Raw genomic sequence first — 72,089 nt, 5'->3', positions numbered from 1 at the left:
GACTAAAGTGTTTTAAGTTATAATTTATAGCTCCCAAATATATCTAAATCATATGAGGTCCTACAGTCTATTAATTATACTGTTTCCTATGTAACCATCCATGAAAGCATCCACAAACCACCCCATATTCAGAAAGTATAATTCATCGAGACATTTTGAAGAGTCTGATTGCAGCCAGATGGTATTTCATAAAATTTGGGGCATCATTAAAAATATAATTTTATCTGCTGATGATTAGAGAAATAATGCACTTAATGTTTGCAGCACCTGTTATTTACTTGGCAATATTTCTCATTTGAGAATGAACAGAAAGCCTTGGTTTATTTTATTATGAGAATAACATTCTTTAGTGAAAGACAATTTACAGTGCCTAATTTAGGGATTCAAAAATGGTATCCTGAAGTTAGTTCCTGGCTGCTTGATTCGTTTAAACAATAATGGCTCTATATTTAAGTTAAAATATGTTTCTGAACAATCTCTGGCTCACTGAGCTCTCATCATCTCGCATCTCCCTTCAAGATAGGCTATTTATTTAGCCAAAGCTAAGAAAGGTGGCTTTTTGTTTTCCTGCTTGATACAGGCGACTGCATCAATTCTTCATTTGGGTATGAAAATCTGGCACTTGCAGCCAAAGGACTGCACTATGATATTTAAGTGCTTACTATAGTCCCAGCTCCATACTAAGGACTGGGGTGGCTACAACAGTCAGGTTGGACACAGTCCCTGTTCCACATGAGGTGTTCAATCTTCATCCCCATTTTATAATGAGAGAACTGAGGCACACAGAAGTGAAGTGACTTGCCCAAGGTCACACAGGAAACAAGTGGTGGAGCTAGGATTCGCATCCAGGTCCTGACTCACAGGTCTGTACTATATCCACTGGGCCACACTGCTTAATGATAGTAGTGAAGCTGCTCACCTTCGCCCAGCCCAGAGTATTAAAAGTGAATGCCTCTGCCAATAAGGTGGATGTTGTTTGGGGCACATCCCTGTGTTGTGATCAGTAAACATCTGGATATTCCCTCAAATGTGTTCATCTGAGATTTGGCAACAGGAATGGTGGTTACTGCTTTGGGCAAAAAGCAGAATTGTATTGAGAGCTCAGGTCTTGTCCAGCTGCATTTTAGCTCTAACAGCTTGATGAGGTCTAGAAATGAGTCAACCGCAAAATGGATGGAGCATTGAAACAAGCCAGGCAACAAACTGGAAGCCTTCTCCATTGTTTAGGTGTAGAATTATCCATTTAAACTGACAAAAATGGAGTTTGGGGGTTGAATTTATATGGGTAACTACAATTATCCACTTCTGTCTGGCTGTATTAACCTGAACTAGGAGAAACTGTTAAATCTTCAATAACTTCAGAGCCTACAGTTTAGCCAATTCCCTGATCTCCAATTCCTTGACATTAAACCTAGTGGGAGTGTGGCCACAGCTGTTTCAATACCTGAAGGATATTGCCTCTGGAAGAAATGTAGCTGGTTCTAACTCAATCTGTTAAGACCAAAGGAATTTTATGGGTAGGAAAAAGATTTTGAAAGTGTCCCTCAGGAGAATGAAGCTCTGTGGAGTAAGAATGCCTGCTGTATCAAAGAAGCTTGTAAACATTCAGAATGCAATGTAATATATTATTTTGATAGCTAGTAGTACTTTGTTTTTCCTTTTCCTTTGACTACAGGAATGTGTCCTTTTCCTGAGACTCTTTTCCGTATGTAAATATGCTAGCAAAAAAAATCCTCATCTGAACAGCAGCCACTTATGTCTAATTGGCCCTGGACAGTAGCCAACTTGGGACCAAAGCTTTCTGTGTCTTCTTAAACTGAGAATTCCTCATGTATTTCCAAGCAGAAATGTCACCCTGCCCAAAATTATTTAGGATAAACTCAATTGAGGGAAGAAAAAATCGTAGAGGTCTGATGCTGAGCAGACGTGATAGTGCAGCTTTAGGTAAAATCCATAACCGCAATCCTCCACTTTTTACAATAACTTCCAGCATTACCCTCTTTTTAATTGGTTTTGATTATCATAATTAAACTCCTAATAATAAAGAGGAAAACTTTGGATTTCACCTTAAATTAACTGGAATCTAATTGCCTGTCCTGGGGATGACCCTCTAGGCTGTAAACTCACTGTGGGCAGGGAACATGTCTATCAAGTGAGAAGCAGTGTGGCTTTAGTGGATAGAGCAAGGGCCTGGGAGTCAGGAGAACCTGGGTTCTAGTCCCGGATCTGCTGCATTTCTGCTGTGTGACTTTGGGCAAGACCCTTAACTTCTCTGAGCCTCAGTTACCTCATCTGTAAAATGGGGATTAAGACTGTGAGCCCATGTGGGACAGGGACTGTGCCCAACCTGCTTAACTTGTATCTTTCCCAGTGCTTAGAACAGTGCTTGCCACATAGTAAGCGCTTAACAAGTACCATAATAATAATAATGATTATTCTTAACTGTTATACTGTACTCTCCAAAGTGCTTAGTACAGTGCTCAGCACAGAGTAAGTGCTCAATAAATACAATCGATTTTGAGCCTGGAAATTATTTGGAGGAATTCTCCACAGTATTCCTGACTCCAGAACACCTGGTCTATTTCTAACATCAAAATATTCCAGAGAAAGCTTCTTTGAATTGCCCTTTAATATATTTGGGCACAAAGGTGTGTGGGTTATTCCCACTTTTCCCCTCTTTTCAGATATCTCTACAGGCTCATCTATCTTCCAGAATACTATGATTGTTATGCCAATATTCTCAGAAGTGAGCATCGTGTAGGGCTATCTGCCATATGTGGACTAAATTCCAAACATCTTTAAATAAAAAAAAAAAACTAGTATTCATTTCTTCAAGGAGATAGCAGATCAACTTGGACTATTAACCAACAGGGGGTTGGGAGGAAGGGCAGTCCAGCCTGCCTGTTTCCTCTGCAGCTCCTTCTTCCCTAACCCATATCAAATCTCTAACATAAGGGACTCCTTGACTGTATTTTCCATTCCATTCTCCCTGCCACTCCTTCTTTCAGAACCAGAACCAGATTCCCCAGGTCCTGGATCTGCCCCTCCCCTGACTCCTTACTTGCCTTGGCTCCCCAAGGTACCATCTCTCCCTCCCTGACTCACCCCTGGGCTCAGTAAGGGCTGGGGAAGGGTCTGAAGGATTTTGCAGGAAGGTGAGTGAGCGCAAATCAGGAGGATTGTCCCTGGGGAATATGTTTCTAGCTGGGAAACAACAACAACAAAAAAGGCCTGGTCTCCTTTGTCCCTTGGAAACTTCTGGGGAGAACGGGAAGGATCTTGGATGAGCTAGGGAGGGGTCTATCACCTCCTCTCCCCTAGCCATCCAGGGGAGCATCCTCCACAGCTTTTATGGGCGGCAAGAAAGTGTTAGGTCACTGAGCATGCCACTGGGAGCTAGGGGAAATCAGAGAAGTTCCTGGATCTGATCCAGGGTCAAAGATGGAGCCGGAGTCCAGTGGGATTTGCCTGAGCTGGGATGTGGATTGTGTAGATGCTTCCCACAGCTGCTCACCCTGGCTCAATCAGTTGGCCTAATTTCACTACTCCCCCTCTTGATACTTACTGCCACAGGGCCTCTTTCCTGCACTAACCTCCCTTCATCTCTCTCTCTCTATCTCTCTCCCTCTGTCTCTCTCTGTCTCCCTCTCTCTCTCCTTCTCCCTCCCCCCTCCCCACCCTTTGGAAACACTTGGATGGAAGTTCTTAAAGCTAAGTACTCTAAACTGTCCCCCCCCACCCAACGCCCCTAGACTGCAAGCTGATTGTGAGCAGGGAATACATCTGTTTATTGTGGCATTGTACTCTCCCAAATGCTTAATACAGTGCTCTGCACACAGTAAGCGCTCAATAAATATGACTGAATGAATGAAAGGTCTTCTGTTTCTGGGGTAGCCACATGCAACCTGTTTTAGGGAAAGACATGGGAACATCCATCTCGACCCACCATGTGTACCAGGGCTTAAGGACTTCATACTGGGAGTCAGAAGGTCATGGATTCTAATCCCAACTCTGACACTTGTCTGCTGTGTGATCTTGGACAAGTCACTTCACTTCTCTGTGCCTCAGTTACCTCATCTGTAAAATGGGGATCTAGACTGTGAGCCTTATGTGGGAGAGGGACTCTGTCCAACCCTATTTGCTTGTATCCACCTCAGTGCTCAGTACAGTGCCTGATACATAGTAAGTGCTTAATATCATTATTATTATTATACTGCATGTCCCGGTAAAGCCTTTGGAGGCTAGCCTATCAGCCTATTAGCAGCCCAAGGGCTAAGGGGCTGGTGGAGGAGGCTTTCCATTCCCTCATCCTTCTCTCACTGATGAAGTGTTCAAACCTAGGAGGGCAACTTCCAGGACTCAGTAATAGCAAGGCTATTCAGCATGCATTTACTCTAAGACCATCTGTGCCAGGTCTTTGCACAGAGCCAAACTGAACTGGTGAAAATCATCCTATAACTTGGAGGGCGGAGATAAAACTACTCAGCTCTCACCCAGCCTGAAAACAGGACACTTTTGCACTGATACATCAATCTGTATTGATGATTCAACTTGAATAATATTGACATCAATTAACTAATCATCCAACAAATAAATTTGATGGGAGAAGGTGCAAAGTTTAATTTATTGAAATAATTGGGTTGATCGCTTCCTCCCCTGAGAGAGGGGGGTGGGAGAGGGAAATCTATTCTGACCTATGCCCTGGGTGGTGGAAACTGCAAGGAGTTCAGAGTGGAACTGAAGTGTTTATTTTATGGTGCTTGGTTTTAGACTATGTGCAAAGCACTGTATTGTCAATCAATGTGAATATTATGTGTATACAGATATGGCACTAATGTGCATAAATGAAATTACGGATGTGGCATTAATTCACATCATACTTATAGTTCAGTCTTTGCCATTAAATGACTGGTCAATCAGATGTTGTGCCTGATCAGTAAAAGCCCATCATTGTCACGATATACCTGTAGTTGCCTTCAGAGAACTTTTACTCCTGAATCTGGATTGAATGTGAGCCCTGGAAGTTTAATCTGCATTGTTCATGATGGTTCTGCTGTTTTAACTCCCTGAGGGCTCTGGAGGACAACTGGGGCTTCACAGCTGTCAGAACTGCCCTAGAAGACAAACCCCGTGATCTCAGGACTAAAGGAGGACCAACCAGCACAGATTCCTGCCTGGATGTCTGCTTTCAATGGGAGAAATGTTGGGAGATGCAGGGAAGCGGCCAATTCACACTCCGTGGCAAGCACAAAACTGCAACCTCTACTTACACTCACCAGGGACACATTATACAATGGATAGCCTTGAGGAGCAGGAAGGAGGAAAAGCAGAAAGGGAAATAAGAATTCAACATTTGTTAATATTCTCGCTACTCTAGATGTGACAAGGACTAGCAAGGGAAGCTGTCTGAACAGAGGCAGCTTGTTTCCAGCCTGGTTGTCACCTGGACGTCAAGCTCTTTTCACGAAGAGCACCTCTGGGACATACCTCCTAATCGATCAATCATGTTTATTGAGTGTTTACTCCGTGCAGAGCACTGTACTCAGCACTTGGAAGAGTACCCCAGCACTTAGAACAGTGCTCTGCACATAGTAAGCACTCAACAAATACCAACGTTATTATTACAATATGTCAGAATTAGCAGAGACGTTCCCTGACCGTAACAAGCTTACAGTCTCGAGGGGGAGACAGACATTGATATGAATAAATAAGTGGTCTATAGTATATAATTTAAAGATATATACCTAAGTGCTGTAGGCTTGGGGGCAGGGTAAATATCAAATTTCCAAAGGTCACAGATCCAGGTGCGTAGGTGACGCTGAAGGGAGAGGGAGCTGGGAAAAGAGGGCTTAATCGGGGAAGGCCTCTTAGAGGAGAGGTGACCTTAGTAATATTATGAAGGTGGAGAGAGTGATGGTCTGGAATCTAAGAAGGGGGAGGGAATTCCAGGCTAGGGGGAGGATGTGGGAAAGGGGTCAGAGGCAAGATAGATGAGATCGGGTCACAGTCAGTAAACTGGAGCTAGAGGAGTGGAGAGTGGGGGCTGGGCTGTAGTAGATTAGACAGGTGAGGTCCTTTCCATTCCTTCCCTACTGGGTCTTTCATTCATTCATTCATTCATTCATTCATTCATTCATTCATTCATTCATCCATCCATCCATCCATCCATCCATCCAATCGTAGTTTTTGAGCTCTTACTGTGTGAAGAGCACTGTACTGAGCACTCGGAAAGTACAATTCAGCAACAGAGACAATCCCCACCCACAACAGGCTCACGGTCTAGAAGGGTCTTGCTCATACCCACTCTATGCCTCAGTTTCATTATCCATAAAATGGAAATATACATCAGTCTATCATTTCTTGAGCACTTTCTGTGTGCCAAGCACCGAAGCAGCATGTACTGTAACACTGTACAGCACTCTAACAGAGAAGCAGCGTGGCTTAGTGAAAAGAGCACGGGTTTGGGAGGCAGAGGCCGTGGGTTCTAATCCCAGCTCTGCCACTTGTTGCTATGTGACCTTAGGAAAGTCACTTCACTTCTCTGTGCCTCAGTTACCTCATCTGGAAAATAGAGATTAAGACTCCGAGCCCCACGTGGGACAACCTGATTACCTTGTATCTACCCCAGTGCCTGAACAGTGCTTTGCACATAGTAAGCGCTTAACAAATACCATCATCATCATTATTATTACTTATTATTATTATTATACAGGAGAGTACAAAATAACAGATGAGCTCTCCCTCTTAAATTCTAAGCCCTGAATGGGATAGAGACTATCTGATCTGAATATCATCTTTTTACTTAGCATTTAGTTCATAGTAACCGCTTACAAACGCCTTAATCAGTTACCAAACAAATGGTCCTCCTCAACCCTCCCCGCCCTCCACACATGATCGGATATTTAATTTTCCAGCTTCCTTAAGGTACAACTTTTCCCTAGAGTGTATTTTAAAATTCCAAACCATCTGGAAATCAAGTCTGTACTTGCAACAAGAATAAATCAGTTTTAATTTAGTTAGTTGTCATAAGCATGTCATTCAGTAAAGGACAATTAGTCAGGAAGCATTTAAAAGCTGTCTGTCCAACTTTACCAGTTTTACCCTAAATGATCAAACTACGCCCCCCACCCCATACATCTCTTCCTTAAAAAGCATGGGGCAAGCAGGAAGCCTGAAATTAGGATGGCGTATCAGTCTCGGCCATTCTGTCCCCCTTTCTCAGCTTTCCTGTCAGCTGCAAATGTTTTGGGTTACCAAGCCCCAACCAGACACCAGGATTTCTCCTAGCAGGCAACTAAGTGGGTTTCAAAAAGTAACAGCTCTAAGGAATTTACATTTCCAAATTCCAATCTGCAACACGGCTACTGGTCGACTTTTTTTTTTTTTTGGCCATTTCAATATTGGGCATCTTCTACCAGTTATTGCCTGTGAGGAGGGGGGGTTGCAATACTCTAGACTTTAAACTCACTCTCTGCCAACTCTGTTGTATTGTACTCTCCCAAGTGCTCAATACAGTGTTCTGGACATAGAAAGCACTCAATAAATACCACTGATTGATACTGGTGATTTTTTTTTGGCCTTCTTCGCCACAGTCACCTACACTACAACCTTGTTCACTCATTCATTCAATCGTATTTATTAAGCGCTTACTATGTACAGAGCACTGTACTAAGCACTTGGAATGTGCAATTCAGCAACAGATAGAGACAATCCCTGCCCAACGACGGGTTCACAGTCTACAGTCAGCGAAACAAAAAAGGAGACAACGATGACACTCGGCAACAGATGGTCATAATTGATTTTTGATCAAGGGGTATCTGCAGCTTTCTTGGGTCTTCCTCAAATGCAGAATGTAAACACGCATCCTCCACTACTGCCGGCTAGTGTTCCAGAAGATCCAAGTATATGGATTGCTGGGTCTGTTTTCCCAAAGAGTGGTTGATTAGACTTTGAGGGCCTTGTGCTACAACAGTCTTGAAACTCTTGATCCTCACTAAGCTATACATCAGGGACAATAGGGGGAGCCAGTGTACAGTACACAAAGAAGACCTAGGTATGTGGGCTATTGGCATGGAGAAGAGCAAACAGAGCTCCAAAATGTAAAAGTAAACTCTGGAACTGCTTCAAGGCCACACTGCAGCTTGTGCAAGGGAAGGCATGCAATGGAGAACACTGGCAAAAACATTTCATAAAATACCCACCATCTGGATGCTTCCTTATGCATCAAAGCCTGACTGTTATACAGACCATTGGCTCCCAGAAATTATGAGGTCTGGTTCTCCACCAGGAGAAGCAGACATTCCAAAGGCAGAATATATGTCGGACTTGTATCACGGTATGTACCACTGAAGGAACTTTGTTGAATATCTTGATCGATCATGTTTATCGATCACTCCTTGTGTGCAGAACCCTGTCCTAAGTGCTTGGGAGAGTAAAGCACAGGAAGATGCACTCCCTGCCCACAGCAATTTATAGTCTAGAGGGGTAGTGTCCTTCCCCATGAAGAACCAGATACCAGAAAGGGTTGAAGATGGAACACGGAAAGGACAGCTTCTGGGGGATGGAGGGAAGGGAGAGTAGTAGGGGGCCATCTTTGCCATGCCATCCCACCAGCCCACTTAGCAGAACTGGGCCTATGCATTTATTTGATTGCTCGGTGGTTCTGTTTCATTGTATTTAGGTTTAGTCTAAACTGTTTAGCAATTTGGGTCTTTGAGGACATGCACTGTGACTATTAATACTTGTATAGTGGTCCTTCTCCTCTGGGGTTGGGGGTTGAAGCAAACCTAGGAGAGGACCTACGGGAGCTTTGGAGAGGTTTACCCACGGGCATACTTAGCCAAACACTATTTAATAAATATCATCCAGGTTTTAAGTGCTTAAATAAACACTTAGGACAGGCAAAGCTTCACACAGATTTTTATTTTGAGAATTACTGAGAACTGTGCATGCATGGGTTGGGCAGGGGGGCTTTTGTTTCAGTTGGGAGGGACAAGTGGAGATTCTGCACATGGGTGGCAGCCATTTTAGTAAGAGAAATATTCATATGCCATCTCAAATGTTCCAAGCAGTAGTCATCTTGAGTGCCATAGGAGTTGTACCATCACCTCTGCTGTACACCTCCAGGAGGCCTTGCTTTCCATCTGAAGCCAGCCCTTCCTTTTATCCCTGAGTAGAAGCTTTTTTTTAAGCTCCCTCGCAGAGGAACTGTCTACCCAGCCTCCTGATCTTTCACTCTCCTGGTAGCTTCACTCAGCCTGGAAAGGGAAACTTTATTAAGTTGTATCTATCCTAGCACTTAGGACAGTACCTGACATTTACATTTACCATTAAAAAAAAAAGTGGTGGGTGACACTGGGGACAGATCATGTTGCTTATCTCTTTCTGGGGGCATCTGTACTCTTGCTAACTGGCCCCTCTCTGCTTTAGGACACCAATCCAAGGGAGAGGCATCACTGATCAAAAGGAACAATAAAATGGGGTGCTTTCAAAAATAAGTCGATTTTTTTCCTCATCGATAAGGTCTATCAGAGGAACCATCAAATGATTGGGAGGTTGATTCTGAAGGGAGCCTGTCAGTGGATTTTTTTTCCTTTAGAATTCAGATATCAAAGATGATAAAAAAGTCTTTTATTTCCAAGGGAGCTGACGGTCTTGAATACTTTTCTCCCTCTCTTCAGGCTGTATGTACGGTTTCCCATGGTAGCCAATTGCAACATTGTAAATAAGCTTAAATTGTTTTAGATGAAGACAGAGTCCTTTCAGAATCCGATTACAACCTATACAATCTCATTAATAGGTCAGATCAATGGTCCATCTAGCCCAGTACAGTGTGTCTTAGCTGCAACAGGATGCTTGGGGAAGTTATGTAATAGTTATCCTTCTTGACATCCAATTAATGGTAGAGTCTCTCAGAGGAGCCTTTCCAAACACAAAGACATGGGGACTGGGCTACTTCACCATTATTATTATTATTGCTGTAATGGTAATATCTTTACTATGTACCAAGCATTATTCTAAGCACTGAGGTAGGTAATAATAATAATTGTGGTATTAGTTAAGAACTAATTAGGTGCCAGGCAGTGTACTAAGTGCTGGGATGGATACAAGCAAATCGGGTTGGACACAATCCCTGTCCCTTTTGGGGCTCACAGGCTCAGTCCCCATTTTACAGATGAGGGAACTGAGGCCCAGAGAAGTGAAGTGACTTCCCAAGGTCACACAGCAGACAAGTGGCAGAGCCGGGATTAGAACTCATGACCTTCTGACTCCCAGGCCCTTGCTCTATCCACTAGGCCATGCTGCTTCTCTAATCAAGTCATACACAGTCCCTGTCCCACCCAGGACTTTATTCATAATAATGTCCGTCTCCCCCTCTAGACTGTAAACTCATTATGGGCAGGGAACTCATCTGCTAATTCTGTTGTACTGTGCTCTCTCAAGTGCTTAGTGCAGTGCTCAGCACATAGTAAGCACTAAGTAAACACCATCGATTGAGGATTGATTGTTTGATGTGTCAAGTATTGTTCTAAACACCGGGATAGACGCTGTGGCACCTCTCTGTTGCCCCAACCACTGTGAGATGTAAGTCAGACTTTGGAAGGAAACAGCCAACTAACATATGGCTGTCCCAACTAATGCCCCCGACTATTCCTCTGATAATCCACTATGGACTGTTTGTCCATGAATTTATCCCAAACCCTCTTGAAGCTGCTGCTATTTCAGGCCTGCACAACTTTCTGGGGTAACAAACTTCATATGCTTACCACACACAGTGTGAAGAAGTATGATTTTCTGTTTGTTTTGAAACTCCCACCTTCAAGCTTCAATGGATGCCCCCTCTTCCTGCTGTTGTGGGAATTTGGTGAACAATAATTCTGTGTTTACCCTGTCCACTCCCCTTACGATTCTGTAGGCTTCAATCATACCTCCTTTCAGGCTCTTGTCTTTCCAGGCTGAAGAGTTCTAACCTTTTCAATCTGCAGGATCCTTGAAAGCTTTATGCACTGTTAATAGGGGGCACAAGGGCAGCAGAAGTCTTGAGAAAAAGAAGGATGGGATGCCAGAGAGCCAAAATATAGGAATGAAGCAGCATAAAGGACAATTCTGGTAGTATTTTACTGAGCCACTAGTGAAATCAGTTTCTCCTTACCTGGTTTAGAATTAAGCCCTTATTTAAAACCTGTGTGTACACAGTGACAGGAAGTATGGAGTTGTAAGGATAACTGAGTCCTTAAATACATAAATTTTTGTGAGTGGCCTTTGACACAAAATTCACGTTAACAATAATGATAATGGCATCGGTTAAGTGCCTTAATAAGTACTTATTCATATTAATGTCTGTCTCCCCCTTTAGACTGTAAACTCATTATGGGCAGGGAGCCCATCTGCTAATTCTGTTGTACTGAATTCTCTCAAGCGCTTAGTACAGTGCTCAGCACATAGTAAGCACTAAGTAAACACCATCGATTGAAGGATTGATTGTTTGATGTGTCAAGTATTGTTCTAAATGCCGGGATAGACGCAAGACAACCAGGTTGGACACTGTCCCTGTCCCACTTGAGCCTCACAGTCTAAGGGGGAGCAGGGAATCTTATCCCCATTTTACAGGTGAGAAAATGGAGACACAGATAAAGGGAGTGACTTGCCCAGTGTCACACAGCAGGCAAGTAGCGGAGCCAGGATTAGATCCTAGGTCTCCTGACTTCCAGGCTCGTGCTCTTCCACTAGGCCACACTTACTTCCCTAAATCGTTCATCTTGGTTCTCTACATAGGTCAGATTATCTGCCTATTTATTTACCTCACTTGGAATATGTCTACATAGATAAAAAACAAAGTTTGTCCTGATCTGAAACTATTTTCCTGCCAAATATTAAGGTTTCCACCAGATAAAGTTTTTTGGTAAACTATTTTATTTAATGCACTCTGGTTTTATGATGTATACATTTTTTGCTGGCATGTTCCACATATGCAAGATTTATGCAATGTATGCAAGGCGTATTCTATCAGTATAATCAGTAAGATTTATATCCTACTTTGTTTGCCTGGGGAGCCCACTTTTAACAGTGCCATTTTAAATGTCAAATTTTCTCAAGACTATTTTCTGTTGTTCTAAAACTCTAGATTGGAAGGTATTCCAGTAGGGCAATCGGTATGGTCTCCAGTCACTGTTGCACACGTTCACGAGAGTATTGCTTGATATAGGTTTTTGACTGTGGGTGTTTCTGATTGTTCCACAAGATATTTTTCCTGAAAAAGGGACATAAACTAATAAATAAGGGAAATGGCTTCCCACTTGGTGTGTGGTTATTTTGAACTACTCTTATATGGGCCTATGCTTGGAAGACTTTAAGCATAATATTTTAAAGTATACCTGACAGGGGTGGCCAAGTTTTACAAACTGAAAAGCCACAATCCCAAATATATTATGACCAGGAGCACCAGAACCGACAAGCAAGAGACAGCCAGGATGAGATAGGTCCAAATTCTCTTGCTGACCCAAGTTCTCTTAAACACACTGATACTCACCCTGGCCCCATAGCACTTATGTGAACATCTTTACACTTTCCATTTCCCCTATCCATAACTAATTTTCATGTCTGTCTCCTCCTGTAGACTGTAGATTCTTTGTGGGCAGAGATCACATCTCCCATCGCGATTGCACTATGCTCTCCAAAGTTTTTAGTACAGGACTTTGCACACAGTAAGCATTCAGTAGATACCACTGATTGATCACATGAGTGGCTTTTGCCAGTTAAGCAATCAATTATATTTTTTTGTCATGATAAGCAGTCTCCTTTCTGGAAAAAAAAAACCTATGCCAGTTTTCAGGATATGAAATTTATATATTACAACTTTCCTGGTCTATGAAATATTAATTAGGGAAAGAGACAAGTTTACAAGTTTTTTCCAACCCCCTTTAAATCAATCAATCAATCACATTTGTTGAGTGCTTACTGTGTGCAGAACACTGTACTAAGCACTTGGGAGAATACAACAATATAACAGATACATTCCTTGCCCACGGCGAGCTTACAGTCTGAACTGGGAGCTGCAGAGCAAGTGATGACTCTGTGATCCTCTAATATGTGAGACTATATATTATTCTTTACTGTTTAAGAGCAATTCACGGTAGATATTTGAATAATACATTCTATAGTCATATTCTTCCAGGTGCTCTGAATTGTCATTCTAAATATATTTCATAGTTTCAAACTATAGTCCCTAAAGTGGAGGTTTCTTCTGTTTAATTGAGATACATATTTTCCAGAAGCCACGCACAGGGACTTTCTCCTTATACCGGTAATAATAGTTGATCCATAAAATGTTTAAGTAGAGAAATGTATGCTCACTTCCCCAGATAGCGAACACACATTAATTCAGTTTTAACCAACATTGGCTCAGTAAACAAAGATGGATCCATTCTATAAGAATGATGAGGTAAAAAGAATTCTTATTGAACTTCAAATGAGAATCTATGAATTAAGCAAACTGGTAGAGCATTTATCCAATCCTGATGGGAGGCAGTCAGCATTATGCATTGTGAGGGAAAGTGTATTTAAGACATGTTCACCACAGTGGAACAGGAAGGGATGCTTAAGGACAGTGGAGTGGAAAATAAAAGGCAGGGAAGTGTGGTGGACCAGATAAAATGACAAAACCTATCTATGGTGGGCAGATTCAGAAAGTAGGAATACAAAAACTCAGTTTCATTTTCCCAACAAATTTTCTTCAGATATAAATGAAAAACTGCAAGGCTGCTACCAGAATTAGGAACAAAATAATTTCCTCTTATTGGGTATTTTAATCCTAAATGTGAGTTAGGGGAAGTTGAAATCCCCATTTGAAATTAAAAAGTATTCCCACCAAAGTAAATAGAATTCACAGGTGGATGGGGATAAATGTCAATATGCTTGTGAAGTACACGATGACACAGTTTAAAATGATAGTAATTCCTTAACTGAAGAATTCATGGTGAGTATGCCTTTCTGCACTAACGTCTTATCTCTCTCTTTCCTTGTCTCACTTTAGGTGAGAGGGGAAGGCTCTGATAAGCAATACCACATTTTGATTGGTTTTGTTGTGGGTCAAATGTGAAATCAGATAAAACTGAGTTTAAAGACCTAAGACTCAATCACCATGCAGAATAATTCACTCATCCAAAGCTCCCCAAGAGATCTGTTCTTCTAGAACTGGTTCTAGGGAGACTTTGTTCTATAATCCTATAATATATACATATAGGTACATATAAATATATAGTTATATTATGGATCATTAGTCATCTCAAAAGAACCATTACAAGAAAATTTTAAATCCAAAATTCTAATAGATATTAAAGCAAAAGACACGAGTGAATGGTGTTCTTTTTTCAGAAAAGGGGAATTTTCTACCTTATCCATATGCATTAGTTCATGTGGATCAATAACGAGCTGAGGCAAGGATTCTGATGCAGCAAGGTTGCAGACTTTTTCTTTTTGTGAGTGTTACTACAGCCAGCTAGTGGAAAACATGAACCTTAACCAATCAAGAAAAAAAAAAGTTAAGATAATTAAAAACAATGATTCTCTCAACCCAGAACAATTGAATTTTTCAGAGATACTACACAGGTACATGGCAGCTGACAGTCTGTCACTTACGTGAGTTTCAAATTCAGCACAAGCTCTCACGTGATCCATCTCATGAGGGAGAAGACCAGAGCCTCTTGTCAGAATCAGCTGTAGGACTCAAATCAACAAAATCCCAAATGGTACACCTGGACAGGAGAATAATGTTACTATTTTACAAGGTTAGAGGGAATCCTAGTTAAATATTTTCTGCCTTTTTCAATGAAACCTTGTGCAAAGCAGTAATGTAAGTAGCACATCCCATCAAAATTGATTTTTTGCAGTAGAGAACAATTAAAACGAAGGACCTTCAGTGCATAGGACCAGAAAATGAGTAATATATTGAAAACTCTTTCCAATGAAAGAAACAATTAAAGATCTTGGCGGGGGTGGGGCAGGGGAAGTGAAAAAAAAAGATCAGGATTTGCCATTTCAGGGGACAAAGGACAAAATACTTCATTTTATTTGGATAGCAGTTTTTTTGAATATCAAAACATAGAATATTAAAATATCTAGCAAACTATAATGTATGCCTTTGCCAATGCTCTACCGTATCTCTTTAAAATGATAATCACACTAATTGAATGCTCACATTAAAAGCTCTCTGAATAGAGTTTCACAAATTTTTTCCTTGGATATTTTTGAACAGATACTCATTTCAAATAGGAAGATGCCAATCCTCATAAGAAACTTGCATAAAACATTGTAAAGCTATTGACCACCTTGGTTCATGCTCTTCCCCTACCTTGTACAGTCACGATCAGCCTCGTCAGTGGTCTTCCTGCCTCCTGTCTCTCCCCTTAGATTACATATTCCTGCTAGAAAAGATTCTCTATTCTTCAAAAATCTCCAATGGCACTCATTTCTCTCCACATCAAGCAAATACTTCTCACAGTGTACTTCAGGGCTCTTTGGTGAATCTCCTCATTTTGCCTGTGGCTTCTCTGATACTTTGATCCTCCTAAATTCACCTTCTTACTGTACCTTACTATGTGCCAAGCATTATTCTAAGCTCTGGGGTAGTCCCTGTCCCACTTAGGCTCACACTCTTAATCCCCATTTTACAGATGAGGTAACTGAGGCCCAGAGAAGTAAAGTGACTTGCCCAAGGTCACACAGCAGACATGTCTTGGTCTCATCCCCTCTCTTTTTCCATCCTCTTCCACCTTCTTGAAACGATTACTCCTTCTCCCTCCTATTTCAGCTCTTAAAATGGTTTTCCTAATTCCTCTCCCTACCCCGCCCCTCAGACTCTCACTGTCCCTTACTCTGAATCCATCCACCCCTTCTTCAGGATCTCTCCTTTCAGGGCCAATTTTTGACTTTGTTTCACCTTATTTCATGGCTAGACTGATATCTTTCCTGGGGCTTTCACATACTGGCTGGAGTAGGAGAGGGTGTCTGGGAGGGGATTAACATCACCCCCCAACTTCATTCTGTCCAAACCCAATCATACTGTTTAGACTGTGAGCCCGTCATCGGGCAGGGATTGTCTCTACCTGTTGCCAAATTGTACATTCCAAGTGCTTAGTACAGTGCTCTGCACATAGTAAGCGCTCAACGAATACTATTGAATGAATGAATGAATCCCCAGGGGTGTGGCAATCTTGGGACTGCGAGAAGAAACTAAAAGGTTTGGCAGTCCCCTTCCGGCCTTCTCCTCCATTCCAGCAAGTCCAGCGTGGCCTTGCTAGACCTAGTGAGGTATGTTTGGGAGTCATCTGCGTAGAGGTGGTGGTTGAAGCTGTGGGAGTGGATGAGTTCCTCAAGGGAATGGATAGATTGAGTACCAAAGGGGACCCAAGATTGAGCTTGAGAGACACTGACAGGGAGTGGGAGACAGAATAGCCATCAAGAGAGACTGAGAGTGATCAACTAGCAGAGAACAGGAGAGGACTGCATCAGAAAAAAACAAGGCTGGAGCGTGTTTTCAGAAGGAAATGGTCCACAATATCAAAAATCAGCTAGGACACTCTGTATAAGCCTACAGGTTCTAGTAGTTATCAATCATTTCTTTTCCTGCTTAATCAGAAATAATCATTTGTATTTACTGTGATGGAATGCCTTTTAAATTCCCTTTCCTGGAGCACAACTGTTTTTTTTAAATGTTATGGCATCTTAAGAGTATATCTATATCAACCTTCCAAACTGATTTCTAAGGGGCAACATTTTAACCCAAATTACTCCATGGGGCAAAGTGGAAAATATGGTAAACTGTGCAAAAATGATCAATCACTAAAATACATTATTTTATAAACTCTTCTCCGTTGCATGCATTAATGTCCTAGGGTTAAAAAGAATGTAATCCAGGTGCCTACACTGATCAAATTATCTTCATAATTTGCCAATTTCACTTTCCCTGCTTTTGTCGACACCATCCAATGTGCCATGGTGTAGACACACCACAGGGGAATTGTCACCATTGGGCTATTTCTTCATACATGGGGGGATTCCTTACATATCTTGAGTTTTAGCTCTCTTCCCCTAACAAAAATCTTGAACAATATCACAATTAATTCTTCATCAGGAATGAATACATCTTTAGAAATGTTATTTAGCTTGACAGTCTGGGACACAAAATACAGTATATTGAATTGTATGACATGCATCAGTCTCATAGTTGAAAAACAGTGCTAATCAATATTGTTGACGTCTTCTAACAATGACAAATTAGATAATATCCTTTTGTGAATTTCTGCTATCCTGCAACACTCTCGTACTTTCCCTAGAATGGGAGCAGTTTTCTCAGGAATTAGGTTGAGGCTTGTCTACATTCATTCCTAGAGAGTATTCAATAACACTTATTTTAGCCAGTGAGGTCATATTGGCCTCTGGGAACACGAGGAGATAGACTTCAATTTCATTAGTTAGCCAAAGATATTAATGCTGGCTGACTTTTTATCACAAACATTTGGTATCAGCTAATTACCCTCCTGCACACATCTTCCCCCTAAGGAAGACTTCAGTTGACTTCGGGGGCAGATGCCCTGGTAATCAGCAGCTGCCTGTGTCCTGGGGAATCTTACATACTTGCCAAAAGGAGTGTGTCTGGGGCATACAGGTGAGGAACCTGAAATTTTTCTTCTCTAAAAATCACCCCTAGTGACTTCTGGTTTTTTATGCCTTTGTCCATGTGCATGTTGTTTTTTTCATAATTCTCTATGCATCTTTGTCAGTCTCCTCTCCCCCTAATATACATATATGTATATGTATATATATATTAAAGTATGAGCTGCCTGAGGTACAGGGACTGTGTCTAATATCCACTTGAATAATCTTTCACAGAGTTTAGTACAGTGCTCTGTACTCAATCATAGTTATTCAGTGCTTATTCATCAATCACCCTCATCAGTGGTATTCACTGAGAGCTTACTATGTGCAGAGCACTGTACTTACCACGTGAGAGAGTACAAGGTGACAGAATTAGCAGACACATTCCCTGCTCACAGTCTAGAAGGGGAGGCAGCCATTAGTATAAATGAATAATTTATATTACTTATACTTATTATTACTTATGTATTTATTATATCTATATGTACATAAGTGCTTTGGGGTTGAGGTTGGGGAGATATCAAATGCGCAAATTTCATGGATCCAAGTGCATACATGATGCAGTACTTTGTGCAGAACACTCTACTAAGCACTTGGGAGAGTATAATAGAGGTGGTAGACACTGTTCCCTGCCCAAGGAGAGCTTGCAGTCTAGCATAAGTGTTTAATTAATATCCCCCCAGTGCTTAGAACAGTGCTTTGAACATAGTAAGTGCTTCATAACTGCCATCATTATTATTATTATCGTTACTATTAGGATGTTACTATTCCATCTATTACTGCTAGGGTGGCTTGTGTTTAAGACTGGTTCATTTCCTCTGGAAGGATAGATCTACGGCATAGAAAAGAGATGCCAGAAAGCCACTACAGCAGTTCTACCAGTGCTTATCTTAGACCTAGAACCACAGAGAGAACAGTACACTTTTAAAGGTAAATGGTTACTCTGACTAATAATAACTGTGGCATTTGTTAAGCTCTCACTATCTCCAAACATTGAACTAAGAGTTGGGATAGACACAAGATAATCAGGTCAGACACAGTCCCTGTCCAACATAGGGCTCAAAGTCTAAATAGGAGGGAGAACACTTATGGAATCCCTATCTTACAGATGGGAAAACCAAGGCAAAGATACTTTAAGTAACTTGCCTAAGGTTATGCTGTAGGCAAGTGGCAGAGTCAAGGCTTGAACCCAGGACCTCTAACTCCCAGGCCTGTGCTCTTTCCATTAATCTACGCTGCTTCCCCACTAGGCCTTCCACACAAATATTCAATTTTAGGTACTGACAGGGTTGGCAACCATGACCTATGATGACTCTTTTCGTGGCTCAGTGGAAAGAACATGGGCTTGGGAGTCCGTGGTCATGAGTTCTAACCCTGGCTCCGCCGCCTGTCAGTTGTATGACCTTGGGCAAGTCACTTAACTTCTCTGGGCCTCAGTTACCTCATCTGTAAAATGGGGATGCAGACTGTGAACCCTACGTGGGACAACCTGATTACCTTGTATCTACTCCAGTGCTTAGAACAGTGCTTGCCACAAAGTAAGCACTTAACAAATACCAACATTATTATTATTATTATTATTGAATGGCTGATGTTGTCTAGCATTCTCTTCTATATGTTAGTAAAGTTTCTGTTTTGACTCTATCATCATGCTAAGTTGGCTTCTGTATTCCACTCAGTCTTCCTTCTACTCCTATTCTTTTTTTTTTTTTGCTGGCATTTGTTAAGTGATTAGTACATGCTAGACACTCTACTAAGTGCTGGGGTAGATACAAGATAATTGGGTTAGACAAAGACCGAGCACCACATGGGGCTTTCAGTGGAAATTCAAGGGAGAATTTAATCCCCATTTTACAGATGAGGTAACTGAGGCATAGATAGGTTGAGTGATTTGCCCAAGGTCACACAGGAGGCAGTTGGCAGAGGTGGGATTAAAACTCAGGTCCTCTGACTTCCAGGTTTGTGTTCTTTCCAGTAAGGACATGCCGCTTCCCTATGCCCATGGTGTTCCACCTGGCATTTGTAATACTATTCCGCCATCATCATCATATAATATATGCAATGTGTATGATGTTGAAAGAGGAATTTAGGAAATGTATTCATGAATAAGGCATGTTCCCTGCTCTGAGTGGTTTACATTCTAAGATAGACACACTGATGGGGAAATATCAAGTAGAACAGCAAGACACAGATTGAGTTGGTTGTGTCTCGCCGAGTAAAGTCTAATGGAAAGTGGGAGGTAATTGTCTGAATAATTCAGGTCTCAAACCTGTGATTGAGGAAAAAAAGGAGTGTTATTTATGGATCAAATTTTCCAGCATGGCTGTCTACATTGATCAAATTCATAGGATATTTTCTGAATGTTCTTGCTCACTTACAAGATGATATTGTCAAAGAAAATAGCAGCATATTTGACCTTCTTCCTCCTCTCTGCATCTTCTGAAACTGGGCAAAACAACTGGGAATTATCACCTTCTCTCCTGTCCCCAGAAGCCCCTGCTCCCTATACGCTGGGTGATAGCCACGCTGCTTCCTCAAGAACGGGCACCAGCTCCCCTCTGGGCTACTTAAGAGACTCCACCCCATCCTGCCTTCCACTGCTCAGGCCGGAAAGAGAAAAGCAACCGCAGCACGAGGCCACCACAAAACTTCAGGGAGACTGACTGGTCACTGCTGTAGAGGTTGGTGTGGCTCTGGGGGTGGTGTAGACTCTGAGCCACAAAAAGTCTGAGATTCTGCTCCTCTAGCCCAGAGCCTTGAAGATTTTTAAATTTTATTTTGGGTACTTGTCCTTATCTTTTATGCTGTTTGTTTTGTTTGTTTCATTACTCCTGATGTGTCTGTCTCCAGTCCCCTCTCCCGTTCTTATACTGTGAGCCCCTTCTCTAATTCCCACCTGTGTAATTTTCCCTAGTGTTTAATACAGTGCTTGCTCAGAGCAAGAGCTTAAATTCTATTACTACTACCGCTGTGATCATCCTGCCTATCCCATTAGCACCTTTTCCTCATTTATTTGGCTACTCTTCTGCCCAAGGTTTCAGTAGGTTATCAAAAATCTTCTCTCTCCTTTATGCTCTCAATTTTTCCAATTTATCCCATAAACTACCCCTCCAATAGTTACATATGATTTCAATCCTCAGGAAGTCTAGAAGGACTCAGTGAGCCCAAATTACTGATTGACTAGGGGTCAAACTGCCCAGGATAAAATTTTGTGTCATCATATAGAGAGCTAGAAAGAGCTAATGAGTTAGAAATAAAGTTCCTATAGAAGCCACGTAGCCCAAGGTAAAGCCTGGAACTCTCTGACTCTTCATGTCTGACAGACCACTATACTTCCTATCTTCAAAACCCTATTTAAACCTTCCCACTTCACCCCCATATATGACTGGTCTCTTACCATTAGTAGGGTCATCTTAGAAACTGAAGGACAGCTTTATACCCTCAACAACCTTGCTAAGACACCCCAAGAGAACTGTGTGAAGAACTTCCAGGGCATGTCTTCAGCTTGACAGACACATCCCCTTTCCACCTGAAGGAAGGCAAAAATAAATCCCATTTACTGTAACACCTCCTGTTGAGCGAAGGTGTTCCTTATGAGGAATTAATGGACAATATTACCTAAGTACTGATAATTTCAGAAGTGACCATATTAGAACTTTCTGTTGATCAATACAGGAGAATCCAGCTTTAACTGTACTTTGTCTTGCCCAATCCATCACTTTTTGCCAGTCTCAGCCCTGAGCTAAATCAGTCAGTCCTGATCATGATTCAAAAAGTCAAGTGACATAGCAAGTTTTCCTCTCCACCTTCCTCCTTTCCTCCTCTCATCACTGTGCTCTCTCTTCAATCAGCCTATTCTACCTTCCAATCCCTGCTAATTTCCTTAAAATTCCCAGTGAAGTGCCAACATATTTTGCAATCTAGTATCACTTTGGGGGGTAATGGTCTAATATTCCCAGCTTTAGTCTTAATTCTCTGGGGTCTCTTAGGCAGATCAATTAACCTACTCCTTTCTCCCCTGTCATCCCTTCCTGGCTAGAGAGTTAACCTAAGGGCGGAGAAGCATCTGGCCACTCTATTTCCACTAAACAAGTCATATGAGGTTCACTGCTTCCTTGCCTGGGACCAAGTAGCTAGGTGGTATAAAGCTTTAATGTTAGCAACCTGTCAAGCCTTTTAATATGCATAGTAGATGGCAATAAACAGAATCTTTCTCTGTATTTGGGTAAGCATGATTGTAATCTGTGCCACGCATCAAAGAGAATGCTGTGAAGATTAATGAGGCATTTTCCCTGAAAAAAAGTAAGTGAATAGAAATAGAAGGTAGGCTACTGCCAACACTTCTGACCAATCGAATGAGCTTTGCTTTCTTTGTTCAAGCCAAAATCGAACTTTTTTTGTGGGGAAAGGTAAGAGAGGGGGAATTTTTCTCTCACAATATTGTACTCTCCCAAGCGCTTAGTCAGTGCTCTGCGCATAGTAAGTGCTCAGTAAATGCGACTGAATGGATAATATTCTATTTCTGTTCCATTATCAAGAGCATAAGCTACCTTCTTTGGGAAGCAGTACGGCCTAGTGAAACGAGCACGGGCCTGGTGGTCAGAGGATGTGGGTTCTAATCCCGGCTCTGCCACATGGGAAGTCACTTCACTTTTCTGGGGCTCAGTTACCTCATCTGTAAAATGGGGATTAAGACTGTGAGCCCCACGTGGGACAGGGACTAGGTCGACCCAACTACCTTTTATCTACCCCAGCGCTTAGAACAGTGCTCGTCACATAGTAAGCACTTAACAAATACCAGTTATTATTATTATTATTACTGTAGAAGAGGGATAAATTCCAAATAAGATGCCACCGAATGACACCCAACCACTTTATAGGGTTTTTTAAATTGTTGAACCTGGTCCCGGAATAGTCAAGTGCTAAGCATGTCACCTTCCTGCCTCGTGAGGCGCAGCATTTGAAACTGTTGTATGGTTCACTCTGTTTGCTCACAAATTTGACACTTATTTGAGATTTGCTCACTAAACCCTGGTGCATAATTTCAGAGCTCTGTTGTATTCTCTAAATCTCAAATCACTCATCTGGTTTTGATGTTCCATAGTCCAGTATGTTGCAGAGTGTGGCTATGGAAATACTCAGGTTTTTATTGGGAACAGAACTATAGTCAAAGGACAACGAAGGAGCATAGAAGCTTATTCTGTGCCTTCTTCCTGGGAACTCACTTCCCAATATCATGAAGGATTTCATTTCCCAGATTGGATCCTCTAGGGAGGAGATGGGACAGCCAGTAGAATTTGAGGAGGGCCAAAGATCTTATCATTTCAGGAAAGGAAGGACTCAGTGATATTTCCTCTCTTCCCCCACCCCATATATCTCTCCTTCTTCCCCTCTCTTTCCCTGTTCCTCTAAGCTTCCCTCTGAAATTTCTGATATATAGTTGGTTCTTTCCACATGATGAATTGTGAGTAAATGGGTTTAGGACCAAGGATGTTTCTGTTTTTATTGGTTAATATTAAGGATTATATCACTAGGAAAGTTGAAAAATATTTATTCAGCTTGTCCCACACCTTCTGCTCTCAGTAGTAAAACAAAATTCCTGTGTCTAAGATTTTTATAGTGGTTTCAGAATGGCTAGAGCAATGCTGATTGACCTCATTCTTGCCAAGCCCACTTGCATTTTCCCCATCTCATCAACTGGGAGTGGGACAAATGAAATTTGGAAGAGCTCTCAAAGCTAACAAGCCTGCTGAATATTTCAGAAGTCGTAGTAATAATATTTATTAAGCATCTACTACACGCAGAGCACTGTACCAATCACTGGGGAAGATGATGCATGGATAAGAATTAGATGTGATCCCTGCCCTACAAGGAATTTACAATTTAAGAATAAGGTGTGGGGGAGGGAGTTGATGAGAGCCAAATAAGTACAGAAAAAATGTAAACACAAAAACAACACAAAAGACAATGAGACAAAACAATAGCAGGAGAGTAATGAGGCTAGAGGAGAATAGTTTCTTCTTGTGACTCAGAGGAAAATCATCACGATAGTCACAGTAACCCCATGACAGTCACAACCACAGCAGAGGGTGGGGTTGAACATGATAAAGTTCTGGATCCTGGGATCCAGTGGCTTCCTAACATTCGAATAGTTGTGAAGTCAGCTCCCTGGGTTGCAGTGGAGTAGGAAGGTATACTCCAAGGGGATCAGGGCATCGGCTGGGCAGCCACACTCACAATCCTGACCTATTTTCCCATGGACAGATCCAGAGTCACACCAGAATGCCTAGCTGGTTTAATTCTCATCCAGACTCCCTGGGCCCTTGAAACCATGCCTCCCAGGGTGTTCTTGCATCCCCCAAATCCACTGTGGCTCTGACCAGAATCTTCAGGGCCTGATCCAGCAATGCTCTGATTTTCAGGAGGTGGATTTGTGGACCCAAAAGCCCTAGGATTCACAGCTCCTGGCAGCATCCCACAGCTGGGGCTTTCTGGTACACCAGGACAGAATGTTCCCTGACATTTCAGCTTTGTCAAGATGGTGCCACGAGAAACACCATTTCTAAGCTGGAAAATAAACAAAATAGAATAATAGTGTTCAATTTCTTGTCTATAATGCCCTCCTGAAATAGTCAAACATGTTCACCATCCAGGTAAAACTTCATTCCCCTTCTCAAATAAAGGTCAACTTAAGTGAGGAATTTGCTGATCTTCATCATAAGCCACTGATAGAGTTCATAAATTCCAGAAAGTCATGAATGGCTTTTCGAAACTTCAACCTGACTTTCCATTTTGCATAGTGATAATGTTGATGTTTTATTTCTGTTGATTTTTAAGAAACAATTATGCGGGGGAAAGAGGGGAAGGAAGGAGTGGAGTTTCACTAATGCAATTGATATTTCCAAGGTTGAAAAGCACTTGACTTTAAAAATAAATGTTAATCATTTTTTGAAATTCCCATTTTTAATTAATTGATTAGTATTCTGAAATATTTAAATATTACATTGTAGTCAGCAGTACAGGGAAGCAAGGCATCACAGAATCTCATAAGGTTATATGTTAAAAAATAAAGATCTCCATGAATCACTTCTAGTGATCCTAACTCAATTCCCATAGCCTGTGGAATCTACGAAATGCAAATCTAATTCTTTCAACACTTTCTTTAACAACGGATAAGCCTTGGTTTTCCCTCATTAAAACAATCTGGCTTGTTTATACATCTTCAGCCTTCTCAAATCTCTCTCAAGGTTCCCCCTTGTCAGCTGTGGAGGTATGTGATTTCATTTCAGGTTGATGTCAGAATAACATCTGAAAGTTAAAACTACCAAAACGAGGCATTACTTTTACATTTTTCCTAGAAAACAGCAACATTTGTTTGATTTGGAGGTTATCTCTATCAAAAAACCTCCTCTTTATTACTTCAGAACAATGAACTATTAAGAAACAGTAGTTCATTAAACCTGTGTTTGATAAATTAGCAAACTTTAAGAACCACTAAATGCAATTCAGAAGTGGAAGTCATCCATTACTTCTCATCAAGTACCAGGACATGATTTCATCTTTGAACATCTGTAATGTTTTGGCACTGTCTTACTGTGCTGTGATACCTGAAAATGAATGTCTTTCTCCAGAATTCCAACAAGACCAAGAAAAGTAAAAGTTGGGCAATCTGAAGTACCATTTCATCAGCAGAGTACCTGACCTCCTTTGTTTCGGGGAGAGGGAGACTTACTGAAGCCACTGGTCATTTTAGGTCTCTATTCAAATGGCTTGTCACTGAAACAAGTTCCGAGTTCAGGAGCTATGTTTTAAAATTAAGTTTTAAATGTATTCGGGGAATGATGCCGCAGATGGTTGATATTAAGAGGTTAAAGGAATGCAGAATGTATGTCAACATAAAGTACAGCTGAATGTATTATGCTTGTCAAAGTTATGGTGATTTGTTTCATTTTGAGGCATGCTGCAGACTGTAAAATGGGTTTTACCAAAGAATTTTGACTCCAAAAATGGGATTGACACAAAAGTGAAAGGAGAGAAGGTTTTTTAGCTTCATTGTGTCTATTTTACCAGGAATATGAAGGAATGGACTTTTTAAATTCTACATTGAATTTTGAAATAAACAAGGCAAGATCCGGGGAGCGCTTGAGAGAAAAAAAGGCATGGGGTTTGCATGACTATGTTATTAAACATAAAACAAGTTTAAAAACAAAACTTCTGATAGCAAATCTGATTGAACAAGGAAGCAGTAAGTCTATCTTGCACAACATAAAAAGCCATCATTCCATTCAGAGTCATTACAAGTTTTCTGACTGCTGTTTAGATAATCATGAATGAAACAAAATGGAAAAGATTGACTCCCCCCCACTCTAAATGTATTATCTGATTGCCCTGCCTAATAATTGGATTAGGTTTGTGTATTGTGCATTTTAAAATGAATACTGAAATTCTGCTTTCAGGAAGGGGAAAGGTACAAATATAATTATGAACTGTAATTATGAGTCTGTTCCTTCAGGCTTGATGAAGTGCTTTTGTATCTACATTGCACTTAGGAACATCAGTGCTTATATTGTTGTCTAAAATGAACAGCAACTTGGCTCTAATGGACTTCACTCTGTGTTTTAAAATTTCTCAAAATGACTCTGAGATCATTAGCTTCATGAGCACTAATGCATGCTGCTTCCCATAAAGGAATATAATAAGGAAAAACATGAGGTTAGCTAACCTTAAAACCTCTCTAATTCCCCCAAAGCAAAAATGGATGCTGACGTGTTTGCCTTTCCAAACAACAACAACAAAAAAAAGCAAGAAAGAAATTCGATCTGTTTTCATTTTTCACTTGTGCTTTTGCTTTTTAAATCATTTTAAGATGCTGTATGTAGGCTATGAACAACTTCAAGAGGGCCTTAAGCCAACGGACCCTTACCTGAATTGGATAGCAGGAGTCATCTGTGGGTACCACAACCTGTGCTCTGACTAAAAGAACAGCTGTCCTAATGTGGAGAATAACTCCCAGTCAGATGTCAGAGATGCCACTAATTAATGCATCTACTAGTGTGCCCCGAGTTTGCTGACATAGTATTTAGCTACTTAACATTTTGAGCACTTTAGATTTAGAAATGAAAGGAGGGTTGAGGAACCTTAACAAAACAACAACTGATCTGTTAGTTAATACAAACAATCCAAAATCCTTCCCCCACGACAGTAACAGGTTTAGCTTAGTGTATAGTACTGCAGTGCTTGTGCAGTGACTTGAATTTCTCAGATCTCACCATTACCAAAGGAAATTTAAGCATCTGTATAAGAACACTCCTAATCATTTTGCATGGGAAACTTGCCAAACAGTAGGTATTTCAAAGGACAAAGGCTTTGAAAGTTACTGAAAATGAGAGACAGATGACAAGGTAAATCTACAGCTATGGGTTCTGTCTCATTTTAACTGTGTTGTGATGCGTTAGTAACCAAAAGCAAACCAAAGGTACTAAGTCCTTGGATGCAGAAAGGAAAACAATATTTTCTTTATTAAATGCTGTTTAGGTAAAAGTCATAACTGGCAAATTTATGGTAGGCCACTTCCCTTGAGAAGTCCTGGAGACAAGAGCCGAGATGAGGTTGGAGAGTGAGGGAGAGGTCAGGTGAGAGAGGAAGATTTTTGAATATACTAAGTGAAGCCTTATGAGTGGATGAGTTTCCCAAGAAAGTGGATAAAAATGGAGAAGGGCAAGGGCTTCCGGACAGAGGCTAGTAGGACACCTTCAATAAGGGGTTGAGAGGTAGAAGAGGAGTCAGCAAAAGAAATCACAAAGATGCAATTTTTGAGATAGGAGGAGAACTGGAGAGCACCAAGGTAATGAAATCAAGATCAAACACTGTTTTAGCAGAAGGTGGTGGAAGTTTAAGGCTCTAGTGTTGAAGGCTATCAAGCGGTTGAGGAGGATTAGGACAAGGTAAAACCCTTTGGACTTGTCTGTGAGCAGGTGACTATGGAAAGAGCAGTGTCAGTGGATGAGGGCAAAAACCTGATTGTAGTAGGTCAAAAAGAGAGTTGGTTGGGAGGAAATAAAGGCAGTAAGTTTAAGACAATCCTTTCAAGGAGTTTGGATGGGAAATGGAGGTGGGAAGTGGGGTAATAGGTGTAGGAAGCTATATGTGTGTGTGTGTGTGTGTATATATATATATGCATATATATTAGAGTATATGGGTGTTGAGCTTGTTTGATGGCAAAGAGAGAGGAGTAATCAAGAAAGAGAGGTTGAAGAAATTGGTAAGGGAAGGGAGAAGCAAGTATTTTTAAAAGATGAGAGAGTGGGTCAGAGGCACAAGTTGGGGATAAATGTTAGAGAACATTTTTCAATCTTACAAATCTTTGGTCAAAAAATTACTGATGCTTCATTATTGTCACAACATCCATTTTCATGTGACACAGAGGCAATTCTTAGTTTTATACCATAATTGGTGAATACTACCTTCAGTTGAAACATTGCAAGGAGGAACCAATTTTCTCATTGGAATGATATGGGGTGTGATATTGCTTCCTGAACCAAAGTTTGGTAAAAAAAAACCCTTTTTTCCCCAAACTAACCAAGATTATGTATTAAATTAATTATAAATGAGTAATATGGCTACAATAATGTATTTATTTTGGAGTCAGAGGGGTTCTGTGATAGACTTTCCAGGTTTTACTTCATTGGAAGTAAAATGGATATAGCAATCCTCCCTGGTGATGTTGCCTGGCGATGCTCCTTCCTCTCAGCACCTGGGAGAGTGTGATATGACAAAGTTGGTAAGCACATTCCCTGCCGACAAGGATCTTACAGTCTAGAGGTATTTTCTATTAAGCATCAAAAGACAGGAAGATCTGAAACCCTTTCTTCATTGGGAGAGAGGTCCAGTTTCAGAACAAACTGAAGGTTAGTACCAGTTACTCTTTTAGACCTCTTAATGTTATCTGTTCTTCCTGCCTTTTTGCTTTACTGACTGACCTTTGTAAGAGAAGGGAGGAAAAATATAAAGATCTACCTAAAGATAATCCAGGCAAAGCTTAAAAAGGGAGAAGAGAGCAGAGGGAGCAATTATATCACTATTTTTAAAAGCATTAGAGAAAATATATTTACTTGTTCAGTTTTCAAAAAAGCTATTGTTAAGTATCCCTGTTGTTGGAGGCATTCTCCTGTTATGAGGCAGTTTGGAGTAATTTGGTTTCTTCAGTGCTTCAAAAAGTGTTTACTGTGGTTTTTTTATGAATCCCCCTCATTAATGCTTAATTTTGAGCAAAAAGATAAGAATTATAGAAATGTAACAGAGCATATTACAATTTTTTTTGCATTTCCATCATAACCAATCTTTAACAGAATCCTCCATATTTCCTTTGGAACAGCAGAAGTTTAAACTTCAATTTATGATGTTACTTGGGGCAATAACTTGCTTGCCTTAATTCATCGAAAAATAAATGTGACACTTTTATGCTTCGATTAGCACAGGTTTTGTTTTTGTTTTTTTTTTGCTTTTTTTAAGTAACCATTATCAAGAATAGGACTGTGGAATTGTAAGATGAATAAATAGGAGGACAGTATTTCAAAAATTGCAGCATTCGGTGAACCCTCACTATAAAAAGAGGATCTACAGAGACTGACTTGAAAATATAGATGTACAAAAATGATCCATTTGCCCTGTGGTTGCACTTAAATGTATAAATGAGGAATAAAAAATATTGCCCGTTTTCCCTAACCTTTAGGAACCTTTGCATTTTTAAGTAATGTTTTATAAATATACTGTTTTCCATTGTAGTGCTCCATTTGAACCCACATGGTCCTACATATAAAAAGAGTGTCACTGAGGAAGAAAGAAAACATCCCTTGGTGTATCATTTTAGATGTGAAAAACATTAGATTTCTAGTTGAAAAGTTCTTAAAATCTTGGTAATTTGGGGTAGACGAGGCCAGAAAAGAAGTGTCTTTCCTTTATAGTCCAAGAAAAAGTCAGGATGTGGTTTGGGCTGAGGAAATTCGATCATTCATTCATTCATTCAATAGTATTTGTTGAGCGCTTACTATGTGCAGAGCACTGTACTAAGTGCTTGGAATGTACAATTCATTCAATAGTATTTATTGAGCGCTTACTATGTGCAGAGCACTGTACTAAGCGCTTGGAATGAACAAGTCGGCAACAGATAGAGACAGTCCCTGCCGTTTGACGGGCTTACAGTCTAATCGACAACCCAGCAACAGCCCCAGCCCCAGCAACAGCAACAGCAACAGATAGAGACCATCCCTGCCCAATGATGGGCTCGCAGTCTAATCGGGGGAGAGAGACGGACAAAAACAACACAACATAATCACGATAAATAGAATCAAGGGGATGTACACCTCATTAGCAAAATAAACAGGGTAATAAAAATCTATACTAATGAGCACAGTGCTGAGGGGAGGGGAAGGGAGAGGGGGAGGAGCAGAGGGAAAGGGGGCTTAGCTGAGGGGAGGTGAAGGGGGGAAGGAGCAGAGAAGGAGCAGAGGAAGCAGAGGGAAAAGAGGAAGTTCAGTCTGGGAAGGCTTCTTGGAGGAGGTGAGCTCTCTGCTTATGTGATTGTCTTGATCAAAGACAATCACATAAGCAGAATGAGCAGAATGGACAGGGGGTGTCAGCCCCATAGCTCTCCACAGGGAAGTCAGAACCCACTTCCCCTCCTTCTAGTGTCTCAGGGAAGTCCTCTCACTGTGGATGCCACTCGTTCAGATCTCAAACCTCCCAGGAGCTGAAGCCCCATCCTTTCCACCTCCTCAAGGCTGCATGGGCCACCTGCCTATATCCCCAGGGAAGATGGATCTTCCCACCCCTTCCCCTCTTCCCCTGGCCACTAAGGGCACACCTTTAGCTGAGATCCTGAGTTCTACCGGGCAGTGTGGCCAGCACAGTTAATTTTGATTGTCAGTGGCCATCTCAAAAACGGGCAAGGTGTGACCCAGGCCCGGATGCAAAATCTTAGAAAAGCAGCATAAGTATTACCTCTATTAGCTTCAATTTCCAAAAGAGAGAGAGTGTGTGTGTGTGTGTGTATGTATGCACCACACAGGCACACACGCTGGCAAAATGGCAACACTTCTGTGTCCTCAAAATACCTTCTGGATATTCATTCATTCATTCAATAGTATTTATTGAGCGCTTACTATGTGCAGAGCACTGTACTAAGCGCTTGGGATGAACAAGTCGGCAACAGATAGAGACAGTCCCTGCCGTTTGACGGGCTTACAGTCTAATCGGGGGAGACAGACAGACAAGAACAATGGCACTAAACAGCGTCAAGGGGAAGAACATCTCGTAAAAACAATGGCAACTAAATAGAATCAAGGCGATGTACAATTCATTAACAAAATAAATAGGGTAACGAAAATATATACAGTTGAGCGGACAAGTACAGTGCTGTGGTGATGGGAAGGGAGAGGTGGAGGAGCAGAGGGAAAAGGGGAAAATGAGGCTTTAGCTGCGGAGAGGTAAAGGGGGGATGGCAGAGGGAGTAGAGGGGGAAGAGGAGCTCAGTCTCGGAACGCCTCTTGGAGGAGGTGATTTTTAAGTAGGGTTTTGATATTGAGAGGCGCAATTATCAAAATGCATTAAAAACCCAAACATGGCCACAAGGTTTATTTTTCTTTTTGGAGCCATCCACATTCTCTTGCAAGATGAAAAGGCTTGTTCAATACAGCAATATGACATTACCGTAAGGGTAATTTTTAGAAATCCCCAATTTTTCTCTTTGTGCCACTCCTTTAAGATCTAATTCACACTTCTAATTAATTTAATGAACTAGTCCTGAAGTCGTTTAGACTGTGAGCCCGTCGTTTAGAATGTGAGCCCATTATTGGGCAGGGATTGTCTCTATCTGTTGCGGAACTGTACATTCCAAGCGCTTAGTACAGTGCTCTACACGTAGTAAGTACTCAGTAAATACTATTGAATGAATGAATGACTATACTGATGACTAAGTACAGTAGAAGGTTACTTGTTTTAATGATTTTAGGAAACATTTTTAAAATAATGAATAATGATGAATGGCAAAGAAATGCAAATACTATTATGAAATATGGAAGCAGTCAAAATTCCTGTATACCCCTTATAAATGGATTGTATATGAGGTTTTTAGATAATAAATAGATTTTTATATTATGAAAACAAATGAAATATCCCCTCCTTGGATGAAATTCTCTTGCAAAGATATTCTTAGTCAGATATAACTGGGTATACCTCAATAAACAAGGAGCAAATTTAAGTAAAAACGAGCCTGGATAAAAGCCAATTCTAGTAAAATCTCATGATTAATATTAAGCAATATTGCAGGCCTATAATAAAATGCACATGAGCTGTTGACTCAGAAATAATGGAGGCTGATTTGCATTGATCTTGCATACTATTTCCATGCCATTTATTTTCGTACCAAAATACCCGGAAATCTTTCCACCCGGTGTTTTTATCCTCCATGCCTTGGCTTCTTCCGACTTCTTCATGCCTGCCTTATATTTTCCCCGTTACTGTCCTCTAGTCCTCGCCCCACCGCTGCCTCCTTCCTGGTAGGGTTCATGATTCATTTGAAACTTAGAATCCCATGAACCCGAGTGGAGAAAATTGAGAAAATGCCTTGGGAACTGGCATTTTCAGTGTCAGCATTTGTGGGCTAGTTGGCAGGCCCAAGTCTTTCTGGAAGTTTGGCTCCCTTACTGTATTACCTTGGACTATCCTTGGGGAAAAAAAACCCAACAAACAACAACAAAAAAAACAACAGGCATTGTTCCCTGCCTGAGTGCAAGAGGTAGATAGGCCTAGATGCAGTTTGTTGTAATAATAATAATAATAATAATGTTGGTATTTGTTAAGCACTTACTATGTGCAGAGTACCATTCTAAGCGCTGGGGTAGATAGAGGGTAATCAGGTCATCCCACGTTAGGCTCACAGTCTTCATCCCCATTTGACAGATGAGGTAACTGAGGCACAGAGAAGTGAATTGACTTGCCCACAGTCACACAGCTGCCAAGTGGCAGAGCTGGGATTCAAACCCATGACCTCTGACTCCCAAGTCCGTGCTCTTCCCACTGAGCCACGCTGCTTCTGTTATGTCCCAGTAGAGTCAATTAGAAACAAGGGGGTTGTGACTCAGCTTCACAGAGACAGCAAATCACGATACTCAGTATCACAGGAAGAAAACATTTCTTAACATACAGAAAAACATCAGGAGCAACGGATCCTGTTTCTGCCAGTCCAAGGGGCAGTGAGATCTCTGACACTATTTAAGCCCTCAACCCTTGTTGACTTTACATCCAGCTTCTTCCCTAATGGCCCTCATCTACTCTGCCACTGGTGAGATGTGTGACTGTGGGCAAATCACTTCTCTGTGCCTCAGTTACCTCATCTGTAAAATGGGGATGAAGACTGTGAGCCCCACATGGGACAACCTGATTACCCTGTATCTACCCCAGCACTTAGAACAGTGCTCTGCACATAGTAAGCACTTAACAGCTACCAACGTTAATTACAGTCCCATCGTCTTCTGCCCTTAGAAGACACCTCGCCCAGAACCCTGCAGATGTGTCAACATTTAGGTCTCTGTTTGCAATCTATAGGTCTGGCTCACCTGCGATCGCAAGAAGAGATATACTGAAGAACATTAACGTGAACATGGTGTTTAGCGAAGTGCAAAGTACAGGCTTCAGGGGTTACATGTCCCTTACCCAATATGTTGTTTATAAACAACTTGGTAGACTTAATATTTTGTGGTTTCCACATCATCTCTTTTGTGATCGTCACCAGTGTTTTGAAGGGGTTAGTAAGCACGAGAATACCCCCACTTAATGAGGGAAGTTAAACAAAAATAATACGGGCTCAATAAAGAGTCAGTGCTTAGTGGCAGAGCACAGCTGGAAGATAGGTCAAGATAATAGAGGGCCCATTTTTTAGGGTATTAAGCGCTTACTATGTGCCAGACACTGGACCAAGCGCTGGGGTGTATATGGCAGCGTGGCTCAGTGGAAAGAGCCCAGGCATGGGAGTCCGAGGTCATGGGTTCTAATTCCGCTCCGCCGCTTGTCAGCTGTGTGACTTTGGGCAAGTCACTTCACTTCTCTGTGCCTCAGTTCCCTCGTTTGTAAAATGGGGATTAAGACTGTGAGCCCCACGTGGGACAACCTGATGACCTTGTATCCCCCCCAGTGCTTAGAACAGTGCTTCGCACATAATAAGCACTTAACAAATACCATCATGGTTATCATAAGGTAATCAGGTTGGACCACGGTCCCTGGTCCCACGTAGGGCTCACAGTCTCAATCCCCATTTTACAGATGAGGTAACTGAGGCCCAGAGAAGTGAAATGACTTGTCCAAGGTCTCTCTCTACCTCCATTTTCATCTAGTTCGCCATCATCCCTTCACCCAAGCCCTGCCTCTGGCCTGGAATGCCCTCCTTTATATCCTACAGATAATTCGCAGACTGAGCCCCCCCTTTTCCTCTGCTTCCCCTCCCACCCCCCATCGCCCCGACTCGCTCCCTTTGCTCAACCCCCTCCCCGCCCCACAGCACTATTTATTTTTATTAATGATGTGTATATATCTATAATTCTATTTATTGATACTGATTCATTCAATCGTTCATTCAATCGTAGTTATTGAGCACTTACTATGTGCAGAGCACTGTACTAATCGCTTGGAATGTACAATTCGGCATCAGATAAAGACAATCCCTGCCCAACAAGGGGCTCACAGTCGAGAGAAGCAGCGTGGCTCAGTGGAAAGAGCCTGGACTTGGCAGTCAGAAGTCATGGGTTCGAATTCCACCTCTGCCACTTGTCAGCTGTGTGACTGTAGGCAAGTCACAACTTCTCTGTGCCTCAGTTACCTCATCTGTAAAATAGGGATTAACTGTGAGCCTCACGTGGGAAAACCTGATTACCCTGTATCTATCCCAGCGCTTAGAACAGTGCTCTGCACATAGTAAGTGCTTAACAAATACCAACATTGTTATTATTAAACGAAAGAGATAATAATAAAAATGATGTTTTTTGTTAAGCGCTTACTATGTGCAAAAGCACTGTTCTAAGCGCTGGGGTAGTTAGTTACAAGGTGATCAGGTTGTCCCACGTGGGGCTCACAGTCTTAATCCCCATTTTACAGATGAGGTAACTGAGTCCCAGAGAAGTTAAGTGACTTGTCCAAAGTCACACAGCTGGCAAGTGGCAAAATCGGGATTAGAAACCGCGACCTCTGACTCCCAAGCCCGAGCTCTTTCCACTAAGCCACACTGCTTCTCTGTTGATGCCTGTTTACTCGTTTTGATGTCTTTCTCCCCTCTTCTAGTTGAGGGCAGGGATTGTCTCTGTTGCTGAACTGAAATTTCCAAGCGCTTAGTAGAGTGACTCAGTGGAAAGAGCCCTGGCTTGAGAGTCAGAGGTCGTGGGTTCTAATCCGTGTTCCACCACTTGTCAGCTGTGTGACTTTGGGAAAGTCACTTAACGTCTCTCTGCCTCAGTCACCTCATCTGGAAAGTGTGGATTAAGACTGTGAGCCCCACGTGGGACAACCTGATTACCTTGTGTCAACCCCAGCGCTTAGAACAGTGCTTTGCACATAGTAAGCACTTAACAAATACCATTATTATTATTGTGATTATTATTATCATTATCATCTACCCCAGAGCTGAGAACAGTGCTTGGCACATAGTAAGCGCTTAACAAATGCCATCATTATTATTAGTAGTACAGTGCTCTGCACACAGTTAGCGCTCAATAAATATGTTTGAACGAATGAGCAAGCGCTCAATAAATACAATTGAATGAACGAACACCAGACAAGTGGCGGAGTCGGGATTAGAACCCACGACCTGTGACTCCCAAGCCCGTGCTCTTTCCACTAATTTACGGGTACTCCATGGCTACAGTCTAAATAGGAGTGAGGGCAGGTATTGAATCCCCATTTTGCAGGGGAGGGCACGGAGGCACAGAGAAGTGAAGTGATTGGCCCAAGATAATAATGTTGGTATTTGTTAAGCGCTTACTATGTGCAGAGCACTGTTCTAAGCGCTGGGGTAGATACAGGGTAATCAGGTTGTCCCACATGAGGCTCACAGTCTTCATCTTCATTTTACAGCTGAGGTAAGTGAGGCACAGAGAAGTTAAGTGACTTGCCCAAAGTCACATAGCTGAGAAGTGGCAGACCCGGCATTCAAACCCATGACCCGTGACTCCCAAGCCCGGGCTCTTTCCACTGAGCCACGCGGTCACACAACAGGTATGTGGCAGAGCTAGGATGAGAAACCCATGCTCTTGCCACTAGGCCATGCTGCCTCTTCCTCCACAACATTTCCAGGATCGGTCCTTTCCTCTCCGCCTAAGTGGCTATCACACTGACCAGGACACTTAATATATCTCATCTTGACTAATGCACCCGCCTACTCTCTGATCTCTGTGTAATCTAAGCACTTTGGTACTCACGCCCCACCCCACCACTTCCAAGTGCTTATGCCTGTGTCTGAATACTCTATTTCTTCCTGTTAGCTGTAATTTATTTTATGACCTATCTTCCTCTGTAAATTGCAAGCTCCTTGATGTCATGCCTTCTCTCCAAGCACTTAGGACAGTGTTTTGCACACAGTAAGCATTCATCAAATACTATTGATTGGCTAATTGAGCAGACTTCCTTGTCTTTGCCTCTACCCAATATATCTTTTTGGAATGCTCTAACTCTGATCTCAAGGGAAGAAATGTTACTGAAGAATTATAATTTTCCTTTTTTCACCCCCATCCACACCCCTTCTCCACCACCTCAGTCTCAGTCAAACCAAAAATTCTGCAGTAGGTGGGGAGAAAAAACCAAACACTCATCATTAAAATAGCACAAGGTCTAATTTGTTCATTTCTTTGTTCAGGCACATTTTGACCTATCTTATCGGGTTTATTTGAAGAGGTGAATGCAAACAGCCTGATAGCTGATAAAAGTGCAAAGTTACATTGTTAGATCATCATCTTTCCTCCCGATGAAAATTCCACACTAATCAGCTGTGTGTTTTGTTTCTGCTAAATCCTTGTCCTAATTTATTAGAAACATTTCAATTTATTTGGAGGCCTTAAAAGTTTGAAGGGAAGAAGACTATCGCTACAAAACCACCCCAGGAATGTTGTTTACCACACATCCATATTCTGTAATTCAGAATATCAGCTCATACACCTTTCTTTGCCAATTGAAATGGACTGGAATGAACTACTATTTGAAAATAGCTTTAATACACAGTTTCCTGGTTTTGACATTACGATCGATAATGTGACAAAACAAGTTGTTTTTTTTTCAAAATAAAGAAAGGGTGAGGTTAGAGCAATGGATGATATCTCTGAGATTGAGGTGGGAATCATATCCTTAGTAAGAGAAACTAGCTAATGGCTCACTGCAGGAGGTCCTTTCCACCACCCTCTGGAGACATAATTCACATTATGGAGCCAATTAACAGCACTAATGTGTTAGATAGGCTGCAATGAAAGCCCATACTGCCTGGGAAGCAGAGGGATGCACAACTCAATCAAGAAAAGCACAGGGAGAGATGGAAGTGCAAACACCGCCATCATCCATGTGAAGGTGAGCATTACTGAAAATTAAGTGCAAAACCCAAACCAAAACAGAAATATTGCGTAATTGTAAGAATTTGAAATTCATCTACAACAGAACAGAAATTTTTTTTTTCCATCCAGTGGGTAGTACTTCGATAAGCAAAGGGAAAAACTGCTGAGGATATTCTTATGAATCTTCACTAGTTGATTGGCAATATTTAGTTTCACAAGCAGAAGTGTTGCATCATTTTTAATTTAGTAATCGATAGAGAACAGAGCTTGGCACACATTAAGCGCTTAAATACCATCATCATCATCACTAGCTATTATGAAATCTTATATAGATTTAAATTAGACCAAATATTTTTGCACACACATATATTTATGTTTAAGCTCGTTGTGGGCAGGGAATGTGTCTGCTTATTGTTCTGCCGTACTCTGCCAAGCGCTTAGGACAGTGTTCTGCACACAGTAAGCACTCAATAAATACGATTGAATGAATGAATGAATGAATGCTTCTGCTTCTCACTGGTAGACTGGAGGGGGACTGCTAACCTTCGTGTAATGTATGCCCCCTAAGTGCCCAGCACGGTGCTCTGCACGTGATAAGCGTTCAATAAATACCACTAATCAGTGGTATCAGATCCAGAACTGAGAAGCTGGGCGGGGGGAGGGGGTCTGCCCTGCTTATACCACCCTGCAAGGGAGGCTTCTGGCTCCCGTTCCCTGACTTTACTGACCACTGCCCCTCACTTGAATAGCCTGTTCTCTAATTTTGCCACCTTTCGCATCAAAGATCTGCCATTTCCTATTTGATTCTAGCAAATAATGCAGCTTCCTAAAATAACCTTTGCTTCACTTGGTATTACAGTAGGGCACACGGGCCTTAATAAATGCTGTTGATCACAATGACGGTAATCAGATCCTGAGAACTACAGTATTTCGGGAAGAAGGGGTGATACTTGCAGGTGACAGAATCAGTTTATTAATTCATGATTAGTGTGATAGGGTAATTCTCTAGCTAGCTAGCTAATATTTCTGTTATTCTCCAAGCAAAGACAGGTGGAAATGTGAGATGGGAGAGAGGGAAAGAGATCAGGGTTGGAGATGTCGATTTGGGGATCATCCGCATAGAGGTGGTAGTTAAAGCCTGGGGAATGAATGAGTTCTCCAAGGAAGTGGGTGTGGATGGAGAACAGAAGTTACCCTAGAACTGAAACTTGAGGGGCTCCCACAGTTAGGGGGTGGGAGGCAAAGGAGAGAGACTGAGAATGAGGGGCCAGAGAGGTAGGAGGAGAACCAGGAGAGGACGGCGTCAGTGAAGCCGAAAGTGGATAATGTTTCCATTAGAAGGGGGTGGTCGAGAGTGTCGAGAGCAGCCGAGAGGTCGAGGATTAAGATGGAGTAGAGGCCGTTGGATTTAGGAAGAAGGAGATCGTTAGTAAAGATAGGGAAGTGGTTTACCATTGCCTTCTTCTGCACAGTAATAACTGGAGTCTCTGCCATCGTCTTTGATGAACGTTTTGATCGCTTGATCATCCGCCTTTGACTCTTTCCCATGCCGCTCCTGCCCAGCACGGGTATCGACTCTCACTTCGGCTTAGACCTTTCCATTATGGGTATCCCTATCTGGCACAGCTCTGATCATCATCAGTGTGAGCAAACTCTCTTGCCACGATAAGCCACTGATTCATAGGAAGAATCCCAATTTGACAGATGAGGAAATTGAGGCACAGAGAATTTAAGACTTACCCAAAGGTCACACAGCATGCAAATGACAGAGCCAAACTCAGGTTCCCTGACTCCCAGGCCTGTGACTTGAAAGAGTTAATAAAGTCCTGAATATTTCATCTGTACCACCAAACCATGAAAGGATCTTGGCCATTTTTTCTTATTCACCTTTGCTGAGGACCATCTCAACGTTAAAAACCAGGAGCATTTCTATGTTTGTCCTAGAAAATGACTTTTTCAATAGAGGACGAAGTGGATGAACAGCCGGTCATAAGTCTCCCCGACTGGTTAAAGGATTAGGAGGTACCGACATAATCATGATATGGCAATGGGCAGTGAGGAGAAAACAAGATGACAAATCATGGATGGTACATAGACCACATGCTGTTTCAATGAGTCATTTTAATTAGGCATTGTGAAATCTAGCATTTCCTTTTTCTTTCCACTTGCCCCTAAAAAAGAACACTAGAAGAAAATCTCATCAGAAATGTCTACTCCAAAGGATGGCAATTTATGTGATAAACCACTTAGATCTACAACTGCATTACAAAACCCAATTGCAACATGCTGTTCCTGAAACTCAGTAATAGGACACAGACTGTGATGCTATTATAGCAACTCAATAGCAGCATATTAGAATTATATTAAAAATATCCCAAATGAGTCTACTGAAATAAATGATGCCAGTGGAAAATTTTAATGTACAACTGTTTGCTTTTGCTTTACTCTTCTGGGTTTTACCGGTAAGTAATATTACTAATATGATGAAATCTACTATGCAACAGAATGTACGTATATAACAAGATAATCCAATTGGTCCCATCTTAATAGAATGAAATGTCTTCCTATCCTTTACTGAAATTACCAGACTGGAAATTAGTATATATTTGTGCTTTGCTTTTAATCTGTAAAATATGCTGATTTAAAAGGTAACACATTACAAATATATAATTACAAGCAGAAAAAAACCCTTAAAGTATATTTTCGTATTAAATATTTTAGCGTATAAACTATGAACATACATTATCGACATGAATGTGACTGAATAATATTTAAATTAGTGAATTTTTTTATAGGGTAAGATTTTTGTGTAAGAAAGAAACCAAAAGCAACTGGCCTGACTACTTAAACGTAGCTTCCTCAACACACAGTTTCAGTGGGATATTGTAGACCTCTTATCTACTCATTTTATGCAACATAATTCAGAGAGGAGACAAAGTGGAGCACCACCTTATAAGAGGAAAATATATGCCATGTGGTCTGGGAGGGCTCCAGGTGGGAGATTAAAAATTGATCTGCAGGTACGTTACCCAGGGTTCTTGAAATTTTTGAAATGGTTCTGATTGCATATACAAACCCTCCATGAATAACACCAGGATAGGTTATGGCAGACAAATCCAGGAGTGATTTTGTGCTTAAGAAAATTCTAAGTTCCCTCTGCATTCATTCAGTAATGTTCACTGACCACCTACTATGGGCAGAGTACTGCGTCAGCTGCTTGAGAGTGCAATACAATAAAATTTTTTTAAAAAAACCCGATCCCTACTCTCGAGGAGTTTGTGATGCGGTGGGGAGATGATGATAATTGTGGTATTTAAGAGCCTATTCTGTAAGCACTATGCAACACTGTACTAAACAGTGGGATAGACACAGGATAATGTCAAACGCATTCCCTGTCCCACATGGAGCTCAGAGTCTACTAAATTGGAGGGAGAACAAATATTTAATCCCCATTTTACAGATGAGGGAATTTAGTTACAGAAAAGTTAAGCGACTTACCCGAGGTGACACAGTAGACATCTGGCAGAGCCAGAATTAGAACCCAGGTCCTCTGACTCCCAGGCCCTTGCTCTTTCCACTAGGCCACAGTCATAAATTGTATACATGAAGAGTGGAGCAGATGGAAAAATATAGGACTCTGAGGATGGGGAAGGATGTGGCCTGGTGGATTACTAGGGAATGCCGTAACTGGTTAGCATGCCAGAGTCCCATTTGTTTGAGTGTAAGCTCCTTGTGAGTGGGGAATGTGTCTTGTTCTTCTGTTGTATTTTCCCAAGTGTTCTGGACAGTGCAACCCAATGGGTACTCAGTTTGTTCCATTAGTATTACTACTTAACCATACGAATCACTCCACAAATGGTGATGATCGCTTGGATGATGGGCAATATAAGCTTTGTTTAAGAATTGGAAAATACTTGATCTGGTTTAGGTCACTCCTTGGAAATACTTTTCCATAACCAACCCCAGTGTATAAAAATTAACGCATCCTCTCTTTCCTTCGTCAAAGCACTTATTACTTCCTTTATTTTCCCCGGCAAACCCATTCTTTCGTTTACCGGGCATGCTTAGTGGACACTGTGATTCCAATATTGTTTTTCTTCAGCGGGATAGATGGTTGGGGGCTCAGTCCCAATCTCGGGAAGGTGCCACGTGGTTGTGGCATCAAGGATACTACGGTCTCATTGCTCTGCTCCTTTTTTTCCAGCTGGTTTGGCCTCTGAATCAGTTGGAGAGTGTAAAACCCCAAGCCAAGGAAACATCCAGAAAGGTGCTCTTCCTCAACTTTCAAATCAAGTCCCCTGGCTTCAGGTCATCATGCCAAGCTGGGGTTGGGCACCATGCACTTGTTCAACACACCTTTACTTGCATACCTGAGTGCTTCCGTTAGGAGGGTTGAGTGAGTGCCTACTTCATTGGCTGCCCATTGGGTAAACTAGAATAATTAAAAAAGTGAAATGTTTTGTCTTTGAATAGTACTTTCTGCCTTAGAGTGATTGTGGGGTAGGAATTCTTCGTCCTGATTTGCATATGTGGAACGGGAATCCCAGCGACATAAAGCTACAGTCCTAGGGTTGCGATGTGTTGTGGGGTTCTACTTCGTTGCAGAGCACCAAGTCCCACCACATCTACATGATGATCCACACACATTTCCACAGAGCCCCAACACCTAGTTATCAAGATGATTGCCTCTGTCACAGCCCAAACAAATACAGGATTAGGATCGTCACATTAAAACAATAAACTCAGACATTTAAGGGGAGGTCTAACAAAGACAAAAGTGACAAGAAAAACAATCTGGAAATAAGTCTGCAGTTCAGCATGAGGCGCATGTTATTCTTCTAGATATCGGGGAGATAATACGGTCGGGTCACCATGACAAATTGAAAATTGTCATCTTTGGGTGGCCGGCATTTCTTTTAAAAATTATAGCGTTCAGTCCCTTTGAATACTATCAGGATTTTTCATGTGATGAAATTCACGAGCTACTGGGTGTCCAGCTACTGCAAATAGGTTGAGACTGTTGTCATCATTCTAATACAAGCTTAATGAAACTTTAAACTATCTTCTGTGTCCAGATGGACTGGGGTTGCATTATAATGCCTACTGTTGCTGTAGTAACCTCACTCCATGTTGCTGGCTTCTGCAGAAATAATATGTCAGTGTGACATGCCCTTTAGCTACTGTTTCTCTCAAAATATGAGTGTTTACCAATGATTCTCTTGGGCTCCTCAAAGAGAAATAGGGGTAATTATCCAAAGTGATTCTCATTGCTCCTGAATTGTTCATGAAAAGCACCTTTCAAGTGGCAGCATCTCGCGTCCTCCTCAACTCCTCAGCACTTTCCCACTCCATGCTCCAGTCCACTTTCCCACACGCCCTGACAATATGTTTCCTATGAAGCTCATGTTTAGCATTTGGTTAACAGTGTTATTTTGTTTCTTTTTAAACATCAGCCTGTTGAATGATATACCAAACCCAGATCTTAAAAAAAGCTCCGTGTCATTGTGGGTTCTACTTGAATAACGGCCAACTCCCAGTACCTCTGGGTACCAGAGAATGTGCCTGTTAATACTGTTTTATTGTACTCTTCCAAATGCTTAGGACAGTGTTCTGCACACATAAGTACAACTGACTGACTGACGTCCCAGGTTTGCTGCCCAATGATCAAAAGACCCCTGGCACATGCATTGCTTATAAAATTAAAAGCCATCAACTCAGCACTCTATATATCTCTCTTGGCAAGGATGATTTTCTTTCCTTGTCCTCCTTTCCATCAGAAATGATAATGAATTGAGTCCTGATTAAAAAGCTAGCATTATTTCTCAGCTCTGGTAACTCAAACCTCTATCTTTAGATTACATCTGTGCCATCCAGTCACTTCCCTCACACTTATATTCATGAGCTGATATGAGTAAAAGAGATTTGGAGTTAAATCTCCTTATAGTGAGATTTGGGTATTTTAAAATATTGATTAAATAATGTTCTTAAATAATTGTCTGCTGTATAGAAAATTATGCCCCTGATGGTGAGACCTATGCATGGAGATGTGGTGAAAGGACTGACCTGGGAAGAGATTCATTCATTCATTCATTCAATAGTATTTATTGAGCGCTTACTATGTGCAGAGCACTGTACTAAGCACTTGGGATGAACAAGTCGGCTCCTTGTGCAAATATATTTGTCATTTTAAAAATCTGCTGCTCTTTTCAGGCATGTCTCTTATTATCCCAGTCTTTCCTAAGCACCTGCTCACCTCAACTCACTGTCTCATTCCAGGCAAATCCCTCCACTGTAGTGGTCTCCCAAAAGTCCAGGTTTGTGGCACTGTTTGAGACTGGGTTTTACCATGACTTTAAATTGCTTGTTCTACCCACCAACTAGCACATGCCCCTTTCCAGGATAATGTTTCATTTTAATCGAAGGAGGAGAAAAGTTGAACGATAATTTTCCCTTGAAGTCAAGAGCAGCATGGCCAGAGAAGCAGCATGGCCTAGAAGTCAGAGGACCTGGGTTCTAATCCTGCCTCTGCCAAATGCGTGGGCAATCTTGGGCAAGTCACTTCACTTTTCTCTGGCTCAGTTTACTCATCTGTAAAATGGAGATTAAATACCCGTTCTCCCTCCTGTCTAGACTGTGAGCCCCATGTGGGACAGGAACTGTGTCCAAATTGAGTAATTTGTACCTATCCCAACACTTAGAACAGTGCTTCCTCTTACCTCTCTGGCCGATCATTCTCGGTCTCCTACGCTGGAGCCTCCTCCCCCTCCCATCCTTTAACTGTTGGAGTTCCTCAAGGGTCAGTTCTTGGCCCTCTTCTGTTCTCCATTTACACTCACTCCCTCGGTGAACTCATCCGCTCTCACGGCTTTGACTACCATCTCTACGCAGATGACACGCAGATCTACATCTCCGCCCCTGTCCTCTCCCCCTCCCTTCAGGCTCGCATCTCCTCCTGCCTCCAGGACATCTTCACGTGGACGTCGGCCCGCCACCTAAAACTCAACATGAGCAAGACTGAGCTCCTCATCTTCCCTCCCAAGCCCGGTCCGCTCCCAGACTTCTCCATCACCGTGGATGGCACGACCATCCTTCCCGTCCCGCAGCCCGCAATCTCGGTGTCATCCTTGACTTGTCCCTCTCGTTCACCCCACACATCCTATCCGTTACCAAGACCTGCCGGTTTCACCTCTACAATATCGCCAAGATCCGCCCTTTCCTCTCCACCCAAACGGCTACCTCACTATTACGGGCTCTCGTTATATCCCGGCTAGACTACTGTGTCAGCCTTCTCTCTGACCTCCCTTCCTCCTCTCTCGCCCCGCTCCGGGCTATTCTTCACTCCGCTGCCCGGCTCATCTTCCTGCAGAAACGATCTTGGCATGTCACTCCCCTTCTTAAACAACTCCAGTGGTTGCCTATCGACCTCCGCTCCAAACAAAAACTCCTCACTCTAGGCTTCAAGGCTCTCCATCACCTTGCCCCTTCCTACCTCTCCTCCCTTCTCTCTTTCTACCGCCCACCCCGCACGCTCCGCTCCTCTGCCGCCCACCTCCTCGCCGTCCCTCGGTCTCGCCTATCCCGCCGTCGACCCCTGGGTCACGTCCTCCCGCGGTCCTGGAACGCCCTCCCTCCTCACCTCCGCCAAACTGATTCTCTTTCCCTCTTCAAAACCTTACTTAAAAATCACCTCCTCCAAGAGGCCTTCCCAGACTGAGCTCCTCTTCCCCCTCTACTCCCTCTGCCATCCCCCCTTTACCTCTCCGCAGCTAAAGCCTCATTTTCCCCTTTTCCCTCTGCTCCTCCACCTCTCCCTTCCCATCCCCACAGCACCGTACTCGTCTGCTCAACTGTATATATTTTCGTTACCCTATTTATTTTGTTAATGAATTGTACATCACCTTGATTCTATTTAGTTGCCATTGTTTTTACGAGATGTTCTTCCCCTTGACGCTGTTTAGTGCCATTGTTCTTGTCTGTCCGTCTCCCCCGATTAGACTGTAAGCCCGTCAAACGGCAGGGACTGTCTCTATCTGTTGCCGACTTGTTCATCCCAAGCGCTTAGTACAGTGCTGTGCACATAGTAAGTGCTCAATAAATACTATTGAATGAATGAATAATAAGTGCTTAACACCATAATTATTATTTTATCACAGTTTCTCAAGTCCTTGGTGGAATGCTTGGTCTATAGCGGGTGCTCGTACTTGATAAATACTATTGATGATCTTCAAGAAAGAAGCAGTGCTTTATGACCAAAAGCTTCATAAAGAAAAAGAGTCAAAGAGGTAAAGGAAAAACTGTGACAAGCTTTGTAAACATAAAACATAATAATGCAACAAGTTACAGCAGTGTGGGAAACAGTGTGGCCTAGTTGAAAAAGGATGGGCCTGGGAACCAGAGGACGGGGTTCTAATCCCGGCTTTGCCAACTGCCTACAGTAAGACCTGGGTCAAGTCATTTTACTTCTCTGAGCCTCAGTTTCCTCATCTGTAAAATGGGGATCAAATCCAATTCCCTCTTACTTATACTGTGAGCCCCATGTGGGACAGGAGCTGTGTTCAACCTGATTATCCAATCACGCTGGAGAAACAGCATGGCTTAGCAGAAAGAACCCAGGCTTGGGTGTCAGAGGATGTGGGTTCTAATCCCCGCTCTCCCACTTACCTGCTGTGTGACCTTGGGCAAGCCGCTTAACTTCTCTGTGCCTTAGTTACCTCATCTGAAAAATGGGGATTAAGACTGTGAGCCCCACGTGGACAACCTGATTACCGCGTGTCTATCCCAGCGCTTAGAACAGTGCTTGACACATAGTAAGCGCTTAACAAATACCATAATTAATTATTATTATTATTATCTTGTTTCTATTCCAGTGCTCAGTATAGTGCTTGGCACAAAGTAAGGGCATAACAAATGCCATTATTTTATTATTATTAGCAGCCTTTTCACATACACAGTGTAGCTGGTTTCCTGTCCCAGCCTTTTCCATCACACATGAACTCATAGGTGAGTTTCACCGTTGGTGGTATTTTCTTCAAATCTTCTGGACAAATGCTTCTGCATATCACAACAGGGTATGACAATTCCGAGGTCTAAATCCAGTTGCAAATTAGAAAGGTTCAGTAGAGTACTGTACAGAGGACTGACTTCAATGACATTTTTAACACAGTGTAGCATCTTACAGTGCAGTATGTACTTAATCTTTTACTGTGATGGTTTCTTAATGTGTTTGTAAAAAATGCATTTAAAACATCTTAGCTCTGCCATTCACTTTCAAAGCAGCTTTCCCTTGACCTTCCTGAAGCTGAACCTATGCTTTTCACACTCTTTAACGAACATTTAAAAAGGCTTTCTTCCAAGAGATACTCTTAAGCTCTTAATAAAGGGTTACTCACTGTGAAGGTACTCATTTTCAGTTAGATTTCTCTAGTGCTCAAGTATTCCTTAGCTGTCCTAAGTCAGTATCTGATTTGCTGATTGTATGAAAGTTCCAGTAGTCAAGGACTCGTGAGATAGGTCTTTAAAACTTAATGGCAAAATAGTGTTCTATAAGAGCCATACGCTTTAATGAAAGAATATTTTCTATGTAGCTTGAGAAGTTTTTAGTGTCTGCTATGTAGATGGAAAAACCAAGATCATACCCATATGATATTTCAGTTTTAATGGACAATTATAGAAGCATGGGAATGTCTTCTGAATTTAACTTTAAGTCTTGGAGGAGATTTTTCTGGAATTTTGATTTGAAGTTGAACGTTTAACTTTCACTTTTCTCCCATAGAAATTTTTTTCATTAAAATTCCATTTTTAATAACTGTCCTCTTCAATTTGTTATTGTCTTTAAAGTAAACTCACTTATCTTGTTACAAAGTTGATGATGTCATATAACTTCCGACCAAGCCAATTAAAAGGCTCTGACATCTCTTCAACAAATAATCATGGTTATAGCAAGGATGTTCAGGAGGGGCTCACTTGCATTTATATTGCAGGAATTTTCTTTTTAATGATATAAATCTTTTGCGTGAACATCACTCTACTTATTGCAAAGAGAGCAGGATTTGATGACAGTATTAAGCAGGGGGAAATAGTGGATGGATCTTTTTTGACATGTTTACCAATAGAGCTTCAGAAAAGGATAATAATAATAATTACGGTATTTGTTAAGAGCTTACTATGTGCCAAGCACTGTGCTAAGTGCTGGGGAGATACAGGGTAACCAGGTTGTCCCACGTGGGGCTCACACTTTTAATCCCCATTCTACAGATGAGGTAACTGAGGCACAGGGAAATTAAGTGACTTGCCCAAGGTCACACAGCAGACAAGTGGCGGAGCCGGGATAACCCATGTCCTCTGACTCTCAAGCCCGGGCTCTTTCCACTAAGCCATGCTGCTTCTCCACAACTTGGGTAAGTGCTCAGAAGTGAGTTCCTGCTGCCCCATTCCCTAACTCAAATGTTTTATGAAAGCAGGCAGAATGTAAAGTTTCATCCCCTAAAAGAATAGCCAGTTCATAAATCATAATATTAGTATTTGTTAAGTGCCAAGCACTGTTCCAAATGCTGGGGGGGAATACAAGACAATCAGGTTGTCCCATGTGGGGCCACAGTCTTAATCCCCATTTTACAGATGAGGTCACTGAGGCACAAAGAAGTTAAGTGACTTGCCCAAAGTCACACAGCTGACAAGTTGCGGATCCCGGATTAGAACCCATGACCTCTGACTTTCCAGCCTGTGATCTTTCCACTGAGCCACGCTGCTTCTCTGCAGCATGATCTGCTGCCGATTTGCTCTACACTGATTCTCTAAAGAATCAGAGACAGGGAGTATCAACTAGATTGACTTATTTAATAATAATCATAATGATGATGATGCTATGTATTAGATGCTTAGTATGTCCCAAGCAGTAGGGTAGGTAAAAGATCTGGATTTCCCCTTTTTCAGGCATCTGCGAACAGCAAAAATCATGGACCGGTCAAAGCTCCACAATATTGCTCCTCTTGGCATCATGGAAAAATCATTATCTTATGAACAGGGAACTCCAGTCCATTGCCCAAAGATGGCAGTTGGATTCAGGAGAGAGGGGAGGGAGAATTGAGAAGAATGACCTCAGTTGTCTAGTTCATTTCAAAATTTAACGATAAATTTTAGTCTCTTTCCCACAGGGCAGCAGTTCCATGATGACAAAAATCCCTGACAATTAACTTCTCGTAAATGTATATATTTATATTATTTATATTTAATGGAAAACCATGGCCCCCGGTCACCAACCCTCAGGTGATCATTTATTAGGAAACCTGTTTCCTCTCCCCTTGTACAGATATTGAAGAGACATCCCCATGGGGCTCACTCCAGTTTGCTTCTCCTAATAAATCAAGTTCAAATCCCGTGCATAGCAAGTAGAATTCAAATTATCTTTCTTGACTACATTTTTAGGGGTTCTTTGTCCTCCTGTAAATTATTTCTTTAAAATTGAATAAATGTGACCTCTGACTGTCACATGTAGATCCCAGATTGTATTCTGTCCTTATCTAAACATTATTTCAATGACTAAATTGTTAAGGACCAAAAATTATTTAGTACTGTAATTAGAAAGAAAAATGAATGACACTTTGAACATTTGAAAAAAGAAAATGGTTAATAGAAAGAAAAAGTCTTTGAGTGTACACTCTCTTGATATTTTTTAGATTTTTGCCTTTTCACATCCCAAAAGACAGTACATATTTTCAAGGATAAAATGTTTACATAAACTTTCATATTTTTTTTTTTCTGCAGGAGATTCTTTTAGATTGATTTTTTAAAATGGAGCAATGGCCTTATATTTGTTACCAAAATAGGTATTTGTGAAATAATTCTTGGATTTAAAAGTATACATTTGTCATTAAAGCTATATTTCTAATCGATTTTTACATCCTTAGAAAAATTTTGCTTTCATGTCAGTTAAATAATACACGGATATCCAAGGAAAAAAAAACAAAACTCATTCTGCAAAGTCTGTATTTCCTGTAGACTATCACAGTAATTTTGTTTTCATTATTTTAGTTCTCACAGATGACTAAAAAATGTGGAACTAGCAATTGGGAGCAATACTCATGTGACAGGCTCAGCCAACAAAACTGTAATAACTACACTGCTGAGTCTCCTAGGAATCCTTTTCATTTTCATAAGGTTTCTGGGGGTAAATAATGATGAGCATTCTGTAAGTAAATGTGAAATGTTCACAGTTTTGTTTTCCCTCTTGTTTCTTTAATTAGTTGCTTATAGGCTGCTTGAGCACCTAATGGAAACTGCTTTGTACCCCATTGTAAGTTTATCCTTATTAGAGATATTATCCAGCATCTTTTTATGTTGTTGATGTTGTTTCAGAAAATGAATTTAGTAATGAATGAAAGCATCCTTATCAGTTCAGAGCCCTTTCAATGTCCCCACCACTTTCCGTTTCCATTTCTATTCAATTTCTATTTCTATTCAGAGAGCAAATAATTGCCTTTTGTTAAGCATGGATGTGTTTTCAATCTATACTCATCTGTACTACCTGTTTTTTATGTTAATTTATATGTAAAGTAGGGTAAGAGTTTTGAAAATTTCTTTGAAGAAAGAATCATAGCAAACACATAGAAGTATGCAATGCAATGAGCTATAATAATTCCATAAAACAAAACCACCAAAAGCAAAGCTCCAAAGCAGTAATGGGAAGATACATCAAGAGGCATTCTAGTTAAACCATGGTAGGTTTTTTACAATCTGTTCCTGTTAATTCCACAGAGAATAGCAATTAAAAAAAATTGAAGGATTAAAGTGCAGCATTCTAATAATAATTAATATTTCAAGTCGACCATATTTATGCTTGGAAAAAATGATTTCTACTTATGTTTGACAGCTCAGTAGGAGAGTATCGCTCTTACAAATATGTCGTACCTTGACAGTTATTGATATCCAGTAGTCTGAACAGAAAACAAATGAAATCTTCACTGGCACTACAGAAGTGTTGAAAGAAAAGCAAAGCAAGGACATTCTAAATTCACCTCACTGAAGAAGTTTTGAGAGGCATGGTGTGAGGGAGTTGTGGGGTCAAGGAGGGGTTAATTTTAAGATAGGGCAGACAGGAGCATGTTTTAAAGCAATGGTGAAGAAACCATTGGAGAGTGAACAGTTGCAAGTGGCAGTCAAGGAGGGAAGAAGGGAGGGAGCAAGCATTTTGATAGAGTACGGAGGGACAAGGTCAGAGGCACAGGCAGAGGATGTGGTTTTGAGAGGAGGCAGGAGATCTCTTGAGATACTGCTGGGAAATATGGGAGAGTTGAAGAAGGGGCAGGAGCATGGAGGGTATGGAGAGGAGCATGGGAGAATTTAGGGAGATCATGCCTGATGGTTTCAATTTTCTCAGTAAAGCACAGCCAGGTCATTAGGGACAACAGATGGGGGAAGTGGCAGGGCACAGGGATTGAGCAGGAAGTTAAATGTCTGATACGACTGTTGAGGGATATGGCCAGGGGAGTCAATAAGGATGGAGAAATAATGTTGCCAGGCACAAGAGAGGGCAGAATTAAAGCAAGCTAAGATGAACCTGAGATGGACAAGATTAGCCTGATATCTGGATTTCCGCCAGCAGCGTTCTGCGACTCATGCACAGAAGCAAAGGAAGTGGACTGTGGAAATGATCCAAGGCTATAGGGTTAGTGGAATGAGATGGCAATGGGACAGGAGAGGGGGTTGAGTTCAGTAGAAAGAGCGGTGTTGAGGGAATCAATTTAGTCATCAAGGGAAGATAGTTTGGATATGAAGACTAAATGGGGCATGATGACTTGAGAAAATTGGATGGGGCAATGCAGAAGCAGCATCATCTCGTGAAAAAAAATACGGTCCTGGAAATCAGAGGACCTGGCTTCTAATGCATGTTCCATCACTTTTCCTTGGGCAAGTCCCTTAACTTCTTTGTGCCTCAGTTACCTCATCTGTAAAATGGGGATTAAAACTGTCATTGCTATGTGGGACAGGGACTGTGTCCAACCCAACTAACATATCTATTCCAACCCAGCACATAGTAAGTGCTTAACAGATACCATAAAAAAAGAAAAAAAACAGGATCAGAGGTCTCTTGGGGGAACAGCACAGATTTGTGGCGGGGGGGGCGGTGGGGGAGGTGAGAAGGTAGGAGAGTAGGTTGGGGTCGGATAGAGGATAGAGCGATTTCAGAATTGTTGAGCTTGTTATGGGCAGGGAGTGTGACTGCTAATTCTGTCGTACTCTCCCAAATATAGTAAAGTGTAGTACATAGCAAATGCTCAATAAATATCACTTATTGATTGATTGGTGAGGGGAGAGATTGTACAGTGACTAAAGATGAAGAGACCGAGTGTGTGTCCAAGCTGGTGAATGGGTGAGGTGGGGTGGAGCAGCTATATCATGGATATCTTTGATCGGAAGACAAAACCTGTAATAATTATTTGACTTTATTTAGGTCCCTAAGTGACTTTCCTTTCATTTATGTCACTCCTAAATTATGTACCAACAAATCCATCCATTAAAATGATCATATTCCAGGGGTTAGATTACCCATCTTCAAACATTTATTCTGGTACTCAATCCTCTCTTGAATTCGAAAACACCTATTATCAAATCCGCGGGCATTCAAAAACAAATTGAAATATTATTGGTTTAATCAGAAATATCAATTCTTTGCTGTTTCTGGAGAGTTAAATAAATTCAGCGATAGCAGAGTTTTCAAAATGGTCCCCACCAATGCCTGGGTGCCTCATTCCAATTGTGTGATGGAAATCTAGTCAACAGAAGAGACTGTTAGGCCACGATCCTTAGAAAACTGGATCCAAGGGTTCGGGGAGGCTTGGTAGGAGCTCCAGGAGATCAGAGGATCTCACAAATAGATCAGAAGCTCTATTCTGATCAAAAGATCAGAACCCGAGAAATACCCTGATGATCTGGAAAACCCATAGACTGGAGCAAGTTCTCTGCAGCCACCACAGTCAAGATCCACATCCTCAGACCTTCCTGACTCTGAAAGACTAGATCCAGAAGGCCATTAGGGATCCATCCTTATTTCCCTTATTACCCCAAGCATGGGGATTTTAAAGGCCCCAGATAATTTTGGACTTACCACTGTGGACAATTTAAGTTCCCCGAGGGATAGAAGTAATGCAACTTGACACCACTTGCAAGTTGTTGAACTATCACCCTATCCCATGGGATATCAGAACAGTGCTTGGCACATAGTAAGCGCTTAACAAATGCCATCATCATTATTATTACACGAACAGCCTTTGAATTGTTGGGCCTTGTGGAGGTAGTAGGCTTTAAAAAAATCATGTGTCATCATTTCCGTCCAAAGTCACCTAATCATTTCCAATGCATTGCTTGGTTTACAATATCAAGTCATGTAAAGGAATGAACAGAGAGGAAGGCTGAGGAGTATATTTTATAGTTAGCATCTCTAAATTCCACAGCATAATTGAATCTTTAGCTGTGATATTCCTTGGATTGTGGAGGAATGCCAGGGAACATCATTTGAAGTAAATGAATTCCAACGTAGTCTGTTTTACACACAAAACTTAAGTATTTTAATGTGCTTTTTTATCGGAATATATTTTCTCTCAACAACTGTTGGGTGCAATTTCAGTAATAATAAAAGTACCCCTGATGGTCATTTTATTTTTCTCAAATCTTCTTCCCTTTACATAAGATTTGATTCACTGATGAGAACGTTTCTTGCTACTCTTTGTGACTCTTACCACTGTAAGAATTTGCAATTATTTGACCTAATCCCCGTCTAATAAGGAAATATCTCCCTAGTCAATCAATCACATTAATGGAGCACTTACTGTCTGCATAGAACTGTACTAAGTGCTTGGGAGAGTACAACACAAGAGTTGGTAGACACATTCTCTGCCCACAGTGAGTTTACAGTCTAGGGCAGAGGAGACAGTGTCAGGATTCAGTGATGGCGAGGAGGAGCAGTGATTGGGTCAGGAACAGGTCAAGGATGAAGGGAAGCTTTCCCATGCTAGAGTGGAGATTCCAGAAGCTGTCCTTGGCTGAAGCTGTGGGCAGGTTGCCTGGGGTAGGGATGGCCCGAGGAGTAGAAAAGAGTTGGATGGGAATGAGCTGACAGGGACCAGTGTGGGGGGATAGGGATGAGGGCGGCGATGAGGATGACAGCAATTATAGCACAAATGACACCAGAGAAACCCAACACGTAAGTCATTGAATTCCCCCATCTCTACAATAAGCTCACAGTACAGTGCTCTGCACACAATAAGTGCTCAATAAATACGATTGAATGAATGAATGAAAGGTGCAAGGAGAGATCAGGAGATAGAAAACAGAATCACAAAGACTAACACTGCTTTCAGTAAATTATAAACAGAGTGAGATGACAATGTGACATCAAACTCCATACCAAATTGCAGACTGCAGACTGTTGGGGTGCCCAACTTTCTCTATAGCTGTGAGATCTGGACCTACTGCAGGAGACGGGAGCAGTTTCTAGAGCATTTCACTGGCACAATCTGTGAAATATAGTCAGTATCAAATGGCAGGAAAAAATTACTAACAATCTCCAACAAAACGACATGGCAGGTTTTCGGTTATCACTGTAGCTTTCGCTTGTGTACAAATGAATACGTCCTCTTCATTTTTACTCATTATCATTATTATTTTGTTCCAGGGAAGCTCCCTGAATAGAGACAGAGTAGTATGAAAGGTTTTGATGGGATGGGAAAATACTAACAAGAAATAAGAATGAGACCACCAAACTGTCCTAAGCCAAAATCTGAAATCTAGTCTCCAGAGGTGAAAAGTTAATTACGCTCATTGTACTGTCAAACACCCCTCTTCCTTGGGTTTAATTACCAATATAACATCCATCAACATATGCTAATTAGATAGTGGACTAGAAACCATCATTTTGATATCGTTCTTCTTAAATGTTCAGATATAATTCCTGTCAAATCCTCCAAGACTGATCAGTGTAGATAAAATAACTTGTCTTTGCAAAGACTTTTTTTTTACTTCAAATAGAAGAAAATTAAGAAAAATCATTTGAAATTAGCATATTAGCACCAAGTACGTATTTTGAGGAGTGGATATTGTTTTATGCTTCAAAATGGGTAACGGAAAGCCCTTCAGTAGATATTTAATCCAGTTGAAATTTACTGTTCTATTCAATCATTAACAGTTAGAAAAAGAATGTGAATGTTCATGCACGATTACTTCATTAACACTGTCTATTTTATGAGGAGATGCCAGCTTACTAGCAGCAAATGAAATGCAAAGATGATCTTCAGATAGAAGAAGTAGTTTGTCTCATGGCTTTAGGGTTGATACTTAAAAGTTAATAGGCTCTATGTGTCTTTGAAAGCCTAGAAGAAATTTAGTTTACACAGTGTAGTGATCTAGATGTTTTCTAGCTAAGAGAGCTACCGAGTCAGGAATTACTTCACAGCTTTTTATAGCGGGGCACAGTGAAAAGATCAGAGACCATATTACAGAGGAAAAATGGCTAGGAATTTATGCGGTGTTTAATTTGTGTTAGGGGTTTCCCATGAGCCAGCCTGGGATCAGTGTCCCGGCATCCCTAGTGGACAGATGCCTGGGATCTCTAAAGGTGCAAACCGATACAAAAAGGAAAGAAATTAATCCCAATCTACCCTTTCCAGTAATCGTTAAAAGGAGTTATCTCACTTTACCACTCGGATTCACTCCAGCTGAGAGGGAAAAATTCAGGGTCTGAAAATGCAGCATTTGATGGGAAAGTAGAGATGTTTTAGTAACTCATATGCTGCTCCTCCCTCCAGGCTGCAAGCTTAATGAATATTCAGTGCCCGGGATCAATCGAGCCCTGAATTTATGTCCTTTTTGAGTTCCTGTCATTTTCTATTGTAACGAAATGGAGAGTATGCCATTTAGAAAAATTGATCCAAATTAAAGTCAGGGAATTATATTTTTCAGACTATGGGGAAAAGAAGTCCTCACTGATCAATCGGTCAATCAGTGGTATTTATTGGGTATATACCATGTGCAGAGCACTGTACTAAGCACTTGGGAGAGCACAATACAACCGAGTTGGTAAACATGTCCCCCGCCCACAAGGCGTTTATAGTGATTTAAAGTGATGGCATCATGATTTAGCTAAAATATCCTGGAAGAGCACTTTCTAAAGCCATTATGTTAAACACATCTGGTCTGTCCTAGGCCAGAGCCTCCTCCAGCATCCACCACCACCACCACCACCATGAGGCTCTTGGGAATGAGAAGCATATGCCATGAAATTAAAGATGGTGGTGTGTTGAATATTCTAGGTTAGTTGTTAGGAAGGTCTTGGAGTAGAACAGCTGATTCTCCTCAAGGGCAGGAATCCCCATTTTCTTCACCGCCATGGAATTAGGCAAGAATACTGCCTCTTCACACTGGAGGAACTAGATCTACTGAGTAGGTTAGGGAAGAAGGGATATTCAGGAGGTGTCCCAGGACTCTCGGGTTAATGAGCCCTCCAGGAGTAACTTGGATCCCCAGAATCCCCATATTGAGATGTTTGGTTTATAGTCTCATTGAATTGTTTTTTGTTTGTTTTCTAACAGCTGTTTTTTTACTGTCTTGATTAGCCATTCAGCAGGTTGAAGCTCTGATTTGGGTCTTAGGATACGCTAATTAAAACCAAATTTAAACAAAAGTTAAAAAGACTAAAATGAGCAATACCAAACAAGCGAACATAGCTCAACTTATTAGTTTTATAGTAATAATAATAATAATGATGGTATTTGTTAAGCAATTGTTTGCATTGGTCTAAGTGCTGGGGTGGATACAAGATAATCAGATTGTCCCTGTCCCACATGGGGCTCACAGTATAAGTAGGAGGGAGTAGGATTTAATCTCCATTTAATAGATGAAGGAACTGAGCCACAGAGAAGTTAAGTGACTTTCCCAAGGTAACCCTGCAGCACAGAGGTAGAACCAGATTAGAACCCAGTTCCTCTGACTCCCAGGACCATGCTCTTTCGCCTCAGCAATGCTGTTTCACAGTTAATACCAACTGTAAGCCCAGAAACTGTTTTTAATAGAGGCCTCTTCCCATCCCCAGGCATTTTGAAAGCAAATTATTATAATGCTTTTCCAAGTGAGGTCTAAGATGGGTGGGAAGTTTGGAAGGGACAAGTTCGAGAGCGGGAATAGGTGAAGGAGAGAAGAGCGAAGAGGGTAGAGGGAAAGAAAGGAGAGTGGGAAAGGTGGGGAAAGAAAAATAATATTGAAAAAAGAGGAAAAGGAGATAAAGAAAGGAAATGGGGAGAAAGAGAAAAGGAAAAGAGGGAAGCAGCATGGCCTAGTGGATAGAGGACGGGCCTGGAAGTCAGAAGGACATATGAAAACCTTAGTTAGGACATGAGGTTATATCTGGAGCTGACCGAATATTCTATAACTCTATCCAACACATCCTCTATCATCCGTTCTCCTAGCACCCATCCGTCCCTCCCTTCTCCCGCATCCATTCACTGTAGCTGCCTCACCTATAAAGCTGCTGTTCTTTCAAATTCTTCCCTTCTACCTAGTCCTGCAACCCCACAAAGGAACACGTAAAAACACCAGTCCCTTCCATTTAGAACAGAGGCACAAGAGAGGGGCAGCATTTCTCTTTGTTTTTAGAGGCTTGACAAATTGATCATTTCATTTTGCATCGTTGGCAATTAACTTTCTAAACAATCTTGAGTGGATAATGAACAGCTTTTCAACATTCATCTAATCATAACAATGGGGGAGATTTTATGGCTAAAATTCAACTTTAATCAAGTACTCTTTCTTCTTTTGATATTTGAGTTCAGCATCATATCTGGACAGAATAATTCTTATCAGAAGTGCTAATGAGACAGAGAATTGTCTGTAACTGAATTCTCTAGCCAGAATACTAACCATCAAAGCCACTAAATCCCCACTCTGCATTGGGCAGCTGGCCTCTAATATTCACTTCTGTTGTCCAGATTAACTTTGGAGAGCTCAGAAGCATATCGACATTTCGAAGCTTTGTGGAGTCTTTGCTCGTGTGTTTACTTCAGCTGTACTTTGAGCAGCATCCCGTAGCTTGATTGGTTCATTTATTAAAATGAAAGTCACAGTGGATTACCTCAGTGGAACAACGGAGCTCTCCGATGAATCTAAAGTGTGCATCACCTATGGGTGCTTCTGAATTCTTTGCTCTGTGGCCAGAGGTTCTACAAAGGTACGCAGCGAATATCTGTTAGTTTAGGTTCAAGTGAGACATTTGATACCTAGAGAAAAATAAGCAGAAAGGTGAATGAAGTAGTAATCACATTTCTGAGGAATGAAGTCAGTAGATTGCAAGTGACAGGTTCAATTACTGGCCTGTGGACCAGTGACGCATCTGCCTCAAACTCAGAGAAATGGGCAGTGGGAAGAGGATGAATAACTCTTAAGATTTGAAGAAAATATGTAACCACTCAGGCAGAAAATTAGCAATTACATTTCGTGCCATCAGTAATAACTATTTCAACAAAGATCTTAGGTTAACGTCAGACTGTGTGACAGTATATCAACCATTACACCTGTGTTCAATCAGCGGCCACATCCCTCAACCTGATACTGGGCTGTTTAGTTCAAATGTAGCTTGTTCAGTGATAAGCAAGATGGCTGACATCTGTTACCAAAGTATTCAAAAGCAATTTATTTCACAGTCTTGATGCCAACTGGTGAAAAGAGAAATTTTCTGAAAAATTCGAGATGTTGCAATTTGTCTTTTTGGGTATTTTTTTTTGATATTTTCTTCTCTTCCCAGGGACCGGAAAATCGAGATCAATGTGAGGTACCCGTAGGAGACAGAATAAAATGCTGGGACCATCATTTTGCAGGATAATTTACACTTCAATTAAATATCTACATTCACCAATATTGCTTCCTTGTAAAAAGAGAGTAAATAATTGATAAATGACTGATTTAATCGAACAGACCTCTAGCAATCTGCAGTCTAATTTATGTAATTCAATTGAGCCTTTAACCTTCTGAATGGCATGGACTCAAACTTAGCTTTTAGCTCATATTTGAGCTTCATCTTCCATTCATATTTAACAGACATATGTACCGAACCATTCTGTTTTTATGAAGCCATCAGCTTCATCATACTGGCAGTTACTGTACGGACCAGGGTGGTGTAAGAAATGAGGAGCACATTCTCCCTTCTGCTTAAGGGTGGGGGGGTGGGGGGGGGGGAGTCATGCTAAAAATCTCCCAAGGTTTATGTTTGTAGGTGATTTTATGCCCTTGTTCTGCATTCTATGCTGAGGCATTAAACAGTCTCTTTATATAGGGCAAAGTACCAAGGTGCATACACTGGTACCAAACTGTATAATAATAATGTTGGTATTTGTTAAGCGCTTACTATGTGCAGAGCACTGTTCAAAGTGCTGGGGTAGATACAGGGTAATCAGGTTGTCCCACGTGAGGCTCACAGTTAATCCCCATTTTACAGATGAGGTAACTGAGGCACAGAGAAGTGAAGTGACTTGCCCACAGTCACACAGCTGACAAGTGGCAGAGGCGGGATTCAAACCCATGACTTCGGACTCCCAAGCCCAGGCTCTTTCCACTGAGCTACGCTGCTTCTCTGTATACATTTGGGGAGGGGATCAAAGTGGATGCTACAGCAGCTTCTGGGATGTGTCCTTGCATACTACCTTCTAGAAGGCTCTACCTTAAGAACACCTTGCTAAAGGTAGGGTCAGAATTGCTAACTAGTCAGTACTTGATCCAACTGTTGCATGAATAGAAGAATCAGAAAACAATCAAGAAGGCTTTGGGCAGATTTGTAGAGAGAGATTGGCAACATGAGGAGAGAAGCAGCATGACCCGATGGAAAGATCACAGGACTGGGATTCAGGAGACTTGCTGGCTGTGTGACTTTGGGCAAGTCACTTAACTACTTAACTTCTCTGTGCCTCAGTTCCCTCATCTGAAAAATGGGGATGGAGACTGTGAGCCTCACGTGGGACAACCTGATTATCCTGTATCTACCCCAGTGCTTAGAACAGTGCTCTGCACATAGTAAGCGCTTAATAAATAGCAACATTATTATTATTATTCTTTGCACCTCAGATTCCTCTTCTGTAAAATGGAGATAAAATACCTCTTCTCCCTCCCCATTAGGCTGAGAACCCGTAGTGGAACACAGACTATTGATTATCTTGTATTCCCCCCAATGCTTGGCATATAGTAAACACATAATATTATAATAATAATGATATCACTAGTCCTACTACTGCTACTAATGATAGTATATTAAGATTCATACCAAACTGACAGTCTATAAAACTGCTGTGGTATTCAACCTTTCACTTATATGTGAGACCTATTTTAGAAGACACAGAGTTTCTTGAGCCATTTCACCAACCCCACCTGCAAACCATATTCAACATCAAATGGCAGAATAAGATTACCAATAACAGGGTATGGAGCTCAGTCAATTCACCAGCTTTTTCCAAGACCTCAAGCCTTTATTTTCCTCAGTGCTCATTTAACTCCCTGGTAATAAGTTAGGAAGAAGGGACAGATTTATTGAGAAGAAGCCTGGCCTAGTGGTAAGAGCACTGGCCTGAGAATCAGAGGCCCTGGGTTCTAATCCTACCTCTGCCACTCATCTGCTATGTTATCTCAGGCAAAACATTTCTCTGTTCCTCAGTTACCTCATCTGTAAAATAGGGATTAAGATCATGAGCCTTAGGTGGGACAGGGACTGTGTCCAGCCTAATTATCTTTCTCTAATCTAATCTACTCTAGAATAGAAGCATTGTGGTTCAGTGGAAAGAGCTCAGGCTTGGGAGTCAGAGGTCATGGGTTTTAATTCTGCCTCCGCCACTTGTTAGCTGTGTGACTTTGGGCAAGTCACTTCACTTCTCTGTGCCTCAGTTACCTCATCTGTAAAATGTAAGAGTGTGAGCTCCACATGGGACAACCTGATTAGCTTGTCTCTCCCCCAGCGCTTAGAACAGTGCTCGGCACATAGTAACCGCTTAACAAATATCATCATTAGAGAAGCGGCATGGCTCATTGGAAAGAGCACAGGCTTGGGAGTCAGAGGTCATGGGATCTAATCCCAGCTCTGCCGCTTGTCAGCTGGGTGACTTTGGGCAAGTCACTTCACTTCCCTGTGCCTCAGTTACCTCATCTATAAAATGGGGATTAAGAGTGTGAGCCCAAATGGGACAACCTGATCACCTTGTATCCCCTCCCAGCGCTTCGCACATTGTAAGTGCTTAACAAATACCATCGTCGTCATTATCCAATTTATGGGCACACAAGGGGTACACTAATAAGTGTGCTCTCTTCCTTCTCTTATTCCATGAACAGGAATGATTCTGGAGCTGAAGAAGTGGCCTGATTGATTGGGGAACTCTAAACCAACAGGAAACTACCCCAGGGAACAGTTGAAAAGAAACAGCTTTAAAGTGTCTCAGAAGCTTTTGTTTGTTCATCCACCTGATCCTCTTGACATTTTGAAGGCAGTTGAATTTAATGGGCTGAATTGTCAACTAGCGGTATTGCATTCTCCCAAGCACTCAGTACAGTGCTTTGCCCAGGATAAGTGCTCAATAAATACCACTTATTGATAAGTGAAAAAGAAATACATTCCTTTGTCATGTTGTCACTCAGCAGTATAAGAGCTTTCCAAATGATGCAGAGTACAGCCAAATCATTCATTGTTGTCAACACTTGAAGGGTAAATAGAAATATTCCTCAGACTTTTTGAGCATTTTGTCTGGAAAAAAGAAATGGCCGCTATCCCACAGGGATTAATATAGCAGTGGGTCATGGCCCAGGTAGCAGAATTACTTTTTTGCCTCCCTGTCGAAGGCAGAAAAAGAGCACTGTTGCGAGATGCTAAGGTGTTTAGTCAGATAATGGAAGAGATCTATACTGTAAGCGCATTGTGGGCAGGGAATGTGTCTGTTTTTTTCTTATACTGTATTCTCCCAAGGGCTTAGTAGAGTGCTTTGCACAAAGTAAGCACTCAATAAATACGACCGAATGAATTAATTATTCTGCAGTATCCCCAGTTTGAGACCATGGCAAACACTAAGCATGCAGAAGGGTCTAGAGTCTGTATATTAATATCTTTGGAGTCACAAAATAGTAAATACAAATAGGTCTGTCCCTTGGACATCTGGGAAATTTTGTCTCAAGCTCAACTGGGTTGTGAAAACCCCAAGGGAACTGGGGGAAGGTTAAAGTTACATGAAAAACAAAAGATAATTTCATTAATTTAACCTTTAGAAGTACCACAGAAAAGTTTTCCATTATGAGAGAGAGAAATGAATATTTTTTTTTAACCAGCTGGAGGGAATAATCACTCTATTTAGGAAACCTTGGTGAGAATCATTTTTTTTAAATGTATGGTGTCATTCCAGCAGTGTATTCAATTAAAATTACATTTAAATTAAGATACAGAAATGGAAAAACAGCAGCTGTGCTATCGAAGGGAAATATCTAGCAAATCTATCCCTATGCTATCGCCTTCAGTTCGGTTTTCCAATAATGATTTTCTCTCCAAAAATTATTCACTTCAATTATCTTTGTCCAGAAGTTTAGGAACAAGCCACTGTGTGATACACTTTCAATGTGAGCATAATCTTAGTGCTTTCATAAACCTTGTATGCTTTTCCAGAAACTCTAATAGAATTTCTATTAAAAAACAAGAGATTTCTTCATCTTTATTTTTGGAAACTGCTATGTTTGCAACACTTGCCTTCCCTGTTTGTGAATTAGCAATCATCTTAAACTGCAACATATTTTATGCTATAAATAAAAGAAATGAAAATCAATAGCATGTATTCCATAGGAAGGCATTTTTAGAAAGCCACAGCAAACTACAAACCATGGCAGCATTTACGGATTCTATTAACCAGTGTGAGTCAAGGATGCATTGGACGAAATGGAAGGAAGAAACATATCTGACCTAGGTGTATATAATTAATCCTTTGGGGAAATACGTTAGTTGTTTTTTTATTTGCAGATGGGCTTTCATGATCTCACCAACTAGGTCAAGAAAAGTAAACCGATCAGATCAGGGCGTGTTCAGCCATTTGTGGTTTCTCAATCAGCAAGAAGGCCGGGTGGATGGTTTGCTGAAACAACAGTCCTGCATCTCAGTGTTTGTTAATCATCTACCATGCCTGTCATCTTGGAACTTTCTTCTTTTATATCTCCGTTTCCCTGGGTGTAAATTGAGGCTAATACTGCTGATCTACCTGACAGGATTGCTGTGAAAATTAATGAGATATAGATTTTCAAATACTCCGAACTCTTTGGGAGAAAGATGCTATCTATGAACCAAGTATTAATAAGATTTTTATTATTGGCGTCAGAGACTAAGTGAGGATTAACCCACTAAGAACTTCACCAACCCCCATATGAATAATAACAACTGCATTTCTCTTTGCCTTAAGTGCTTTTTTGCAACTGAGTTCAGAAGCTGAACCAAATGCCTTTTGGGAATTTGATGTTGGAAATAAGTATCAGAAGTTTGGGGAAAGCAATTATTTTGTGAAGATGGATGAAAAGAAGTAGTTACACTGGTTTGAAGTTTTACATAATTTATATTGGACATTTTATAATTTTAGTGCATATGTGTCCCTTTAATCTTAATATATATTTCTGGGACAAAGATGCACCCATGCTCCCCTGCCCTGGACACACACACACACACACACACAAGAAATGGAGATGGTTCAAAATAATTTAACAAATTGCTTTTTAGATTTTTTAAGGTCAAAGATATCTCTCCTAAATCATTACTAGATTTGAAAGAAAGGGGAAAAGAGTAATATGAAAAAATGGGAAGCGAATTCTTGTTCTGAATAGAAATTTCTTGCTATTTCCCAAAATAAAGCCGAGAGGCTTTATTCAATAGTTGAGATTCCTGATGAGCTCACTGAGATACCTGAAGAGAGGTGATCACACTGCAATAATTCAATTCTATAAAACCTCCAGGAGGAGAGTGGTAGATGTGTAAGAGGTATGAATTAAATGGATTGGAAACTTGCTAGATCTCAATCAGAACTGGCAACTGAGTGACATGAACTAAGCCGAGCGGCTTCTCGCCACCTGTCATGCTGTGCATGACAGGAGAGTAAACAGACCTCCACTTTACCATATCTTCAATTTGACCCCACCCTGCTGAGTCAAAAGCCTGGGTTTGGTGTGAGAGGAGAGAGGCAGGAGAGAAGGGGACAAAGCAAAATAGAAGACCAGACCAAGAACAGAAATCTGTGGGCCTGATTACTGCTACAGACTGCAGTATCTCATAGATCCTCAGCTGGGAAATCTAGATGCAAGACCCAAAAACCTAATAATTTTGGTGATTATCAAATGTCCTTTTGATCTCTAGACACTATGATCTCAATGCAAATTCAATAATAATAATTATGGTATTTGTTAAGCGATTACTATGTGCAGAGCACTGTTCTAAGCATTGGGGTAGATACAGGATAATCAGATTGTCCCACGTGGGGCTCACATTTTTTAATCCCATTTTTACAGATGAGGTAACTGAGGCACAGAGAAGTTAAGTGACTTGCCCAAGGTCACACAGCAAATCTTGGGCAAGTCAATAGGTATGATGACTGCAAAATGTATGGAGGGGAAAACATGAAGAAGTATGTATTTCAGATTATGACCTCAATTTGACTTCCAAAGTTTCTCCTTTCATTCAGTCCAGAGGTTTTCCATTTTTCTGTGACAAACTTCATCAGTTATTTGTTCCTTGGTTATCTCCAGATTCAAATTCTGAAAAAGGCATTAGTTGAAGTCACTGTGTGTTTGCTGTCTGTAGGTTTCATTGACCCCTTCACTCTGCTGCCTAGATTGTTTTTCTGAAAAATCGTTCACTGCCACTCATAAACCTCCAATGGTTGTCCCTCCGCTTGCATATCAGATATTCCTTATTAATGGATTTAAAGCACTCAGTCAGCTCTCTCCCTCCTACCTTACCTCACTGATCTACTACTGCAACCTAGCTCACACACTTCGCTCCTCTAAGAAGTGAGAAGCAGCGTGGCTCAGTGGAAAGAGTCCAGGCTTGGGAGTCAGAGGTCATGGGTTCTAATCCAGACTGCCGCTTGTCAGCTGTGTGACTTTGGGCTAGTCACTTCACTTCTCCGTGCCTCAGTTATCTCATCTGTAAATTGGGCATTAAGAATGTGAGCCCCACATGGGTCAACCTCATCACCTTGAATCCCCCTCAGCGTTTAGAACAGCGCTTTGCACATAGTAAGCGCTTAACAAATACCATCATTATTATTAATGCCAACCTACTCTCTGTAGCTCCATCCTATCTATCTCATTCCGGATGCCTTTGTGCGCATCATCCCTCCGACCTGCAATTCCCTCCTCCTTCATATTTGACATACCATCACTCCATCCACTTTCAAAACATTCCTAAAATCACATCTCCTCCACGAGGCCTTCCCTGACTAAGCCCTCATTTCCTGTGTAGACCATGAACTTAGCTGTGTACCCCTTAAGCACTTTGATACCCAGTCCCACAGTTCTTATGGGCACATTTTTATACTGTGCTGTTTTGCCATTCTGTAATTCACTTTATTGTCTGTCTTTCCCTGTATACTGTAAGTTCCCTGTGGATAGGGATGGAATCTACTAACTTCACTGTCTTGGTACTATGCTCTCTCTGCACACAGTAAGTGCTCATTAAATACTATCGATGGATTAATTTTTAAAAAGGAGTTTTGAAAGCAGGGGAAAAAACTCCTTGTTTTTGGGAAATCACTGTCCACCTATTTACTGCCCCAAGTACCATAGTTTTGTCTTTCATATAGTTGGACAGAAGAGAGCTATTGGCTGGTTCGATCGCAACCAATATTGTTGGTTGAATAAAATCTGGAGCTCTATGGGACTTTTATTTCTGAATCAATTGATGGTATTTACCGAGAGCCTATGACGAAGTCTTCCGTTGAGAATGACATCTGAGCTTTGTTCTAGGGCCGAGCGCTTTCCCGGAGGAATTGATTCTAGTGTTAGTAGTTTGCAGAGCACCACACGCTCTCCATCCTTGCCACTTATATTCACATTAAGGCACAGAGTTCAGTGAATGAGGAGGCAGGTCTCCACATCTAGGTGGAGGTCAAAGAGCACGCCTAGGTATTTTACATGCAAGACCCATTTACAGCTGCAGTGGCCGCAGTATCGTTCTTCTTTTCTCTAGTTACGAATTCAAAATTTCAAAATTTATAACCTGCGGTTTACTCAAGAAATTACTCCTGAATCTTTGTGGATAAGGGGTAATGCTCATAATGAGTACCAGAATAATTCTGAGCAGGTCTGATTTCCAGGTTTTCAACCTCAAAGTTTCAACCAGTGATAGAATGAAGCATTCTATCTACCCAAAGGACACTGGACACACTCTTGCTTGTTCTGGGCTGATTTAATACTATCTGAATCCAGTTCATGATCTCGATCCAAGGTTCAAAAGTACGCAACACCACAGTAGGGAAGGAAATCAACTAGTAACTAATATAATTCAAACATCAGCAACATGGATTGTCTTCAGAGACCTATGAAAGTAAAGAAAAAACTTAACAGTATGGTGAACGATTAAGGACCCATAGTTATGGTAGCCAAATATTTCTATTTACTCTCATCTCTTTAAAACACAAACGTTTTCTTCCAAGACAAAGTAATAGTGTTTTTCTTAATGAAATGTAATTTAATTGCAAGCTTACTGTTAAATAGGTAAACGAGTTGTGTGTTTTGTTTTAACCCTTTTTGACCTGTGATTTCAAGGGTTGAATTTTAAAGAATTCCCATCCAGGACTGGAGGAATGATGAAGAGATTCTGGTGATTTCACTCGGGAAGGGATAAGCAATAGGGTTACCCTGGGAAACAGACATATGAGAACTGCTGGGAAAAAATTGCCCCAAAGAAATGCCCAGGAAAACAGACATCCTGCCAAGCTTGTACCAGGATGGAGATTCAGGCAGGAGGTCAACTTTTTATTCACTCAATAGTGTTACTGCATGTCTATTTTATGGCCAGCACTAAGAGAAGGCAAATGGTACAAGGCCATTCGGAGATCGGGTTTATTGTACATTACTCTGCACAGACTCAGCACTAAGTAAGTTCTATTGATTAGTACAAGGGTAGTTATTCTGTAGGGGTTGGGAATGTACACGGAAGGAAAGATTAAAATAATTAAAAACTGCAGTGCACAACTGCTTAAGGATTAGCTTCCAAACATTTCACCACTTTGGGAGAATGACCAAAGTCGAACAGTTACAAACTCTTTTCAAGTTTGCAATCTTTTCCTGCTTTGCTTTCTTCCTGTCCTGCTCTGTTGAGGCAGGCCAGACCTTGGGCAAGTCACTTAACTTCTCTGTGCCTCAGTTACCTCATCTGTAGAATGGGGGTTAAGACTATGTATCCACTGTGGGACATGGACTGTGTCTAACCTGATTATCCTGTGTCTACCCCTGTGCGTAGTATAGTGCCTGTTACATAGTAAGTACTTAACAAATACTATAAAAAATGATAGGGACTGGTGTTAAATGCTAAATCTAAAGATTTAGCATTTGTCTACATGGGCCTTTGCCAGTTTCCTTTGGAACAGAATTTGTTGTGCCTCATGAACAATTGGGACAAATAGATATATTTCCTCTGGAAAAGAATCCTCATGAAACAAAACATTTTGTCCCAGTGCATACTTAGCTCTCCATTTACTTTCATCCTAAAACTGAATATTTGGATTAGCCACTGACCAAATAATGGTTTTGATATCTTTTTCCAAAACTCCTAAATTCCCTGAAATAATGAATTCTGGGTTGCAGAACCTTTCCAGATGCAGTTAAATCATTGATTTTATGGTATATATAAATTATCAGAATCAATCTCATAACATTGTCTTTGCTCTTCAAATTTACTTTGGCAATTTCAATTTAATGTTTTATAACTACTTGTCTTCTTTCTCATTTATTTATTCTTTACATGTTCAGTCACTCTTAATCCAAATGTATTTTTGATATTTTGAAAGTCCCAGGATTCATTATTCAATTTTTTTCCCTCAGGATAATTGGTATTTGAAATAAATATTTTCCCAATAGGTTGTCCTTTCCTCACGTTATATGATAATGCAATCAAAGAACCTATCATTATTGGTGGCTATCAGTTGTAAAAGTGTTCCTAGAACTTCTCTAGTGTTACTTCCCACAAACACTTAACACCTTCAAGAATAGAGTAGAGTACCTTCATTATGCAAATATAACTTTTTTTTTTTTGATGTGATCAGTTCTTAAGACTGAGAAGTTTAAGCTACTATTGGTATACTGGCTTGATTGGAAAACCTTTCTAGGGGAAAAAAAAACCTAACACTTTTGCATTTTTTAGTTTAGAAAACATGCCAGCCAAAACCAGATCATTGGTTCCTGTTCAAAGTGAATGTGGATTTCATATTTTCTGCTAAATCTTTCCATTTTGACTGAAGACATGTGCAGTCCAATAAATTGTATTCAAAGTTTCCCAAACTAGGGTAGGTGGGGGTATGGGGAGTGTGTTTGTGTGTTTATTAAAAAGTCTTCTTGGATACGTATGCTCAGGTGATTGGAGGATAAAATATTGGCAATGGAGGTTGATTCTATTGAACTATATTTACAAACTAGGTGAAGGATTACTGTCATTCAGTTGGTCAAACTGATAAAGTTTATGCAAATGTTGGAAAGACTGATTCAGAGATAATGCATTCCAAACTTGCACCTCCTCAGATAGAACTGTTCAAATTATTTTCCTTGTAAGTTTGAATTCATTTTGAAACTCTTACATAGCTCAATGACAGACTGAAAACTAATACATTAATGGAGGTGATAGAAGCAGTGATCAGCATTATTCTAATCTAGCCGCAGTTGCAAATGAATACTAATAGCAGTGAACCAAAGGCAACCACACTGTTCAGAAGCAGAAAAAGGTAATTTAATGATTAAATATGGCCAAAATCTGAAAAAAAAAAGGGACCTAGTGAAAATGGCAAAAAATCAGATGTTGCTTTCTTGAAGCAACTCTGTGCTACACCACCTTGATGACATGGGGATTACGTGAATTCGATTCATAAGTGGTAGGAGTCTAATAATCAGTCACTTTGGAAATGAGTACCTGCACTCTCTGATGGACTCCGAGTTCTTTTAAAGTTCTCAGATCAAAGTTCCAAGTATAATCCTAATGGGATTGATTGACTACCCACTGAATGCAGTGTGCTCTGCTGAGTGCTTAGGAAGAATAAAATAAGCAAATGACACATTCCCTGTCTGGAAGGAGCTTCAGGTATTGAACACTTACTTTGCACAGAGCACTGAACTAAGCATCTGGGACAATACAATAAAGTTGATAGACATGATATCTTCCTTCAAAGAGCTTACAGTCTAATGGGGGAGGTAGCCAGTGAAATAAATTTCAGGTAAAGGAAGGAACAAAGTATAAAGATGTATGCATAAGTGCTGTTGGGATGAAGCTTGCACATTAGTGGGGAAGATAGCCATAAGTATTCATAAACAGAGTTATCAAAATTAATAACGGGTGTTGCAAGACTGCAAATATTATCAGTGAAAGCTGTATCCAGAGATTTTTGAAGCATTCAGAGCTGACAGAAATTTAGTGTAATACACAAGGAGAGGAATATCAAAAGTTAAATCAGATCCAAATGCTTACCCTCCACTAGATATACATGTTTCAGTACATGAATTGAATTTACAAGAAAGCAAACTTCCGTAAGAGCACGGAATAATTTCTAAAGACATCTGAGTTCCGGTACTTAAGTCATCTTGTGAAGTGGGCCACCTGCATGAGCATCAGACAGTGACTCAGTGGACAGGGAGAGGCTCTTCTCTTCAGTTTTAAAACTCTCTCTTCTTTCCTGATCGGGTCTCTTTTCCAAAGGATTCTGGGAAATAGCTGTTTCTGGCCATTGGGAAATGTAGTTCCTAGGATATAGGTAGTGCAAGAAGAAAGTTTCCTACTTGCACCTCCAATCGTTTTTCTTTTTTCATGGTATTTGTTAAGTGCTTACTATGTTCCAAACTATGTACTAAGCCCTGGAGTAGATACTAGGTAATCATACTGGCCACAGTCCATGCCCCACATTTGGCTCATAGTCTTAATCCCCATTTTACAGATGAAGTAACTGAGGCACAGAGAAGTCAAGTAACTTGCCCAAGGTCAAACAGCAGACAAGTGGCAGAGCCAGAATTAGAACCCAGGTCCTTCTGACTCCATCAGGCCCGTGCTCCATCCATTAGGCTACACTGCTTCTCTAGAGTGACCTACCATGGCCACATTTAGGGTCTGTCAATGTTCTAGTGGGAGAGGGGTATTACAGTCTATATTTCTTTTATAAAGATGAAGTATCTGCTTTAGGATTTTCTCCATAAAATTTCTCCCCAGGGAAAATCTGTAAGACCATTATCTGAGGGGTTGCTAACTTTATGGAAAACCATAGAAAATGTCCTATCCCTGAATTTGCCTTGGTTTGAGGATGATAAAGTTTCTACCCTCAATCTCCTGCAATCCCCACATTAATTGCTGTCAATGATAATTGATTGTGGGTTTTTTTTTCCAATGAAAGACCATATCCAATTTTTATTTTCAATTTTTAGTTTTGCTCTTTCTGAGTCACATGCCCCTTAGCTGTAAGCCCATAGAAGAGAGCAACCAAAAACTTTTTTTAAAGCACCTGAAATCACACCTAAGATGTAAATTTTAGAAATTGCAACTTTTGATATGTTCCGTGGTACATATAACAGAGCATTCCTTAAACTTGAGTTAATTAATGTCAACACTTATGAGCTTTGGAAATCCTTCAAATGAATAAATCTAGGTTAAACTCACTTTGAATCCATTTCATCAAACCCACCTTTAATCGAATAAGGTTCTTTCTCTGAACTAAGTCTTTTTTCCTTCTCACAGTGAATCAATCACTCTATAGAGATTTCATCAAGTCATCTATATTCTATCCATATAATTACGTATACGAGGCAGAAGACAGAGTTAAAAAGAGCAGGGAAAAAAGAGAAAGATGTAAGACATAGGATGAATATGAAGGGTGAGGGATGTGAAACAGTTTCATCAACAAATTTCCAATTCTCAAACTTAATAGTGTACGATTGCGATTTTGTGGATACTATTGAAATTAGAATGCCTTGGGAATCCAATTAAATCCACAAACAAATCAGAAAAGCCATTAGTAATGGACCAGTCAGACTCCAAAATACTTTTTTACTAATCTCTGATGAGAAATTGTCAGGGGGAACAGTGCATTCTTTTGAATTAGATTTCCATGTCATTTTTAAAATGCTAACACCACACAAAATAAATTTAATCTCTAAAGAGGTTCCAATCTTGGGAAATTAATCTTTTGCTCCTGACAGTTGAGATTTTGCCACCCTATGAGTTAGAATGTTTGAATTTGGAGTTAATATATAATGTATTCAAAGAGATGACTGCCCTCCTGAAAGGTAACTTCTGATACAATCCATGACAATGAGAAATAATAATGTGACCTGGGAGGTAGTCATTCAGGTCACATTCTTCATCCCTCACTGCTCCTTGTTCTGATCTCTCCTGCCTCTCACCCCTTACTTGTGCCTTCTGCCTTCCTGAACTCCCTTCCCCTTCGAACCTGCCAGACCAGTTGGCCCCATCTTCTCAGCTCTTCTGAAACCTCACCACCTCCAGGAGGCCTTCCCAGATTCATGTGTTTTCTCCCCAGGATATATCCCCTGAACATCTCAGTGCTTTTCTGAGCAGCGTGGCTAGAGAAGCAGCATGGCTCAGTGGAAAGAACATAATCATGTTGGCATTTGTTAAGCACTTCCTATGTGCAGAGCACTGTTCTAAGCACTGGGGTAGACACAGGGTAATCAGACTGTCCCATGAGAGGCTCGCAGTCTTAATCCCCATTTTACAGATGAGGTAACTGAGGCACAGAGAAGTGAAGTGACTTGCCCACAGTCACACAGCTGACAAGTGGCAGAGTCGGCATTCGAACCCACGACCTCTGACTCCCAAGCCCGGGCTCTTCCCACTGAGCCATGCTGCTTCTGTAAACCCGTCAATGGGCAGGGATTGTCTCTATCTGTTGCCAATCTGTACATTCCAAGCGCTTAATACAGTGCTCTGCACATAGTAAGCGCTCAATAAATACTATTGAATGAATGAAAGAACATGGGTTTGAGAGTCAGAGGTCATGAGTTCTAATCCTGACTCTCCCACTTGTCAGCTGTGTGTCAAACAGTTACAAAATCTTTTGCAATGTTTGCAATGTTTTCCTGCTTTTCTTTCTTCCTGTGCTGCTCTGTTGAGGCAGGCCAGACCTTGGGCAAGTCATTTCACTTCTCTGTGCCTCAGTTACCCCGTCTGGAAAATGGGGATTAAGACTGTGAGCCCTACGTGGGCCATTCTGATTACTTTGTATCTACCCCAGCGCTTGGCACATAGTAAGCGCTTAACAAATGCTACTATTTATCACTCATGCTCCCACAATCACAAGAGTGGAACTATCAGTGTAACATTTTACCAGGATGTAATCTTCAAAAACTAAGGAGATCTTGATTCACAGCATCCAAAATGGTGGCAAGCTACCGTTAGTGGGCGGGGATGGAGGCTGTTGACATGGAACTAGCTGGCAGGTCTGGCAACAAATCCCATATTGAGACACCTGTGGCCATAAATAGCAGGGAATGCATCTGTTGTTGTGCCATATGCCCTCAAGCACTTAGTATGGTGTTCTGCACACAGCAAGTGTTTGATAAGTATGATTGATTGGTTGATTAAATGAAGAAGTGGGTGGCTCAGTGGTAGTG

The 72,089-nt window shown here is 41.1% G+C and overlaps 1 long non-coding RNA gene across 1 annotated transcript; it reads right to left on the bottom strand.

Moving 5' to 3' along the window:
* Positions 1-14,397: 14,397 nt before the first annotated feature.
* Positions 14,398-57,491, bottom strand: LOC114807647. The gene is made up of 3 exons (XR_003755704.2): positions 57,352-57,491; positions 14,638-14,753; positions 14,398-14,515 (listed from the first exon to the last, which is right to left on the bottom strand). It is a non-coding gene; the product is annotated as an uncharacterized LOC114807647 (long non-coding RNA).
* Positions 57,492-72,089: the final 14,598 nt, after the last annotated feature.

Source organism: Ornithorhynchus anatinus, chromosome X3 (genome assembly GCF_004115215.2).
Source record: "Ornithorhynchus anatinus isolate Pmale09 chromosome X3, mOrnAna1.pri.v4, whole genome shotgun sequence".
Lineage (NCBI taxonomy): Eukaryota > Metazoa > Chordata > Mammalia > Monotremata > Ornithorhynchidae > Ornithorhynchus > Ornithorhynchus anatinus.
Note: the sequence above shows the minus strand (reverse complement) of the source record. Positions and strands in the feature narration are given on the sequence as shown.